The sequence below is a fragment of the Medicago sativa genome, chromosome 3, assembly GCF_051527215.1.
Source record: "Medicago sativa cultivar Bolivia chromosome 3, Bolivia_mono, whole genome shotgun sequence".
Taxonomy (NCBI): domain Eukaryota; kingdom Viridiplantae; phylum Streptophyta; class Magnoliopsida; order Fabales; family Fabaceae; genus Medicago; species Medicago sativa.
The window spans coordinates 48,551,083-48,623,171 of record NC_140751.1 but is presented as its reverse complement, the minus strand read 5'-3'; the positions used below and the strand labels follow the sequence as shown (position 1 = coordinate 48,623,171).

Below are 72,089 nucleotides of genomic sequence, written 5' to 3'. Positions count from 1 at the left end.
ACATTCGCCTTATTTTTTTTTTTTTTTTACTAAAATTTGAAATCACTTTTTTTTTCTTCTAAAATTTAAATTCTGAAGGCTCCAAAATTTAAACTTTTAGGAATTATTTTGCAAATTTCTGGGCATTTTTTTAGGAACAAGAGCATGAAACAGGAATATATACATATAGAGATTAGAAGGCGCCATTTTGCAAGCTCTTTGATTGACATTAGGAGTAAAACAAAATTATCTTTATAAAGGCACCTTCAAAGAATGAGAGTTACTGGACTACTCTTTTTTCTCATGAATGAGAGTTCCCACGTTAAAATTTAATGTTGTTCTCTTTTATCGAAGAAAAAAAGAATTAATTGCTTTTCAAAAAAATATGTATAGTAAATAGGGGTAATTTTGTAAAGAAATCATTAATGTAGTTGACAATTGTATAAGGGTCTTATAAAGTGGGACAATTATTTTTTTCAAAAGAGTCCTATAATAAGGAACGGAGGTAGTACATTATATGGGTTAAAGCCTCTTTAGTGGCTTTTGTGAACTTTTGTAATTCAGTAAATATAGAAAGCAAGTGACAACTTTTAGGGACTTTGATGTTACTGCTAGTTCTTTGAAGAGGCCATGAAGTTACTACTAGTGTGAATGATCTATGTATAAAAAAAAATGAAAATAAGAACTTGATATTGAAAATGTTATTGTAAGGTAGAAGGATGCCAAAAAAAATAGAGTATTTGAGACCATCCCAAATTATGAGGTCTTTATTATTTAAGAATTCACTAAGACCTCCAATCTTAAGTGGGATCCACACTTTTTTAATATTAAAAAATTGATATGTAATGATATAAAGTTATTAATAATTGATTTGTGGGTTTCATTTAATATTAAAAAATTGATATGTAATGATATAAAGTTATTAATAATTGATTTGTGGGTTTCATTTAAGAAGTATGTGTGAGATGCTGTGTTGGAGGAATTGAATGCTTATTAAAAAAAAATTATAAATGAGTAGTATGTACACGTGACATATTTAAGTACTAAAAAATGAGGATTTTCATTGTAGATGCTCTAAAAATGTTAAGTATGGTGTAGTACTGAGTGGGGCGTCACTTACTGCTTTTAAGCGTATTACACCGGTAGACAATTCGGTCCGGGCATACTCACACTTGGATGAATTGGATGACGCAAAACAACCATATAAAATATCAACATGTGTTGGGATGAATGAACATTGAAATTATGCAATGTAGTACTAAATACACATTAGAATAGTTATAATGTGATTGTTAAAAATCCAGGATATATTAGTGGTAATTTATTCTGAGTATTTTATGGTTATAGATAAAGAACTCTTTGAGATATAATCCCATTCCCATAGTTTAGTTTAGAATTATGCTCTTTACCCAATAGGATTTGTTCATTCTCAAGTGAAATGACGAGTAAACCCCTAAGCATGTTAACTCACGTAGTGTGTGTTAACTCACGCCAGTTATAATATTAGTGTGACTTAAGTCGCGCATCATGAATTAACTCATGCTGCGTAACTTAAGTCAGTTAACAACAACACAGAACACAAAGACCCCTCATTTCCAACTTCTGCAAAACACGAAAATTCCACTCCCAAATTCGAAATTCATCATTCTTGCGCCATTCAAAGCCAAATTCGTCCACAACATCAAGTAAGTGATGATTACCCTACTTCTTTGCATTCTTTTGGTTGAAATTTTCGAATTTTTGAAGAAATTGAATATTTTTAGGTTTTTATAAATTTTGCTTGCATGTTAGTTTTGATGATTTTTAGTGACGAATTAACTTAGGAATTGTTGTTTAGATGTTGTTTAGAGTACAATGTGGTAGTTTAGGGTTTAGAAATGGTTAGATTACCTAGTTGGTAAAATGTCTCAATGATTTTTTTTTTGTTTTTTTGGATTGTGAATGATCAAATTAGTTAGAATATGGTTAGTTAATGTTGATTATAATATGTTTACGGATTGAAATAACATTGTTGAAATTTTAGTGTTGTTGTTGAATTGTTGGAAATGACACAATGTCCGTGTGAAAATGTGTCATTGATTTTTTTATTGTTGAAATGTTATGCAGATAAGTCTCAGAGGCCGCCTGAGGAGAGGAGTGACAAACTTAGGTTAGGGAGGCCTGCCCCTACTGGTAGTGCACGGAGGGAGAAGCAAACACTACACCCTCCAGACGGTCGAGATCGAGGGAGAGTAGGGGGGCACGAGACTTGCTATAATTGATGATGTTGTGGCCTCATCGTCACAGACAATTTCAGTAGGGGTATCAGTATCAGGAGTGTATGAGTATCACTAGAGGTATCAGGCTCAGTTTCAACAGCGGTATCAGCCTGAGCAGCCTCCTCAACAGCAGCACTATGAGCAGCCTCCCCAGCAGTAGCAGTAAGAGCAGCCTCCTTCCCAGCAGCAGCAGTATGAGCAGCCTCCTCTTCAGCAGCATCATGATCCTCGTATGGAGGATGGGGATGGGGGCTTTCCAGGAGGGCCTTACGAGTTGTCGCTTTTATCGAACTTCGATAAACACGTGGCATACAAGCTTTGGAACGATAAAACAGTAAGTATAATTGCTTTATTTAATTTTATGGTATTTTACTTTTATGTCGTGTTTATTTTACGTAGAATATGTCATGTTTATTTAATTTAAGAATACTTACGTAGAATATGTCATGCTTATTTTACTTTTTTTTTTTAACAGTGTTTGTTAGAGTATGTGAGATTTATGTTTTAGGTAGAATATTTCTAGTTTATTATTTCATGTTTATTTTACTTATTTAAATTTTTTTTTTGTATTTCAGTTGCAAGCGGAGAGTAAGATCAGTGGCGTCTCGCACGGGAGGAAACTTAAGCTTTATGCCTTGTCACTTCCTTTGCCGATAGAAGAAAACACTACACCCTCCAGATGGTCGAGGTCGAGGGAGAGTGGGGACACGAGACTTGTTATTGTTGATGATGTTGTGACCTCATCGTCACAGACGGGTGAATCCCAGACGGTGGACCCGACACAGTATCAGCAGCAACATTATCAGGAGCAGGCGTATCAGCCTGAATTTCAATAGGGTATCAATATCAGGAGGGGTATGAGTATCACCAGGGGTATGGCTCAGTTTCAATAGGGGTATCAGCCTGAGCAGCCTATATTGCAGCATGACATAATGGATCCTAAATTGCGACGTAAACTTGACCTTGTTGAGCATTTAGTGATTGCGAGTAAAGATGCATATGTTCCTTTCACACCTTACCTTACTAAATGTCAGAGGAAGAAAATTACTAAGGCGGACAGATATCAAACCTGTTCTATGGGTCCACCTCCTAGCCCTTCCAAATTAAGGTTTCCTTAGTATTTGGTTGTCCACTTATTTTCGGTGAGGGTTTTGACCTAGTCCCCCGTACATATTATAGTTTATATATGTAGCCTTCTGATGCCCTCCTTACTTCTTTGCTTATAAAAAAAAAAAAGGTTTATAAAATTTTATATAAAAGGGTTATTTTGATATTAATGGAAAATTTTAAGTAAATTTGAGTGAAACCAAAAATACATGGGATGTGATTAAAAAAGTTCATTGTTTTTGTTTACAATATTATTCAATTTAGCCATACTTTATAAAAATTTATGTACATCATGCCTGCCAAGTTAGAACCACATCTCAGCTTATCAAATAGAAACAAGTATTCCTCCTAATTTGTAATTTTACATAGGATTACCATCGTATTTATTTTTCTTCTATACTAAATATATCAAATAATTGCTATATTCATTCACCAATTATATACAAATTTTCAAATCTAATAATAAAAAAGCTTTAAAATCTAATAATAAATCTCAACAACTTTAAAATTTTAGTAGATTACAGAATATGTCATTTTGTACTATAATTAAGAAGTATATATCATTCGTTAGTCGTCTAATAAATCTGACATTCAAGTGAGTTTCATTTGATCTTTGATTTTGTAATTTCATTCCTAATGTCCAATCCTCGCGCACGTTCTCAAGAAAGAAAACAAAGTTGCAGCAAATGTTAACTGTTAACTTTATCATGGTAACAATTTTGCTAACATGAAATTTGTAGTTCTATGAAAATTGCATGTAAATTCGAGTGAGAAAGATGTGTGTGTAGTGTGTCAAATATGTGAAATGTTTATACAGGGACCTAAACAAGTTTGTACTCAATAACCAGATGTATTGCTGATGTATTCGAAAATTTTGTTTCAGCGCAAGGAGACATAATCTTGTTCTTATTTATTGGTTTAATCCGATTGGGAAAATATTGATGGAACTGATACTCAACAGTTCTCCTGCTTGAGTTCATTATATTTGTACTTTTGATGGAGCATATATGCTTATTTTGTAATTATAAGATATATAAAATGCAGCAAGCAGAATGACTTGAACCAATTATTATTCTTTAATTTATCCAGACACATAAAATTCATCGGAGTAGTGCTTCACTTCACTGCAAGCGAAATAACTATCAATCACTGACACATACATAGACACTAGACATGACACAGACACATGTCAATAATTTAAGAAAATAGAAGTGATTAATGTCGATATTAGACATTGGCACATCTTCAATCTCTTAAGTTTTGGTTCTACATGGCGATATTGTGTTTCTTAACTTTACAAATATAAATTTTTGTAAGATTTCACTTTATAGTTTAAACCCTAACTCAACTCAAACTATCATTTCAAAGTCATCTATGTAAATATATCTTCATGGTTTGTCTCAAGATTAAAATTACATGTAAGTGATGCTTTGCTACTTATGCCATGCCTTATTTTTTACATTTCAATGCTGTCTTAAATCTATCAATTTGTTCCAGTCTCATTTTCTTTTTTGAAAAGTGAATCACATTTTTTTATATTATAAAGTAATCGTGAGACTTATTGAGGATAGTAGACAAAAGAAAAGCTTTTGTTTCAAGATATAGATTCTGATTTATTAGGCCTTCAATTGTGTTCTGTATTGTTCCAGTCAACTTAATATGAGATATGCTCAAAATTTGAACTTGAATAAGATAAAATAATTAAAGTGGAACTTCAACATACAAGTTATTAGCAGAAAGATCAACAGTCGATGCCTAAACTTGTAAAACTATCGTGATAGCGATTTCCTATATGGTTCTTCTGAATGTTTGAGTTTTTGAGTTTTTAGAGCTGAAGAAAAGGAGTAAAGTTTTTATACAAACGCTACATATGATTAGAGAAAATGTCCAAAGCATATTGGAAGCAGAAAAGTTTCAACACAAATTCTTATTCTTAAACCATCTGCATAAACTAATATGTAGAGAGATACATGAGGTGTGGATAATCCCAAAGAACAACTTACAACAAATGAAACATGAATTCAGAAGCAACAGTGTTAAAATCACATATGATCTCATCTCATACAATTCTTAATTGTTGATATCAAATATTGGCTCAATTTGGAAAACTCTATCCACGATTTGGATAACAATGCACAAACTGTGACATGCATAATCACCTGATAAAATATGAAACAAATGAAATGGATGTAAGTTTTGATTAGAATTACATAATGAAACAAATACACTATAGTTTGACTAATAAAACTTGAAGTAGGTTTCACTAACCTTAACTGGCAAGAGCTCAATTTCTGCGAAAGCTATTTAACTTTACCATCAAAGTAACATAGAGCTTGTCACCCACTCCATATATAAACCGAAAGTATGCATGCCTCCATTTCCTAATAAGAAACAAAGAACCACAAATCCCCCAGAAACCTGCTGCAAATCCAACTCCCATCCCTAGATACAACGATTCTTTTATAGATTCATCATCCTCATTCTCTGTAGATGGCAGTGCAGTTTTAGGATTTTCTTCTGTTATGGTACAATTATTAAGAGGAGCTCCGCATAGTTTAGGATTCCCAATATAACTTGATGCATTAAAACTTTGAAGTTGAGTTCCTATTGGGATTTTTCCATCAAAACTGTTGTAAGATAAATTCAAAAAACCCAAAAAGTGTAACAGAGACATGCTTTGAGGAATTTCACCACAAAACTTGTTATTAGAGAGATCGAGAGATTCCATATTTATCATGCCTCCAATCGTCTTCGGAATTGTTCCAATGAAACTATTGTGAGATAAGTTTAACGTTTGAACTTGAACAAGCTGAAACAATTCCAATGGCACTTCTCCACACAAGCTATTGTCTGAAAGGTCGATAGTTCGCCTTTCCCATCCGACTTCAATAACATAATCATGACCTTTTGTAAACCACTCAATCATGGTACCATCTATCAATACCCCCCCATTAAATGTAACCATATGAGTCAAGTTATAGACACACTTTGGCATAGATCCTGAAAGTTTGTTTTGAGCAAGGTCCAAATGAAACAAATAAGGAAGATTGAATAATTGTGTTGGGATAGTCCCTTCAAATTGGTTAGCTCTCAATACGACAACTTCTAATTTTTGTGGTAAGCTGATTGGTATGGTTCCAGAAAATTCATTTTCTCCCAAATTCATGATTATCAAATCAAAGAGGTGCACTGGAACTTCACCAGACAACCTATTACTCCAAAGGTTCATAACTTCCAGTTCTGACAAGTTATTCCAACTATGTGGAATTGATCCTGAGAAGGAGTTGTAAGACAAATCAACTATTTGGGCCATTGGTGATAAGTTTGGGAGTCCTCCGGTAAAATTATTGTGAGCCAAAAATAATCCGGAACAATTTAGTGTTAGGTTAGATATGTCTTCAACAATCGAATTGTTTGACAAAATAAGTTCATCAGATATTCTTTCTATAAGGCTCGAGAACTTCTTTCTATCTACCAACGAAATTTTCGAGCTCGATAAGTCGAGAACTTGCAATGACTTTTGTGTATATATCCAAGATGGAAAGTTTGGGCCTGGCTTTGTATGTGCTAGATAAAGTCTACGGAGTTGAAAAGGAGGAACCCAATCCAAATCAAATTGGAATACAAAATTTGAATTACTCAAGTTTAGATAATCTAAACTAGAGAGTTTGGAAAATGTTAAATTTGAAATTTCACCAGAGAAATTATTAGAACCAAAAGATAAGAAATTTAAGGAAGAGAGGTTTCCTAGAGTTGAAGGAATAGATCCTTGTAGTTGGTTTTCAGAGAGATCAAGGCCTTGAATATGGGCAAGTTGGCCTATTTCTACTGGAACTGATCCTTGTAGTTGGTTATAAGAGAGATCAAGCTGTTGAATATGGGCAAGTTGGCCTATTTCTTCTGGAACTGATCCTTGTAGTTGGTTTTCAGAGAGATAAAGGTGTCTCAATTTCTGAAGGTTTAGCAAGCTTGAAGGTATCTCACCATATATATTGTTTTCTGAAAGGTCAAGATAAGTGAGATCTTTGGTGAGATTAAAAAACCCATCAGGTATATGAGAGATGAAATTGTTTCCAGAAAGAGAAAGAGTTACAAGTGAAGACAAATTCAAATACTCAACATATGGGAAGTTGTTCAGGTTACATTCCCTCAACTGTAACTCTAATAGTGAAGGAAGCGTACTCACTGTTTGAAACCAATTGGTTTCCTTGTGAAGATCAATAAAACTAAGGTTGAGATATTTTAAGGAAGAAAGTGAGGAAAGCCAATCAAGATTATCCATGTGCAGACTAGGATAGTTGTAGGATAAGTCAAGATAGACAAGTTTAGATGAATGTGTGATGTTGTGTTGAATGGATGGAATTCTTATTACATCAAATTGATTCTGACGCAAATCCAAGTAACTGAGAAACTCAAGTTCTAAAATACAAAGATTCATCTCACCTCTCAAAACTTTGTCATGGAGATCAAGTGTTGTAACTCTACCAGTAATGTTGTCACAGTGGACTCCTTCCCAAGAACAACAATCTTTTTCAGTCAACCACGATGAAATCATACCAAAACTATCATTGATTCCCTGTTTGAAGGTTAACAGTGTCTCTCGATCTTTCTCATTGCATCGAACCAATGTGTGATTGCTGCAAATGGTTTTGTGGAATGTGGTTATTGATAAAAGTATAAGCAAAAGAAGTGAAAATTGTGTAGTAAGAATGGTCATCATGAATAATTGTTTGAGAATCAGAAAAGAAGATCTAATTCAAGTGGGATTATGATTTGTTATGAGATTTTAATGTGGTTATATAAGATGCTAGGTCCTTGGAAAACTTGAACAAAGGATAAATTGGAAAAAGATTGATAAGAAAGTATGTGGACAACATTGAAATGGGGTCTAATTGTTAGAAGAAATGAAATAGCTCCAAAACTATAAGACTTTGAATAGGCAGGAAAGACTTGGAATAATATAATTTCTTTGATAAATGTTTAATTGATACTATTTTGTGGACAACAATTATGTGGATCACCCTGTCATCATTTGAGCCTTTTTGATATGACAAAGGAAATTGCTATGAATACCGCACAGATTTGGCAAAATTAAAATTAACAAAGTAATACAAATTGAAATTTGTTTTGTTGTTAACCCTCTGATTTATAAGGAAAATGGACACAAGTTACCCGGACTTTAAACTTGGTTTTCCTAAAGGATTTGTTTTAGAGAGAGCTCATTAACCACTTGAGTCCGACCACTTGGTTAATACAAATTGAATATGATATAAATTTTAAGTGAAAATGATTGTACTAGACTATAAGCAACCTCTAATAAACCCTGACATGAAATGTGTTTCCCTAAACTATTTGAGAATTTTTATGTAAGTCCTTAACTAAAAAATATGTAACCAGATCTCTAAACTATTTTATAATTTTCAATTAGGTGTTTCTGTTAAATTACGGTTATTTATCAACACTGAAATGAATTGCATATTATATACATTATACATACGTCCCGAGCTAATCATCCTTTAAAGTAAAAAAAGAAAAAGAAAAGAAAAAAAGCGGTTATTTAGTCTAAATGAAAAGGTGCAAGATGCTAAAATATAAATTATTTAATATAAACATAAATTAGTTGTTCAGGTATTTTTATTTTATTTTGGTGGTGTCCGGGATATAAACTTTTGGTGGTGTCCGGGATATATTTTGGTGGTGTCCGGGATATAAACATAAATTAGTTGTTCAGGTATTTTTATTTTCTTTTGGTGGTGTCCGGGATTCATTTTTATTTTCTTTTGGTGGTGTCCGGGATTCGAACCCCGGACCTTGCATATATTATGCATTGTCCTTACCATTTGAGCTAAGCTCACGGGGACAGTTGTTCAATATTTAATATAATATTTAGAATACTAGTTCGTCAAATAATGATCATATATAAATCAAGGGGAAATTTACAACTTTAATTGTTAATATAGTAAATAAAAATGATAACGATAATATATATATATATATATATATATATATATATATATATATATATATATATATAATAAATGACTTTATAATGTTTAAATTTAGTTAAGGGACCTATTTATATAATATGTATGTCATGACAATCTTGCTTAACTATTGACTAACGAAAGATCCTTCAAAAAAAAAAATTGACTAACGAAAGTTTAACAGAAAGTTCAAATTAGTTAAGGGGTCTATTTATATAATATGTATGTCATGTCAATTTTGGCTCAATATTTTAATTTGTATAACAAAAGTTTCACATAAAGACCTAATTGAAAATTATAAAATAGTTTAGGAATCAGATTACACATTTTTTAGTTTAGAAGTCTATATAAAAATTCTTAAATTGTCTAGAGATATGCATATTAGTTATCCATTAAAATTCATTAATTTTTTTTAAAGTGTAAACAATTTAAATTATTTTACATATGGTTGTGATTGGCGTGATATACAGTAGAAACTCTTTAATTTAATACTCGATAAATTAATAAACTCTCTAAAATAATAAGATAATAATTTTTCAGAAGATCCCTTTATAATTTTCGGTCCCAAGAAAATCATAAATTAATAATTCATAGAAACTAAAAAAATATATTAAGAATACATTGAACATATTTGTTCCTCTTGTTTACATTTACTATACTACAAAAGTCATTATTGATTTCCAATGCATATGAACACAGTAGTTACTAATTTACGTTGAGTCTCAAGGTTCGCTGCAACGTAATTCTAAGAGGCATAGATTAATTTTCCTTTTTGTTTGGTATGTACAGTATAATTACTTAAATACTCTTTAAATTAATAATTATTAATTTATCGATAAATTAATAACTCTATAAATTAATAAATTTCTTCGGTCCTGACATTATTAATTTATAGAGTTTTAACTGTATCTCATGTTGATCCAAAATGGGATTTTGATTACCACAAAAAAAATATAGCTCCAAACCAAAACAAAAAGACTTTGTAAAAGCAATGAAGACTTAGACTTGTAGAATGTTTATGAACCTCATGTTTTAAAATTGTCTTGAAGTTGCCATAATTTATTGATTCAAGTTGAAACTTCTCTTACAAATTTGGCGTATGAAAAAAGCAAGAAAAATATGGGAGATATCCAAACAAGAAGACTTGGAAAAGTGATTTGGAAGACTTAAATATTTTGTTTTGAAAAATAATTAAAGAGTTGTCCAAAAGAAATTATCAAGCTCTTTTCTTCCATTTTGTTTTTAATGAGAAAATGTTTTCTTCCAAACTAGCAAATAAGCCACAAATTCCAAAGCTCACATATGTTAAACCTCATGTTTTCCGTTGAGAGAATTTTTTTTTATTCTTCAAAAAAAAAAAAAATTAGTCTCAGTTGCTTTTTGTAATTATAATTTTATGTGGCCTTGGGTAAAGGGATTTTAGGCACTTTTTTTTCCTAAAAAAAAAAAAATCAATTTTTTTTTGCCAACTTTTATTTGTAAAAAGTATTTTTCCCTAAAAAAATGTTGGGACTTGGGACTAAAGACCCCCAACTTTAGTTTACACGACCTTTTGTCTTTAGGGCAGGTCTAAGTTTTAAGCGACCGTATAAATTCACACATAATTATATCACAGTTTAATCCAATGTTTGATAAGTTAGCATGATCTGTCTTTTAAACAACGTGATAGGATACATAATAAATTACTAATTGTTGAATCAATTTTAAAAAAATGTTACGATTTATAGAGATTTGTAAAGCAAAGAGGTCACCTACCTTGTGTGTCAAAACGTCCGCTTCCAAGCACACTAAATGTGAGACGATAAGACAACTCATCGCAAAAATCAAAACATATACCGTGTTCGACATGAACCACCAATACATCATCAGTAACAAACATTACACATATTAATATTTCAATATACAATTTCAATTTTAATATATGCAATGATTGTTGCTAAATCATCCACTACACACTAATGTAAGGTAAATGCAAGTGCACATCAAAAAATGAATATAAATAATTATACAGGGCATGATCACCTCTCATAAAATTAAGTCTGCCTAAAAAAATTTGCATTTTGCTTCTCTACAAAATAATGTAAGGTATGCACTTTATACAGCAACACTACAATCACCTTTCTGTGAAATATCCCCATGAGTTTCAATAGAAGAATGAGACACTTCCATTTCTGCCATATCAGATGGTGGTGGTTCACTTATATCATTAACATGAGAAAGTTGAGAATTAACAAAATCTTCTGTTGGATTGATTTCTAGTGGATCGACCTCATCAGGGTCACCGTAATGTGTGTGATTGACGACATCTGCATCATCTGAAAGTGTTGTGTTGTTGATATCGTGACTTACATCACAAAACTGTGAGTCATCTATCATTATATGATCACACGGCCGTAGATCTTGATGAATCTCAGTAGCTGCATGTAGCTCCTCAATATTTTCCTCACCGGTCATATGGTTAAGCTCTTCCTTTATTTCTTCATCAGCTTCTTGCTTTAGATCATCATGGTTAAATTCGGCAGCTAAATCATCATCGTTTTCATCCTCTTCATAACCAAGATCGGATTGATCAACACTTAGGTGTGCATCGCAGAGGTGCATATTCTCAGCATCGGCATCTGCATGAATCATATGGACAGAACTAACTGCACTTTCCACGGTACATAATTGTGCATGATTGTCCATCTCTCTATCCATATGACTTAGATGCAATTGGCCAACATCAATAGCAGTGCCATAGAATTCAGGTTGTTCATCGTCACTAACAACATTATATTGAACCGCACCATCCCTACGCAATCGTTTACCCGCCCCACCTTTTCTTCTAATCCTCTCTTTTCCCCTTCCCCTTTTTCCATGTTCAGCTTGCGGGGTTGATGTTACTATCCTTGGACCACTGAATTGGTCTCTCAAACATTCATGTGCAATATATTGTATCCGAGATATTGATTCGATTTGTTGTGGATCTAACCCTTTTGTTGAAAAGGTGTCAGCTATGTGTGCAATATCTCTCAGACCAGCATTCTGCAAGCATTTGTTTATTTTCTATTAAAAGCATTTCAAACTTCATCTATGATTGCTACAAGATATATAAAACTAAAACTCATAAAACATATCCTTACCGTTCTCTGAAACTCAGATGACAGAGAAATAGGCCTTCCTATGAACCTGCGGGTAATTCTCATATACCAATCCATATACTCGCTTTCATCAACACCTTCGTCTCCATCAACAATGTGCAGCTGACGGTCCATCCATTCAGTAAGCTCCGATTCCATTTTCCCGGACAAGTCAACCCCACCATCAACTCCTCTACTCTTCCTCTCCCATCGCTCCACATCATCCGGAATTGATTGAAGCATGCCATATTGCCTTAAGCATCGATCCGGAAGATGTCTTTCTGCCTTGTCAAAGCATATAAGCATTGTCTTTGACCTCCCAAGAATTAAAGTGCTTTTGATATGATCTGGAATCACCATACTGTCCATGTTTCGGTAGGGGAGCCATTCTACCTGTAGATCTATACTAGTGATTCTGTATCTTAAAAGGATATATAGAACATTATCATTAACATTAAACATAGAAATGAGAATAAGACTTACATCGCATGGTTTTAGAGAATCCAAAGCCTTCCGATAAAAAATTACATCACGATTTGCAGTTGGGCCACTTTGTTTTCCTTTCCATCTAAGCACAAAGGGAAATCGATCATGCATCATTTCGAGATTAAGCTTTGGCCGTCCAACATTTAGGTGAAAGTAACTCCAACACTGCAAATGCATAATAATCAGTTAAACTCTATGAAGCAGTGACAAATACACAGATGCCAGACATATCATTGACACGTTGACGCCAGTATAATTGAGAAAATGTAAGAAATTGAAAGTAACTGCGCCGGTGTCATTCTTCGATGTTTGACAAGTGTCAGTGCTACACAGACTAATCAGTATTTAAAGAAAGAAAAACTGCAGTTTGAAAGAACAATGACAAAGGTAGAAGACTTAAAAAGAAGAGGACAACAACCTGCAGTAGCGTTAAACATCCACTAATGGTGCTTTGAGTTTTTAGTGATGCATTGCCTAGTGCTCTGTACAAGAATGACAATGCTGCTGCTCCCCAGGCATATTGCCCGCATCTAACAAAATTCTCAAATAACGGCAAATACATTACAGGGACCTTATTTCCTGTAGTGGTCGAAAATATGGTGCTACCTACAAGATAAAGAAGATAAGCACGAGTATGTTGCTCTATCACTTCGATTGGAGCATCATCGGGACATCGAGAAAAGAACTCTTTCAACCAACTTAGCTTCACCATCCCGCCACTTGTGTAACCCGATTCTGGTGCTCTTCCAAGATACCTTTCACAAACGGAACTGCATGAGGTATGTGTAAGACCTATAACAGGTTCCCCATCAATTGCGAGCCCAGTCAATAGTGCGACATCTTTGAGGGTTACCGTCATTTCACCGACATTCAAGTGAAAGGTGTTTGTTTCTCGTCTCCATCTTTCAACTAGAGCAGAGATAAGTGGATTATCTAGACTAATAGCTGGAATAGACCGTAAGTATCTGAATCCAGCTTTCTCTACCAATTCAATCTGTTTAGGCGTAAGTGTCCACTGATCAAGTTTAGAAGTGTGTTCATGACATCTGAGGGCACCGCGCTCCTGCTAATGTAATGTTTTAATGAGAGAACAGTTATATAACAGTCAGGCTATGACAAGAATTTACACAAGAAAATAAAATAAATAGCCAAACAGAAAGTATTGGCTATTAACAAAATCTACCTGTCCTTCCCAAACTGCAGTTGAAACATGCTTGTCTTGATCATATAGAACTGAACCATCAATTGGACCTGGATTTGTTGTATAAGGGTCCGCTGCTCCCACTTCCATTACTGACAACTAAAATACAAAAAGAAAATTAAGGGTCTGTTATACTCTATTTCAAAATATGTGCCGTAGTGTGACAATATGCACTATTCACAAAACTTACTTAGACCATATTTTTAAACTAATAGACAATTACAAATGCTAGGATCTAAGATGTTGTATTTGTTTCAATGAATATTTTCAAAATATCAATATTTTATTATAGATAATTAAAGATGTTAATGGCCAAAGTTGTGTATTAAAGATAATTAAAGATAGAAAACACATGTAATGAATAATTGTGATAGAGAAAAGATGGAAGGCGAATCTAGGAAGAATGCATTGTCCGAAACAATGTTTTGGCATTTTCAAAATTTCCTGAACAGCTAGATCTGTTTTCAATAATCGTAAAAGAATGGTGAGGCAAATAGTTGAGCTATATTCTCTGATGTGAATTAGTTGATGTGTCAATGGAAAACAGATCTAGCATTAGAGAGGAAGGATGCAAATGTTTTCATTTAAGAGATGAAAATGAAAACATTTGATCTGTTTCCTAATAGAACAATGGACAAGGATTTTCATTTGCATCCTCCCTTTTTTCTTTTCTTGTTTTGTTTTGTAAAAGAAATTTATCAAGAAGAATGGGAGGATGCAATGTACAAGGATATCAGAAACCCTTAAAAGAACAAAAGACTAAAGAAGGAAAGAAAATTTGCCAATACATCAAAAGGAAAAAAAGCCTACAGATTCTTAAGCATTACGAGCCCCAAAGTCTTAATTACTAATCATATGTTGAAACCTATGGAGCAAACAAATTACTTGTAGACTTGGAATAAATTAAAGGATTTCCAAAACTACAATTTGACAGAACTATGTATCTTTTAATATCAAGGAAAGAAATCATGATCAATTTTTATTATTTTCTACTGCTCACATGTCTTGACAACTAATCTATATAATAATAAAGTTTAAGAAGAAACTGCCTTACCAGGGAAATTGATCGATTTATTCAGCAGATTTTAGTGATGGATCCTTCCTGTAATCAAAAGGAAGTAATTGACAATCCTCAACTTTGACTGCCATCTACTCGTGCTTCATTCTGAGAGGAAATTGCGTCAGTAGAAAATATGAGAAAACAGAATATTGAATAAAAAACATGAAAGAGATATAATCATCAAACTTTATAGCATTTGGTTGAACATGTCTAATGCATGTTGGTATTGACATTAATAGCTAGCAATCAAAATAAGAGCATCTTATAGGGAAAAGTCAGAAAATGGTAAACGACAAGCAACAGGTGGTTGTAGACCTCTGGCCAGACATATAAAATTGTATGAGTTGCATCTAATATTTGTTGAAGCAAACGACTAAATAGCTGTAAAGTAAGCAATATACAGACATTCACTCACGTTTTGAGTAATATTGATGAACGGTGTGTGGTAAGTGTGTAGTTTTAATCCCCGGATAGCGATGCGTAGCGGCCGAGACCAAACTCCAGGATGACAGCTGTTCTGAATTTTTTAATACATATTAAATAATTAATAACCAAAACATATATATAAGTAATACCCAAAAAAGCCAACAACAAACAAGTTTAAGCATCTAAAGGCTTAAAGCAAGTCGACGTTAAATCGACATTTATTCCCCTATATAAGAAGGAAATACCTAAAGCAGGCTAATGCTACGGTGCAAGTGTGGTATAAACCCCGCCATAAGTAATGAAAAACACACCATATCATATCTACTCTCAATCCCCTTCCCCAAGACCCTTCAACAATGTTCTACTTCCTAAACCGACCTTATGAAAAGCACATAAATTAGTAATACAGGAAGATCTATTGTGAGCAAACCACTTTAGGACAGATAAAATTTCTGATACAAAGTTGTCTATTCAATTGTTAAGAGATTTTTTTATGTTCAAGATACATATTGCAGAAATGCAAAACCGGAGTCTTAACTTCACAATAGAAATTCATTTAAGAATTTTAATTATATTTTATGAATTTGAAAAACATTAATGATATTAAAACCTAATAGTATAGGGGTGGACAATATTTTTTCCCCTGGAAGCAAATCTAGATGCACAACAAAACTTTATGGTTGTTGTCCACGATTGATGCATTGGTATATGAACCTATCGTAATAATGCTGGAAATTTACATCATAAATAAACCACGCTATAATGTTATATGTCGCCATACCAGACTGTAGGCTTTGCTGGTAAGGAGAGTAATATGGAATGATAGAACATGCTTCAAAAAGGGATTTTTTTTTTTTTTTTCTTTTCCTTTTACAAGATTTAGAAGACAGTACTTAATTGTTTTCTTGTTGTCTAAAAAACTTTTTCTCTCTAGTTTTACATTGGATGTAATAGAGACGGTATTAATATTACCAAAAAAAAGCAAAATACTAACAGTGATAATAAAAAAAAGGGCAGCCCGGTGCATTAAAGCTCTCGCATATGCAGGGTACGGGAAGGGCAGGCCGGTGCACTAACAGGGATAATAATTCTTTTTAATATTATATGTGACAAATATGAACTATATCCGAGGAATTAATGCAATAACATGTGATTAAGTCTCTCTTCCTCTTCACCTACAGCTCACACTTGCTTTTAGCAGTTACCCTATATATCCCCTTTTATTGGTTACAAGGCAATTTCATGGGGGTTCCCTCATAGACCAAATCCATGAGAAACATCTAAACTTTCTATACCAGAAGTAAAACAAGTTCAACGCATTTTACTTCTACTTAAACCACAGAAGGCACCATTCTTACACAGGGAGAGGAACACAAGCACAGTTAACAATCTCGGATGACAAAACGTAATGGCCAATCTCAAAAACACTACTAAGATAGCCCATACCAAGATGGCCTCAATTCTCCATTCTTTCAAGCTCAATTCGTGAAATATTGATCAATAGGTCTAAAACAAAACATAGAAGTAAACACCAAAATAAGTCAAGAAAACAACCAAGTTTAAACTAAGATAGTCAGAGTCTAGATCCTACGCAAGATCAGGGAGGGGTCACAAACTCGTGAATCGGGGGATTGTAAATAGATCGGAAGATCCCACCAATTTCTAGAACTCATATATATTGCATATAAATTCATAATTATGCAAATGAAAAAACATAATTTAGTAAAATCAAATAAATCAAACAACACCCAAACTACTTAAAGAAACTCAAATTTAGGACAATAAAATTCATAACATAGAACACAAGTCAAAAATATTTATTAAAAAAAAAAAAACTCTATGAATAGTCAATAGGGGGTTGTTATGAGAACGAACGGTCGCAAACGATGGAAGGCAGAACAATAGTGAATAGAAAAACAGTAAATCATTTTATCAAAAAAAGAAAAACAGAAGTATTTAAGGGCTACATGGTGAGATATAAGTGAGTGTATTGGGAAGGTTTCAAAAAATTAATAGGCTTAATGGGAGGATACGAGTGTGAAATTAACTGTTGCATGCACGTCACAGTAAAATAAAACACGTGTTCTTTTAGGGTTTTGAACATTTTAAGTAACCGGATCGCAAACCCGGAATTATGAGAAAGGCAGAATCACATGATTCCACCATTCCCGCGTCTTTGCGCGGGAATCTCATCCGTTTCAACCAATTTACGTTTCTGGGCATAGACGAACACAACAAGAGGTTGTGAGATCGTAGAAACGTCTGATTCTACGTACTGAATCGCGATTTTGTCTACCACCTAAACCTTAAGTAGCTAAACACTAAAATCTAAATTAAAAACAAAAAAACAACAATAAAACAGGTTCTTCTTTTAAAAATAAAAAAAACAATAGAACAGGTTCTTTTTCTTGGAGCATTACGCGGCAGAGGCAGCAAACAGCTGTGCCACTATAATGTAATATCGAAAGCTCATTTATATATCAAAAACCAGTTTCCGTAAATCCAATCTATATGTTCCATCCTTGAATTGAATTAAACATGAACCTTCAACTTAAAAACAAAAACCTACTCCATAACAACACCTAACTGTTAATCCAAAATTCCAATATTTTCATTTTCTATCTCATTTCAATCTTCAAAACCAAACCTTACAATTAATCCCTAAACCTTAACTTCCACAAACAGTAAAAATACAAGGTATATCCAAACACACTCAAAACAAAGTATGTCCCTATGAAACACCAAAGCAAACACGGACACGACACTAACACGTCCACACTGATGGTAATTTGAGAAAATGACATAATTGAATTTAATCACATGTGTCAGTGCGCGTAACGACTTCGATCAAGCGCTACATAGGTATGTACTCTCCCTCAAAGCACAAACTCACCAACTCAACATAACAACCCATCTCATTTTAACTCACACAATACTTCAACAATCATCATAACAATTTTTCATCAAAATGGTAAAAAACCCATTAACCAGAATTGCCTCAAAACACCAAAAACACATAGCATATAGTGAAACATACAAGAAAAAATCAACCCCATTAAAAAAAATGCAAACTTTAATCAAATTAAACAAAAGGGTCTAAATGGGCATCATCAAAAATTATCAAAGTGAACCAATTGGGTCCCACTGAGAGAGAGGGAGAGTAATAGAGATCTCTGCATGGTTTTATTGAGTTTGAAATTGCATTGTGTTTTGAATAAAAGAATAATAAAAAGAGCATGAATGAAAATTTGAGAGAGAGAGAGAGAGAGAGAGTGAGTTACTGTAGTGTGGAATGGAATGGAAAGAGAACGACTTCCACCGGCGTCGCTTTGGTTTGGTTGGTTTAGCACACACAAGACGAAACAACGCTAAAGTATCTCTCTCTCTCTCTCTCTCTCTCTCTCTGGAATCGAACTCTACAGAGAGAGAGGCTTTGGGTTTCTGAGATGTGAGATTTAATTGGGCTTGGTATCATAGCCCAACAACCATGTAAGCCCGTGATTTCGCATTGCTTAAAAGTTCTTCGGATTTATTATAGAGTAACTCTTGATCGCAAAAAATCTATAGGAGTTACGACTTGGTCGTTTTTTGGATTGGAATGTAATTCATGATCGGCTTATTACAGAGATTGAGCAATCTGAGAGGCATATAGAGCAATTATCGTGATTTACTTCACTAACCGAGAGTTTCCTTTCCCGCCATGTGATTATTAAAAATTGTTACCAGATATACTCATCAACAAGAAAAATCTTTTTTAATGTATGTTTGGTACATCGTTTGTAAAATGGAGTTTGATGGAAATCACGGCAAAAAACCACGTTAGCGAAGAAGTTAGTATTTGGAATTTTTGGAAATCAAGGCAAAAATGTGTCGGAAAGCAGACAAACGTGCTTTTGTATGTTACAAACGGGAAACCAAAAACACACTTAATGAATTTATCCATCCCAGTACGAGAAACAACAATTATCGCGATTTACTTCACTAACTGAGAGCGTCCTTCCCCCCGTGTGGTTCTTAAAAACCGTTCCCGGATATACTCGTCGACAAGGAAAAACCATTTTAATGAATTTATCCATCCTAGTGACAAACAATATTTTTGTTTTATGTCCTACTTTGAGGCATGAACAAACACAAGTTTTTGCAAGTGTACTTCTAAAGGACATAATTTATTTATTTTTGAACAAGCAAGGACATAATTTATTGAAAAGTACACCCTCTAGTTTTATATATAAGATAAAGTTAGGTCAATTTGGATCAAATATATTAATTTTTGTTGATCCAATTTTCTCTTGTATATAGGATCATATGTCGTAATATTTTGAAAAAGAAACAACATTTGTGTTTTATTTGTTGTCATGTTCGGGGTGGAAAAAATTGAAGTCAAACAATATTTTAGGAAATGATACATTAGTGGGATAAGGCTTGGTTGTTGTTGTTGTATACATGAGCGTAGACTAATACAGGATATGTTATTTTCATTTCTCAACACATTTGTATTGATAAAAAAAAATGGGACTGACATGATTCAGTTACTTAAAAATGAATTTCATTTAACAAAATTGAATGAGTTAAAATTTAAGACAAAAAACAAAGCAGAATGTGTTAAAAGTGAGACATCTTTAATGAAAAAAAAAATATTGATTGACTTACGACTCAACTTATATTGAATTCTATATATCTTAATTAAGCAAAGAGTGTAAAAAAACATGTTTTGTTAAAAAAGATATATCATATTTATAGTTGTTTAGATAGATCTCTCTTAAAAATCGTCAAAGGTGTGTTCAATTGTGCGATAAAAATGAGAAGGACAAAGATATCAAAAATAAGTGTGAGAAAGAGTGGTGGTGTATCTACAAAGACTCCGACCCTTAGGTTATTGATGACTCTAGAGGATCCAAAGGTTTTACTAGAATGAATCATGTAACTTTCAAAAGGGATTGGAATGCTTTTATGGTTGAGGTGTAATGATATTGATGTACAAAACAGATGGTTGCTTGCATGAATGTCAACATGATTTATGGACCATTGTCTGATGATGATCAGAGGATGGTGATTTGATCACATGATTTACTTGAGGGTGTCGCGGGGACACCGTAACACTTAATCTATTTTTTTAGGGTTAAATATGTTTTTGGTCCCTATAAATATACCAACTTTTCGTTTTAGTCCCTCTAAAATTTTCCTTCAACTTTTAATCCCTATAAAATTTTCAATCACTACTTTTGGTTCCTATTTTTAAGTTAATTTTAATATATTTTTAATAAAATTGTGCAGAAATGTGTAGAATATTGTAAAAATCTTTCCCAAAAAAATTTAGAATTTTTTAACAAAACATACAGTTAATATGAATTTTTAACCATCAAAAATATAAAAATTCATATTAAATTCATGTTTTGTTAAAAAATTCTAAATTTTTTTGGGAGAGATTCTTATAATATTATGAATTTTTCTGCAAAATTTTATTCAAAAATATGAATTGTACATATGAGTTTACTTTAAAGGAGGGACCAAAAGTGAAGATCAAAAATTTTTGAGGGACTAAAAGTTGAAGGAAAATTTTAGAGGGACTAAAACGAAAAGTTGGTATATTTATAGGGACCAAAAATATATTTAACCCATTTTTTTATTAAGGATTCACGCAGAATGAGTCTTGTATCAAAATCCAGAACAATAGTATTGATGAATAGATATTGATAATGATACCCTTAACTTAAAAATGAATAATTGTTTCCTATCAAATTAAGTTTTTTATTATAAAATAATTATGAAATTAATTAATTCAAAGCCTTTGATGAGACAGTTCATGTTCTTCCACATATAGGTGTTCATGGTTTAATTTTTTTAGTATCCAAACCATATTACATATAAAAGTAATGCTATCAATACACATTTTAACACATATTTTTCAACACACTCTCTTTGATTTGTTAAAATCCAGATTTTATAGTTAGTAATTACATGCAAGTGAAATAAAATATTAACAATGTTGAATGACATATGCAATGAAAAATTGGAACGAAAAGAGACTGAGCAAAATGAAAATTGATAATGACAGTTTCACACGATAGCTTCTGGAAGGAACTGAACGCCTACTGAGCATGACTACATCCGAGAAACTGAGAATTAAATATGAAGAAATGAAGACAAGAGAGGAAAATGATGAGAGATAGACACAAAAAAAAAAAAAATAGTATGGAGATCGAAATCCCATCTAAACCATTTTCAGTTACATTGGAGAAAAATAAAGAGAATTGTTGTAGATCATGCTTGGTTTTTGGCAATGTGCTTTTACTATTAATTCAAACTTCTTAGTAAAATAAAATCCTTATTTTTAAATTCAATTTCATATTTCTGGCATTAAAAATTTCATCTTTTTAATCTCTTATTAAACATTATATGTTTTGTTAAATAAAACAATAGACAATTTTATCAACAGATATCTTATCCACGACTAAAGAGTATTTGGGTAAACTGACTAATTAAACCCCCATTGAATTTTTTTTTTTTTTTTTGGTACAAAAACCCCCATTGAATTTAATATGTAAGTGTATATTTACAATTTTCCAAGTTATTTCTATAACCAAAAGAAGAAAAAACGGTTCAATTATTTTTCTACAACTCCTAAGGAGTTTATTGGAACTCCTAAGGAGTTTATTGGAATAAGTTGAAATCAACTAAGAGGCTTGTTATAAGCTACTTTTAACAGTTCTCCTACAAGTGTTTGTGAAATAAGCTAATTCCAACTTAGTTGTAATGTAAGCAAACTTCAAATTTCCAAATGCATCCTAAACTTCAAACAAATCTATCCAAAAAAATCAAATCAACAACAATTCTTGGTCAAAGAAAGATAAGTAAAAGGTTCAATCAACCTATGCCATTCATGTAACCAGTTTAAACTAAACCATAATCACTTGTCTCATGAAGCCAATGAAGATACAAGTTTCCTTACACTTTGTTTACCAAAAGAAACAAAAAGTACAAAAGAAAGTGGCATCATTTGGAGAGGGAAAAATGAATTTCAATAAAATGTTAAATCCAAAATATTATACAAAACAAAAGTGATCAACATGTACCAAATCTTCTCTAGTCACCATCCAAAATGTTGCCCTTAGGGCTTAAAACTTAGACATTTCAAAGCAGCACCAACCATTGGCAGTTCTAAATTTCTAGTCAGCTTATATATTGATTATGAGAACATTCTGAGGAAGTTGTTTGCATAAGCCATTGGCTTGACATCAGGGTGTGGCTGCAAATTCAACAAAGTGGACCAAACAAATAAGAAAGTATGTCAGCACCACATAACCTCACAAATTGAATAAAGATATGTATAATATAATCACATTGCAACAAATTGATTGTTGCATATAATGAAGAGTTACAGTGTGTTATCGATTACAGATGACAAACGAGGGCGAAAAGGCCAAAACTCAACATTTTAAGCTGCCATAGAACACCATGGTGCCACCATCATTCACAAATTGGCCATGTGACATGTGAAATATCTGCCACTGCAGTTAGCAATGGTGTTTCCATGGCCGATATTTGACAACATGATTCTTTTCCCTTTTCATTTTTTATTAAAACAACAATACATGATATAGCGTGACAGACTTCAAAACAAGAAAGATACTAACCACTGCTGCAAATGTAGTAATGTTGGGTTTCAAATCAGGCGCTTCAAATCGAATAAAGGCACCTTTGTTACCCATCTACAGAAAACAATGAAAAATCAGCATATAGATACCTTCATAGGAGGATAAGTGATTGCTTAAATACATTAATATAAGAAGTGTGTGGCACGGTCACCATAAAATTATTCAAGAAAGAAGGTTGTAACAAAAGGGATAGGGTTACCTGATCGCAGTAATTTGGAGCAGAAAATACAGTTATGAGTTTACCGTCATGATCAACCTCATAACCCTCGTCCTTTACTTCATGAGATCGCACAACTAAATCTGGAAAGTGATAATTCATATGAAGTCACTGATGAAATAAGAAATTAAGTATCAAACCAATGGAAAACATACCTAAATTATTATCCTTCAAGAACCTTTTTGTAACATCCCCACCGAAAGAAAGGCCTACACCACGCTTGCTAGGTCCTCTTCCAGGGAGAGGTTGGGGATCACTCCATAGCAACTCACACATCAACCCTACACATAACAAACATAAACATAAACAAAACTATGATGAAATGCAAGAATGTGTAAATTATGAGATCATTTGAAGAAAAAAAATGGTGCATCTATACCTTCCTCGGGAGGCTCACAAAACCGATTAATTGATCGGATTTCAGAGAGTTTGACCCCATCAACACTGAAAAGACCCCCATGGACTACGAAAACTTTGTCGTTTATCACATGAGCCAAAGGTAAACAGCAGAATACTTCCGCAAATAGTTCAACAAATGTTTCATTCAACTTTGAGCGCACCTCACCCTCAAAACCATATATCTTGTTCATGCTCTTGCTCTCATGATTCCCTCTAGCTAGATATATAGCTGAAAATAACATAGAAACAAAACAAGTTACAACACCAGCTAACTGAGTGAATTGAAAAAAGTATATAAATATTTACGAAAAATCAAATCACACAATAAACATTATTGGTTATACAATTTAATTGAAAAAAATGAAGTAATACATTAAGCATCTAATCAGGTGATTATGAAATAATAATAACTAAATAATCCATGATATATCAAAAATAGTATAATGAAACCTAACAGGCTTAATAAAGAAAGAGCTAGGGTTTACCTGATGGAGACATGCACTTAAATGCAAACAAAGTGAGGATGACTTCCAAAGAAAACGATCCTCTATCCACAAAGTCACCATTAAATAGATATGGATTTTCTTCCGAAGGCAGCCCGTTGAGCTCAAAAATATTCAGAAGATCATAGAACTGCAGGAGTCATCAAAAATAAAATTGAAAGGGTTGATAATTAAAGAAAATAAATATATCACAAAAGCCGAGTAACATGAAAATCATGATTTTATAGGACAAATTCTCGCAGCAACCTCTTGTATGGGATACAGTCTTTTTTTTAATAGATTTCCTTGTCAAACGTTAAAATGACGCTTTCTTTTTGCTTTTCTTTATTTTCACCCGTTCTCCATAAGTAGGATTTCATTTCCATGTTTCTGTGCTTGTTTTCTTTTAAACTTCTAATAAAATTACATTTTTATCATAATAATAATAATAATAATAATAATAATAATAATAATAATAATAATAATAACTGGATTTAAAATAAAAATTCAACACGGAAGTTAAATCCTTCGTACAAATGAGGCACAAATAAAATATTAACTAACAAGCTCTTCATCAACAAAAAATAGCTCCCCAGTCTCCATATAATGGTCAAAGAAATTAACTTTATGAAGAATGTTTTGAAAAATCAAAGATGACGTGAGAACAACTCTATCCTCTAAATATTTATGTAACAAAAAGCCACCTTGAAGATATTAGCAACAAATACAATTTGTTTTACCATATAATAAACCAATTACCTGACCATGCACATCGCCACAAACAGTAAAATGTTTTCCATGAGGAACAGTTATGTCGACAAGAGAAGGCAAAGCTTGCAACATCTCTTTTGTTTGCAACACAATCTGGAATGCATACCTAAAACAATGAACCAGGACAAATGCAAATACACTTCAATAACACTTCAAGAAAGTAGAAACAGTTATACAACGAAAATTCTTCGTTCAGTACCGTTTATGCAAGCACTTCTGTTTCTTGAAATCATCCATCATTTTCTTTACGAAATCCAAAGTAATAGTATCCCCTTCTATTCTTGCTCCTGAATACTGTGGCTCGACATCTATTATTGAAATAAAAAAACAAAATATTTTCATGTCAGCGAGTGAAATCAAATGCTACAAGGGAACACAAAATTAACTTAATAACAAAATATACAAAAAAAGGTTATGAATATTAAGGACCACTGAAAACCGTAAAATTAACAGGTATGTTTATTGGTCCCGAAAACCGTTAATACTAAAGAGGGGTTAAAGAACATATAAATTACAATTTGAATCCCTGTTAAATCCGAATACATCTATAAAAAATACATACGCAACAATCTACAAAATAGGCAGCCATAGTTTTTAGATGCCAATCCAGGCAGTAATTGAAAATCACAAGAAAAAATTCAAACAAGTTTGCAAGCAGCTGAAAATAATAAGAAATACACACAACATATATATTTTCTTTATTTGTTTACGGAATGCGTAGATGGTTTATGCTCTTTCCTCTTTCAGTTTTAGATAAAATATATTCCTACAAGTAAACCGAAAAGTACATGGCACCCACTATCCTTATTATCAGAATTTAGAAAACATACTAAAATTTGAAACAAAACAGAATGTCTAAAGGCCCTATTTAGTTTCAGAAGGCCTAAGAAGGGTAATAAACACATTCTAATGAACTAGTATCTAAGATACACGACATGTGGGCTTAACTTGATCTAAAAAAACCAATATAAGGAAATGTGTTGCATTAGAAAACGGTTTATTTCCTAATGCAGTACTGACAATGATTCCACTTGACTTGTTTCAAAAATCTAAAATGAATTAGGATCAACCATCCTATGATTAATTGGTTTTAGGTCTTGTTTGATAAGGTTATACCTAGGTCTTGTAAATGACTCCTAAATGTACCAGTATTGCAGCTACTCCACCATGCCCCAAGGACCAACAGCAAACCAACCACAATTGTAGCTACTATTGTGGTCTTTGATGTCTTGACCAACATGACCACCACTGCCATAACTGCTACTGTCACTGCTGCTATGGCAACTTCGGTTGGCACCGAAGAATTGCGGCGCTTTCCTATAATGATACAAGAGTGATAATTTATAGTGAAGTATGCAAACATCTAAAAACCAACAAGCATAAAAATGTGTCTACACTCTAGTACTTGTGGAAAGGTTTGTGAGGAAAATAACGGATGATTATGTTATGGAACATGAGGGGACTACTATTGACTTGGAGGAAGAAAAAAAACCTATGTATCAACAAATAGGTGATAAAAAGATGGGTAAAGTGATCATTTTTACAGATTTTATACTTGTAAGGCATGTTCTTCAAACACAAGACTCAACTACTGGTAAATATCCTTATAATTATTTTATTTTTTAAATTTTCTGCCTTCGAAAATGTAAACAACCAATTAAAAGGAAGGTAGGAGAAAGAAACACAAGGCCACAAGGCTGAAGTCCGCAGTTGAAGGAGACAAAAAATTATCCATTTGTTAGTGTTTTCTATTTTAGTTCACATATTGGTCAACCAAGTATCAAGTTAATTGGATCAATAGTTTACTTACAAGTTCGTGATGACAGAAGGAAGTTTTCTATGTCAAGTTACTTTGGTTGTATTATAAAGTTTAAGCATAGGATGGTTGCAATAACTTGATGTTTTGGTATTCATTTCGTGATGACAGAAGGAAGTTTTTTATGTCATGGTCACTTTAGTTGTTTTATAAAGTTTAATCATAGGATGGTTGCGATAACTTGATGTTTTGGTATTCATTTATTTTCACGCTAAGAGCATATTCCTCCACTTTGCCCTTCTTTCCTTCTCCATCAACCTCACATTTCATATCTTTCTGACTAAGATTGAAAACGCATGATTTCAAGGATTTACATACGCAGCCAAGAACTTGGGAAGTTACAAATCCCCAAGTTCATAGTAAAATGGTCATTAAACTGATCTCATTCCTACTCAGACCACCATCATCACTACTTAATCAAAGAAAATATATCCATAGCCTATATAAATTTTGCCAAAAGGCATGCAAACGAATAAAACTAAAAATTGAAACTAAACATCAATTGACGTCATACACCGTCTAATTTTTCCCGTGAAAATGAATAGTGATCAAATAAGGAAATCGCATCAGCAGTACATTTATATGAGGAGACATGTCAAATAATCTAATCAATCTAATCAAAAACCAAAAGTCACATCCATAACTTTATTATTGAAAAATGACAATAAACATAACTACTTCATATTTCACATCAATGATATCAGGATCCTTGAAAACATGCATCAATATATGAAATAACACCAACTCAAGGTCAAAAGATATGCATAACTGTAGACCTAGTACCAAACATTCAAAATTCAAACAATTAAAAATCTACAGTTACTCCTATATGGCATGCTATTTGAAGTTAACAATATTGAAGCACAGATCCAAAACATACAAAGTTATAACATGGCATGACTGAATCATGAGACAATCAAACACAACAAAAAATTGCCCACAGGGGGAGGGAGATTTAGAAAGGAAAAAAATGATAAAACGAAGATATTAGCATAACATATTCAAAATAGTACCTATTGAACGGAAATCTATGGATTCAGCTATTGGACGCTTCACCGATCCTGGTACAGAAATAGCTTCTTCAAATTTCAGTTTCATAACAGCTTTTTCACATTCCTTCAATTTCTTTGTTGCATCAGGATCATTTGGACACATTTTCTTGACCTGGTAAATATAAGTATAAGCATATCATATCAGACATGTTTACAGATTGAAACAAATAGATATTACTAAACAAAAAAATAAAACAAGGTAGTCAAAGTTAATTTGAAGTAAAAACCTAAATTAGAGTTCGGCTTAAACGATATTCCAAATAAGGTACCAATAAAACAGAATATCAAGATTGTGTGACAACTTTAAAGGTCAAAGTCAAATAACTAGCTGCTTCAGCGAGCAGATGACTTTGAAGTAAAAACCTAAATTAGAGTTTGGCTTAAAAGATTTTCAAAATAAGGTACCAATAAAACAAAAATTTCAAGAATGTGTGACAATTTTAAACGTCAAAGTCAAAGAACTGTCTGCTTCGGTGAGCAGATGACTTTCATGTTAAAACATTTAAACAAGGTTGTTGAACATGAAAAATTATCAGGTTCCATCACTTAAACAAGTATTACCAATCATTAAATGATTTACTACAAAGAATGTTTCATTACTCAGCACCACTGTTATACCCGAGTTGACAACAAGGAGACCACAATCTTAGATAAAAATGATCTAGTTGTATTTGATGGACTAGGAATTGCAACTGATATTTTGTTGTAATTTAGATGTTATTTTTAAGGATAGATGATGTAATTTAACTCTTTGAATGGTTAAGTAAGACTTTTGATAACATACATGGATGAAAAATGAGGTTCAATCCAACATTGTTGACGTTTTTAAACATAAAGTACTAACTTGACACAAATTAAAAACGACTACATTGTTACAAAAAAAAATGAAGATAAAGGACCCATGGTGCAATTTTGCAACTTTTTAAAACTTTAATTTCTAGAGTTAAAAAGTAGGTTCACATGGTAGCTTCTATTTACCCTAAGAGCTCCAGATAATAATTTCCTCTAACCTAATGTCAGTTTTTAAACCTAACAGGAATTTCCTCAAATTTCAGTTGAAACCGCTTGAGCAATGCCTTCTCAAAAGTCCATCGTGATGCACTTTGGCTTGATCTCTTCACAACAAAAATACCATTTTAGACTTTCCTCTCTCAGCGCCACCACAACCTATAATTGCTACTCATCAAGTACTCTGATTGCCTCGAAATATTGATTTCATTCATTAATAATCCACCAATACGCCTCCTTTCCAATAAACGTTATAATCATTTTCAAGATAAAATACCCGCATTACAAGATCAGAGCTCTAATACTAGTAGATTGGAACCTGTATTTTATTAGAATATCTAAAGGAAGGAATCCCCGGACGATGGACTGTAAATCTTTGAGAGTTTGCAACCTCCCTCCCTTCCTTTATTTTATTTTTAAAAACAATGCCTTCAATATCTTTCTCTTTTTTTCTCTGTACTTTCTTTTCCTTCGTTGACGGTAGCTGTACCCCTTTTTTTGGACTGATATCAGACCAGAAAAAACTACTGAGCATATATTCAATGAATAATACCTATTTATTGTTAGTTTCTCCAAAATTACTAAAAGTAACCATGTTTTATAAAATATTCTAAATGATTTACTTTAGAGAAACTGATTTTACAGTCTCCAAAATTCTGTTTGGTAATCACTATTATCTATATGCCTAATGAAAAGGCTATGAACATTGATCTATTAATGTTTTCCAATAATGAAATACTAATACAAACAATGTTCCTTATTCCAACCTTGTTAAGACAACAGAGATTTATAATTTACATATAGTACCTGCTGAAAATCTTTCAATGCTTCCTTGAATTTTCCCAGCCCAAGATGAGCAGCACCGCGCCTGTAGTAACCCTATTACAACAAAAAAGCATAATTGGTTGAATCAAATATTATTATTAATGATAGCTGAATATAGAGGAGAGTGTCTAAAGTTTTAGGAGTTAGAGAACCTTTGAATATTTAGGATCAACTTCGATAGCCTTTGTAGCATCTAGTATTGCACTACCATACTCCTCGAGCCTAAGATGGGCAAAGGCACGATTAGCAAGGTAAACTGCATTTTGGCCATTTAGCTCAATTGCTTGTGTATATAGATCAATTGCATGGGCAAATTTCCGTTCTGAAAAAAAGGAATTCACAGGATCAGCAAATGCTGGTAAATTAAAGTGTTAAAGCATTAGGTAATTGCAAAAACCATTCACAGTCTCTCTTTCTTATATGTAGCACCACCATGTTCAATAATTTGTAGGTGGAAACATAAGACATAAATTTCAGAATAAATCACATGATGTTTGCTCTAATTATGTTATAACCAACAATTAAGTATGAAAGTGTTGCTCATCAAATTGAGTCAGATTCAACGATTCAGCTAAAATTTAAGTTGTGACAAAAACAATTGTGATGTTACAACAAGAAAATGAATCGTCATATCATTAAAAAAAACAGTCTGAATGTTTGATTATTAATTACCTTTGAATGCTTCATTAGCAAGGACTTTAAATTCTTCAGCCTTTGCGACATTATTCTCTTCAGTTGCCATTTCTGTTGAAGCTTTTTTGTATATAGTGTTGAAGTTCAGAACATAACAGACTCAATTTTTTCCTCGCAATAATCAACCAGCTACAATAAAACAGAAAAAAATATTAAAAGTATAATAGTAACCAGCACAGAAAAGAATCTACATCAGAAAGCACCAATCTTATAAAACATATAGTGTTGCAAAGATTGATAAAGCCAGAAAAACAGATGGAAAGAATGCATACAATACTGATATGAACACACAAAATTTTAACTAATAATTTATCATAATAACTGATATAAACCTCCTTGATTCATTATTACTCATAAGTCACAGTAATAACAGTAGGATCAAAGCTACCTAGCACTGACACATCAGATTGAAAGGGTGCCCCGTGTCCGACACTGACACGATACTAACACAAGTGATTATATATTTAAATACTTACATTTTCTCTAATTATAACCGATGTCAACATGTCATGTCTAATGTCCGTATCAGTGTTTCATACAGGTCAACCCACCCACATGATCTTTCTCTCTCCTGAAACATCTAAAACCTAATCATTGTAATCAAATTACTCTCCCTATCATTATCAACAACAACATATTCATTAAACACATCAAACCCAACATCCTTGGAGTTTGTTAACCAAACAATAATAAAACCAAAACAATTAACCCACCAAAAGCAACTGCATCAGAAGGGCTTTAACAATACAAAAAACCCAACAGCAAAAAAACAAAACTTTTGAAAAGGGTATCCTTAAATTTCTGTTTCAGGTACAAAAAACAAAACTAAAAAGGAACCAAACACTGTCTTTTAGAATATTCATAAACTGAGTTAAAAAGTAAAGAAAAAAATGCAAAAAATTGAATAATCATTGTTAGGGTAGTTGAAGAGAAACAGTACAGTATGAAGAACAAGAAGATCTAGGCATGGTTGAATTGAGAGAGAGAGAGAGAGAGAGAGAGAGAGAGAGAGAGAGATTTACCGGCGTGGCTTGGGGGAGCGCTGGAGGCGGGTGGAATAGTGAGAGGATGTTGGGAGTTGAGACAACCTAATAACAATCACTTCTTCAACTTCCCACTTTGCTATGTCTTCCGCACGGGGCTAAGCGTCACACAACACGAGTAATGAGTCAAACATTAACAATAAAATTTGCAATATTGATTTTATTGACAAATAATACAAAAATTAATAATAAAATTTCTGTTACGGATATCATAAGTGATTCCTCCAACCTTTGTACTTATCTCTGAAGTGACATCATATTACTTCTATCTTCTAAATCATCATAAGTGATCCTCGTACCTTTGTACTGTTTTATCTTGGTTTTCGGGTGTCAAACATTGATTACGTTTGAACCTTTTAAACCGGTGATATCTTATTTTTTCTTGGGAAGGGAAAAAGTAAGCAAAACCCTTGAGAATCGAGGTCCGGGAGTTGTTTTCGCTACGGGAAGGTGTTAGGCACCCGTAACGACTATAGTAACCTATAGGAACCGTCTTTAATTTCTACGCGCGCGCTTTATTTTTAAATGCTATTTTGAAAGATGTTATTTAACCTAAGAATATTCTAAGTGAAGAATTGGAGGGAGAAGGATGTTTTTGGATTTTTATTTTAGTTGAATTGAAGGAATTTTGTTCCTTGCCTACGTACCCGTTTAAGGGATCAAATCCACCGTAGTTCTCTCTCAAAAAAATGTTTTTGTTTTTTGTTGGTTGATTTTAAGTTTGAAAATGGAATTTGAAGAATAGAAAGAGGCATCAAGGGCATGAGATTGTAAAAAGGTGGGGTTGAATTAGTCATTTGCAAAATGTGGTCTAAACATGATTATTTTCATTGAGATTTGATTAAGAAAATGAAAAAAGAAAATACAATGGGATTTTGGATCCCAAGGTTTATTTGGAAAATGGTTTGAGTGATATTGTTCACATTTTTTGGAAAGTTGATTTTTCTAAGTATAAAGCCTAAACATTCATCTAAACATACAATCCTAAACATACATCTAAACATGCATATTCTAGCTATATACCTAAAGTGGTGTGTGTGCATGTGTCGGTGTTTGTGTCGGTGTACATTATTTGCAAACATGCATATTCCAGGTTTTAAAATGAGGATCCAAATGTCATTGCAAACTTTGCATTTTTTATGTGAGTTTAGACTTATTTGCACCATTTATTCACAAAACAAAACTTGCCAAGCAAGCAACCAATCATCACATGCACATGTCCAGTAAAACACATTCAAACAGTAGTAAAAATCCTCATAAAATCATCCATCATGAACCACAAACATTTATCAAGGATTGGAATCAAAATTATGCTCATTTTCACAAGTTTTTTCAACATAGAATCCAAGAATGACACAAAAACATCAATATATTTTTTCCAAAATTTTTCAGTGCAAAACCAATACAAAAACATCACAAAAATGTTAAGAAGTCTTTACAAATTTTTTAGAGAATTTTCTAAGATATTCAAGGCATGGCAGGGGTGTGATTATCAAACAATAGTATGAAAATAGCAAGAGAGTACATAAAACACAGAAAATTAACGGGCTTAAGGCCCAAACCCAAACACAAGTGGATCCTGGATCACAAGGAAGCCTGTGGAACGTAGGATTGATCCAGGAACACTAAACCTAGATCTAACGGTGGAGATTCCAGGCCCAGGGGTGAACCAGACTGGTTCAGGTGAACCGGTCTGGTTCACGTCCTTATAAAAACACATAGACCGGTCCACCATTCATTCCACTCTTCTCACTCTCTCTCTAACCTAAACGCTCTCCCTTCTCTCTAGACCTCTGGTCGTCTTCTCCGGCGGATTTCACCGCCGCCGGCGAAGATTCCGTTGCCGGAAACCTAACCGTCACTTAAACTCACCTAAACTCAAAGATCTAAAGCTTCTCACCGTTCGTTTTTCGTTCTAACCATGAATCAAACGTCAGAGATCACAAAGAAACCCTAGATCTATGTAGATCGGACCAAACGTTTCGGATCTTTGTATTTTTTGAAGAAAAGTCATTCGAAACGTTCGATTTTGTTATCTCTTACAGGAATGAGTTTGAAATGCTTCGATCTTGCTACTTTTGAGGAAAGTTATCCGAAACGTTTCGATCTGGATATTTTTTTGAAGAACACGGTTTAAGATGTTTCAATCCAGATGTTTTTTCGAAGAAAAGAGTTCGAAACGTTTTAAACCTGATATTTTTTGATGAAATTACTTCGAAGCATTTCAAATCACACTGATTCTTTACGATCTACATGGATCCTAACGTGAAAGTGTTCGTAATCAAAAGAATACAAGATTATGAGGACAAAGGTGAGTTTAACGGTTTACCTGCTAGAATTTTGGAGGTTCGAACGAAAGAATGGCGAAAAGATGATCTGGTATCTTCTTCTTGCCTCTGGTGAGCTCCTGAATTCGAACTTCGAAAATAAATCGAAGCTCTCTTCGTCTTCTCACTCTTCGTACTCTCTGATTCTTTGATTTCTCTTCTTCTCTTCCTCAAACTCTGTGATCACACCGTTTATCCTCTTGATAATTCGGTGTTGGAATTGCAGAGTTCTCAATTCGATGATGATGATTCCTTCGAATCTCTGAGAATTGTGAAGCAAAATCACCTCAATTTTGAACTGTTTTGATTATGCAATTGTTGAATTTGAGCTTTTCTGTGATGAAATTGGTGCGGTTCTGTGTAGGATTGAACTTGAATTGAGTTAGGGTTCATGAATTGGGGGTGAAGTTCTTCATGAACTTCATCATGTTTCTGGAAAACGGTTTTGGATTCTGTTAGAGGAGAGAGAATGGATCAAATGCGTTTGTGTGATGTGGCACTGTGTGATTGACGAAATCTGACACTTGTGATGAGTTGGCCTGCATTTATAGGCCAGCTAGTGACCCCTAGACCAATGTGGAATTGCCACGTGTTTTGGACCTATTTCGGACTGGATTCTGGACCAATGTGTTGTTGACACCTGTACTGGACCTGTTTGATTCGAACTTGGACTAAATTTGAGACTTGAGGACCTTCCTGCAATTATTAAGACTTTGGGACGAATCTGCAATTTTTGGAAGTTAAGGACCAACCTGCAATTGACCCAAAAAAAGACTAAAAACAAGAGTTTGACTTTAAAGGACTAAAATGTAAATTGAAAAAGAAAGAGAAAAAATAAAAGGAAGAAAGGACCAAAGTGCAATTTAAAAAAGGTTTAGGGACTAAAAATGAAAATAATAATAAAATTGGAATAAAATTGGTAAACTTGACTAAACGTAAAGTGAAACGATTAAAATTGACAAAACGGACTAAAACGAACCAATGGCCTAAATGAGGTACTTTAAAGTACCTCTCTGCCGAAATTTCGTGTGAAATGACCAAAATGCCCCTGGGGCTGAAAACGACTAAAAAAGACTCAGATGCAGTTGAAAAAATGGATTTTTAACAGAAATTGAATCAAAGACTCATACAAGCAAAATTGAAAGACTCAGAGACAATTTTTAGGATTTAAACAGTGACTTGACACTTGAAATGACCAAAATGCCCCTAGGGGCAAAACTGACTCAAAATGACTTCAAATGCAAATTTTGGAATGGATTTTGACATAGAATGAAACAAAGACTTATTCAACCTATTTGAAAGGACTTAAACAAATTTTTAAAGATTGAGAAAAAACTGACATAGGAAATGACTAAAATGCCCCTGCATGTGAATTTTGCAAATAACATTGGGATAAAATGCAGAGAAAGATGCAATTGATCAGAGACAGTTCAAATAGCTTGAAATGCAAGAAAGGAAAGATTGATTAGTATTTTTAGGTCCAAAATTAGGGTACAACAGCTGCCCCTATTTAAGTTTCTTTGTCCGGAGAGTCAAGAGACGAAGTCTTAGAGTTGACGGGACGAAGATACTTAAATATTAACATTTGCACTGCTTTTGGACGTAAAAATACGCTTTCAGATCTTCAAAATTATGAATGCCATGCAATATTTGATTATGAATGCAAGACAAACGACTGGAGTCTATGGAACTTGTCATGTCACTGGGGATTCAGATAGACACTGACAGGGTAGACAAACCAGGGATAGGAAATAAGGTACAAGCTGTTCTTTGGGTCAAACTAGTCACTTGACCAGGAGATACAAAACAAGAGATAGGTGCAAGCTGTTCTTGGGATTGAACTTGGCACTTGACCGGAAACATAGACACATAGGCAGATACGAGCTGTTCTTTGGATCGAACTTGACACTTGGTTGAAGATACAAACAGATAGGCAGACACAAACTGTTCTTTGGATTGAACTGGCTGTTTGGCTGGAGACATAGACAAAAGGGTTGATACAAGCTGTTTCTTTGGATCGAACTTGCTTGTTGGATTATCACCACGTCATGTGGGGAGGGTGCAGACTGTTCTCTTAGAACGAACTTGTCGTTTGACCGATAACAAAGCATAAGCTGGGTTCAAACTGTTCTTCAAATTGAACTCGCCGCCTGACCGGTAACAAAGCAAAAGCTGGGTACAAACTGTTCTTTCATATCGAACTTGCCGTTTGACCGGAAGCATAGGTATACAAGTAGGTACAAGTGGTTCTTTTTGGCTCGAACCTGGCACTTGACCAATAACAAGATACCAATTGAAAGTCCGGCTTAACAAGATACCAATTGAGGGTAAATTGTTATTGACTTGATTTGGAAATAGACATGACCATTTTTGTTGGCCCAAGAGTAAATTGAGAGTAAATTGACATTGATTTGAATTGAAAATTGACATTGACATTGACATTGGCTTGGAAATTGAAATTGACATTGACATTGACATTGACATTGATTTGAATTGAAAATTGACATTGGAAGTTGACATTGGCATTGGATATTGACATTTGACATTGACATTTGACATTGACATTTGACATTGACATTGAGATTGGATTGAAATTGGAATTGAAATTGGAGATTGGAAATTGCTTCGAATTTGACAGCTGACATGATTGGAATTGAGATTGCTTCGAATTTGACATTTGACATGATTTGAAATTGAGATTGGAAAGTTGCATCGAATTTGACAGTTGAAATTGAATTGAACTTGACATTGGGATTGGAATTGAAATTGAAATTGAATTTTGACAGTTGACAGTTGAAATTGAGATTGAAATTGAAATTGAAAATTGAGCTTGACAGTTGAAATTTGGATTGGATTTGACAGTTGAAAGTTGGATATGCAACATGTATGTATGGTATAACAAGGTTATTGGATGTATGAGCACATAAAATGCATGATTATGCATGTATGAATGCTTGAGATGCATGATTGGTTTGTAGTTTGACAGGGAAAGTTTCACAGAGACAGACAAGACATTGGAAGATTGGGCACGTAGTGGCTCGTGCTGCAACATATTCACAGGGGAAAACCTCTTTGGAGAGACCGTCGTTTGGGAGACGCATCAAAACCATGGCTGAGGGTAATAAAACTTGTAGAGGAGGGACCCTTGGAAAGTCCTTGGATACAGGTCGCCGTTGCTAGGCGTGTCAGTGCTGGGTAAACATTGGATGTTCGCATCTGTGGTCAATGCTTTTTCAATATTTCATTCTTTCATTTTTCATTTTCAAACCCCATTTTTGCCTGAACCGCCCTTTCGGGTTTTCGATTCACCGGGGAATAAATTCTTTTCATTGCCCCGTTTTTGCCTGAATTGCCTTCATAGGTTGTCAATCAGCGGGGTGCTCATTTTTGCCTAAGCCGCCCTTTCGGGTTTTCAACTTAGCGAGCTCTTCACTTTCATTTTTTCAATTTTTCATTTCCATTCTGTTTTTTCATTCTTGCCATTGACCACAGATCATCCTGGGGAGTAACCTGCTTGTAACATGTATTGAAATAGACATTGATATTCATTTATTCATGCATGTTTTATTGAAATGTACCCTATTGCTCAGGTTTGCTTTCAAAATAGACATAAAAGATTTTTCAATTTTCAAAGATGTTTGTTTCAGACATTGACGTTATCAAATAGAAAGAAAATGTTTTGTATATAACATTGAAAGTGGAAAGAAAAATAGAGTTTCAAACAATAGAAAGGCTCAAATTGATGTAGAAGAGTGAAAATCAGCCAAAGGCGTGACTTCACGGATTTACAAAGCTTGGAAGATGGTAATCTTATTGGTTGGTGATACATTGAACACGATGACCGCTACATTTCATAGAAATTTTGAATCCACAAGTACAGAAGCCTCTGATGAAGAAGATCATTGACAGTTGCAGATGCCCCAAGGGGTGATGGTGATTTGCCAGATATAGTTACTTGTCTTTTATTGTCAACCTCATTTTTGCATGAACCGCCCTTTCGGGTTTTCGGCTCATCGAGGCGCTCATTCTTGCCTGAGTTGCGTACAATCTCAGCGAGCTCTTTCATATTCATTTTTTTTTGTCCCTAACTTTTGCCTGGATCGCCCTTTCGGGTTTTCGATCCACCGGGAAGCGCATTTTTGCCTAGGCCGCCCTTTCGGGTTTTCGACCTACCACGCTGTTCTTTTCTTTCTAGACAAAGTATTTCTTGACTATATCGGCATTAACAGGATTTGGGAGTTCAACACCATCCATGTGTGTAAGAATCAAAGCACCACCAGAGAAAGCCTTCTTGACAATATAAGGACCTTCATAGTTAGGTGTCCACTTGCCCCTTGGGTCGGGTTGCTGACTTATTCTTCTTTTCAATACAAGTTCGCCTTCCTTGAATTCTCGAGGTCGGACTTTCTTGTCAAAAGCATTCTTCATCCGCACTTGATACAACTGTCCATGAGTCATGGCATCCATACGTTTCTCTTCAATCAAGTTCAATTGGTCGTACCGACTTTGACACCATTCAGCCTCAGTTAGCTTTGCTTCCATGATTACTCGAAGAGATGGAATCTCCACTTCCAGAGGGAGAACTGCTTCCATACCATATACAAGAGAGAAAGGAGTTGCCCCGGTTGAACTGCGCACCGTAGTACGGTAACCATGCAAGGCAAATGGCAGCTTCTCATGCCAGTCCTTGTAGGTAGTGACCATCTTCTGAACAATCTTCTTGATGTTCTTGTTAGCGGCCTCAACTGCACCATTCATCTGAGGTCTATACGGAGAAGAGTTGTGATGTTCAATCTTGAATTCTTCACATAAGGCTTGCATCATACTATTGTTCAGATTGGAACCATTGTCAGTGATGATCTTGTTGGGAACACCATATCGACAGATGATGTTATTCTTGATAAACTTCACTACCACTTGTTTGGTCACATTTGCATAGGAAGCAGCTTCAACCCACTTGGTGAAATAGTCAATCGCCACTAGAATGAAACGATGTCCATTGGACGCTTTTGGTTCAATTCTTCCGATCATGTCAATGCCCCACATAGAGAAAGGCCATGGGGAAGATATGACATTGAGGGCATGGGGAGGCACATGAATCTTGTCAGCATAAATTTGACACTTGTGGCATCTCTTAGCATGTTTGTGGCAGTCACGCTCCATAGTTATCCAGTAATAGCCGGCTCTTAACAGTTTTCTTGACATGGTGTGACCCGAAGCGTGGGTCCCAAAAGTACCGTCATGTACATCATGCATCAATCTCTCAGCTTCTTGTTTGTCAACACATCTCAACAAGACCATGTCATAGTTCCTCTTGTATAGGATTTCTCCGTCCAGAAGGAATCTACTAGCCCATCGTCTCAAAGTCTTTTTATCCCTGTTGGAAGCACCAGGTGGATATTCACGATTCTGCAAGAATTGTTTGATGTTGTAATACCAAGGCTTTTTGTCATTCACATCTTCATTAGCTTGATCTGGCATATTTTCAATGGTAAACACATGAGCGGGTCTATCAAGGCGCTGCACTTTGATTACGGGCACATCATTCCAGTGATTGACACGAAACATGGAAGACAGAGTAGCAAGAGCGTCAGCCATTTGATTTTCATCCCGAGGGATGTGGTGCAGCTCAACCTTGGTAAAGTATGTCAACATAGCTGAATAATAATGTTGGGAGTTGAGACAACCTAATAACAATCACTTCCTCAACTTCCCACTTTGCTATGTCTTCCGCACGGGGCTAAGCGTCACAACACGAGTAATGAGTCAAACATTAACAATAAAATTTGCAATATTGATTTTATTGACAAATAATACAAAAATTAATAATAAAATTTCTGTTACGGATATCATAAGTGATTCCTCCAACCTTTGTACTTATCTCTGAAGTGACATCATATTACTTCTATCTTCTAAATCATCATAAGTGATCCTCGTACCTTTGTACTGTTTTATCTTGGTTTTCGGGTGTCAAACATTGATTACGTTTGAACCTTTTAAACCGGTGATATCTTATTTTTTCTTGGGAAGGGAAAAAGTAAGCAAAACCCTTGAGAATCGAGGTCCGGGAGTTGTTTTCGCTACGGGAAGGTGTTAGGCACCCGTAACGACTATAGTAACCTATAGGAACCGTCTTTAATTTCTACGCGCGCGCTTTATTTTTAAATGCTATTTTGAAAGATGTTATTTAACCTAAGAATATTCTAAGTGAAGAATTGGAGGGAGAAGGATGTTTTTGGATTTTTATTTTAGTTGAATTGAAGGAATTTTGTTCCTTGCCTACGTACCCGTTTAAGGGATCAAATCCACCGTAGTTCTCTCTCAAAAAAATGTTTTTGTTTTTTGTTGGTTGATTTTAAGTTTGAAAATGGAATTTGAAGAATAGAAAGAGGCCTCAAGGGCATGAGATTGTAAAAAGGTGGGGTTGAATTAGTCATTTGCAAAATGTGGTCTAAACATGATTATTTTCATTGAGATTTGATTAAGAAAATGAAAAAAGAAAATACAATGGGATTTTGGATCCCAAGGTTTATTTGGAAAATGGTTTGAGTGATATTGTTCACATTTTTTGGAAAGTTGATTTTTCTAAGTATAAAGCCTAAACATTCATCTAAACATACAATCCTAAACATACATCTAAACATGCATATTCTAGCTATATACCTAAAGTGGTGTGTGTGCATGTGTCGGTGTTTGTGTCGGTGTACATTATTAGAGTCCATTGTCCTTTACATCATACCCTAGATACATTCTATGGCCTCTTTGCCAAGAAATTAAAAGCATGAAAGTAAAATATTACAAAAACTCTTAAGTATTACATTCTAACTTTGGTACAAATTAAATTGCAAGAAAGAAATAAAGATGAATATGGAATGCAATGGAGATGCTTATGAAATGATGAAACATGAAATGAAAGGAGTTAGTGGCACAAGATATAAAGCAAGTCAAAGCTATCATCACAAATGTAATGAAGATTAGCATAAAAAAAAACAAGCAAAACAATGTGAACTAAGCCTAAAATCTCATTACCAATGCAAGATTTGAGCATGACCTATAATCCTCACAATTCAACATGCTTTCAAGGTGTAAAAATCCAGGTTTTAAAATGAGGATCCAAATGTCATTGCAAACTTTGCATTTTTTATGTGAGTTTAGACTTATTTGCACCATTTATTCACAAAACAAAACTTGCCAAGCAAGCAACCAATCATCACATGCACATGTCCAGTAAAACACATTCAAACAGTAGTAAAAATCCTCATAAAATCATCCATCATGAACCACAAACATTTATCAAGGATTGGAATCAAAATTATGCTCATTTTCACAAGTTTTTTCAACATAGAATCCAAGAATGACACAAAAACATCAATATATTTTTTCCAAAATTTTTCAGTGCAAAACCAATACAAAAACATCACAAAAATGTTAAGAAGTCTTTACAAATTTTTTAGAGAATTTTCTAAGATATTCAAGGCATGGCAGGGGTGTGATTATCAAACAATAGTATGAAAATAGCAAGAGAGTACATAAAACACAGAAAATTAACGGGCTTAAGGCCCAAACCCAAACACAAGTGGATCCTGGATCACAAGGAAGCCTGTGGAACGTAGGATTGATCCAGGAACACTAAACCTAGATCTAACGGTGGAGATTCCAGGCCCAGGGGTGAACCAGACTGGTTCAGGTGAACCGGTCTGGTTCACGTCCTTATAAAAACACATAGACCGGTCCACCATTCATTCCACTCTTCTCACTCTCTCTCTAACCTAAACGCTCTCCCTTCTCTCTAGACCTCTGGTCGTCTTCTCCGGCGGATTTCACCGCCGCCGGCGAAGATTCCGTTGCCGGAAACCTAACCGTCACTTAAACTCACCTAAACTCAAAGATCTAAAGCTTCTCACCGTTCGTTTTTCGTTCTAACCATGAATCAAACGTCAGAGATCACAAAGAAACCCTAGATCTATGTAGATCGGACCAAACGTTTCGGATCTTTGTATTTTTTGAAGAAAAGTCATTCAAAACGTTCGATTTTGTTATCTCTTACAGGAATGAGTTTGAAGTGCTTCGATCTTGCTACTTTTGAGGAAAGTTATCCGAAACGTTTCGATCTGGATATTTTTTTGAAGAACACGGTTTAAGATGTTTCAATCCAGATGTTTTTTCGAAGAAAAGAGTTCGAAACGTTTTAAACCTGATATTTTTTGATGAAATTACTTCGAAGCATTTCAAATCACACTGATTCTTTACGATCTACATGGATCCTAACGTGAAAGTGTTCGTAATCAAAAGAATACAAGATTATGAGGACAAAGGTGAGTTTAACGGTTTACCTGCTAGAATTTTGGAGGTTCGAACGAAAGAATGGCGAAAAGATGATCTGGTATCTTCTTCTTGCCTCTGGTGAGCTCCTGAATTCGAACTTCGAAAATAAATCGAAGCTCTCTTCGTCTTCTCACTCTTCGTACTCTCTGATTCTTTGATTTCTCTTCTTCTCTTCCTCAAACTCTGTGATCACACCGTTTATCCTCTTGATAATTCGGTGTTGGAATTGCAGAGTTCTCAATTCGATGATGATGATTCCTTCGAATCTCTGAGAATTGTGAAGCAAAATCACCTCAATTTTGAACTGTTTTGATTATGCAATTGTTGAATTTGAGCTTTTCTGTGATGAAATTGGTGCGGTTCTGTGTAGGATTGAACTTGAATTGAGTTAGGGTTCATGAATTGGGGGTGAAGTTCTTCATGAACTTCATCATGTTTCTGGAAAACGGTTTTGGATTCTGTTAGAGGAGAGAGAATGGATCAAATGCGTTTGTGTGATGTGGCACTGTGTGATTGACGAAATCTGACACTTGTGATGAGTTGGCCTGCATTTATAGGCCAGCTAGTGACCCCTAGACCAATGTGGAATTGCCACGTGTTTTGGACCTATTTCGGACTGGATTCTGGACCAATGTGTTGTTGACACCTGTACTGGACCTGTTTGATTCGAACTTGGACTAAATTTGAGACTTGAGGACCTTCCTGCAATTATTAAGACTTTGGGACGAATCTGCAATTTTTGGAAGTTAAGGACCAACCTGCAATTGACCCAAAAAAAGACTAAAAACAAGAGTTTGACTTTAAAGGACTAAAATGTAAATTGAAAAAGAAAGAGAAAAAATAAAAGGAAGAAAGGACCAAAGTGCAATTTAAAAAAGGTTTAGGGACTAAAAATGAAAATAATAATAAAATTGGAATAAAATTGGTAAACTTGACTAAACGTAAAGTGAAACGATTAAAATTGACAAAACGGACTAAAACGAACCAATGGCCTAAATGAGGTACTTTAAAGTACCTCTCTGCCGAAATTTCGTGTGAAATGACCAAAATGCCCCTGGGGCTGAAAACGACTAAAAAAGACTCAGATGCAGTTGAAAAAATGGATTTTTAACAGAAATTGAATCAAAGACTCATACAAGCAAAATTGAAAGACTCAGAGACAATTTTTAGGATTTAAACAGTGACTTGACACTTGAAATGACCAAAATGCCCCTAGGGGCAAAACTGACTCAAAATGACTTCAAATGCAAATTTTGGAATGGATTTTGACATAGAATGAAACAAAGACTTATTCAACCTATTTGAAAGGACTTAAACAAATTTTTAAAGATTGAGAAAAAACTGACATAGGAAATGACTAAAATGCCCCTGCATGTGAATTTTGCAAATAACATTGGGATAAAATGCAGAGAAAGATGCAATTGATCAGAGACAGTTCAAATAGCTTGAAATGCAAGAAAGGAAAGATTGATTAGTATTTTTAGGTCCAAAATTAGGGTACAACATGTACTTATCTCTGAAGTGACATCTTATTACTTGTATCTTCTAAATTAGATATATTTATACTTATCCCTTTAGGGATTGTTTGGTTTGAGCTTATGAAAAAGAGTTTATCTAAATAATTTAGCTTTTATGTTAATTCATAGGTGGATTAACGAAAGTTGTATGTTCATAGGTTTTTTTTCTTCATAAACTACCTTAACAAACTTATACCCACTTGGGTTGGTTTCGTGGTATTGGTTTTAAGATCTGGTAGTGTGCTCCTCCTCAAGGTCTCATGTTCGATTCTCTTTACTGGTTATTTATTTATATAAACTGTTTTGCATAAACTCTCAAATAAGCAAATTCAAACGGACTGTAAGTTACTTAAGTCACATCGTTGTATTTCTCTATGAATAGAGATCGCATGTAATATAACTTAACATCACAAGAGAATAATATATAAGGGAAATGTTAATCAATGCCCCCGGGCACTGGTTAAGCATACTAAAAAGGAAATTATATAGTAGTTAATACATTGAAATTGTGTAATTAATTTATAAAAAAAGTCAAAAACAGTTTCCTTTTATAGTAGTAATAATTTGCTTTTCTGGTATGCTTAGCCGGTGCCCCTGGGACACTGGTTAGCATGACCCATAATATAATTCTCTCTTCTTCTCTTAAATCTTGTTCTTCTTTTTTTTGAAATTTTTTAATCTTATTCTTATTCTAACAGTGTGTTTGTTTCAAGTTTACCAAATTTATTCCTAGGAATAATATTCCTTGGAACATAAAGATGGGAATATTATTCCAAGGTATTTAGAAAAAAGATGTTTGCTTAACATTATAATATTCCTGGGAACCATAAAAATAGGAATTATAATAGGAAATTACTCATGAAATTATCCTTTTTGAATGCAACTATTTTAATTGTATCCTTTTTGAAACCAAATTAGGTTATGAAGCCAAAAGATAAATTTCTTTTTCTCTCTACCACCCAAACACTCTGTCTTCTCACTACTTCCCCTAACCCTAGTCATTGTCACATCCCTTTCCCACCAACCCAGACCTCTATTTGTTATAATGTAGATGTTGGTGGTGGTGGTGCGATGAGCTTTGAACTCATTGTAGGTTGGATTGACTCTTTTTAAACGCTTTCATCTCTCTCTCTCTCTCTCTCTCTCTCTCTCTCTATCTATCTACCTCTAATGGAGGCACCTCCCTATCTCTTAAACTACTCTTTCTCTCTCATGGGGTCAAATTTTGTTTTGAAATTTTGTTGCTGATTCTGCAGTGGTTTATGTTGTCGTATGTGTTACTGCAACGACACTCATGGATCTAGTTGGTGGTTGTGTGAGGAAGGTTCTAGCTTCAAACTTCGTTGTGTGTTGATTCGTTCACCACAAAGGTGGTGTTGGTTTTGTTTCAAGGTTGTGCGATGGTGATAATCATGGTTGTGTTTAAATGTTATGTGGTGGTAATGGTTGTTACGATGGTGGTGATGATGGTTATGTTTTTTGTTTTATGTGGTGGGTGTGGTTTTTGTGATTGTGGTTATAATGGTTGTGTTTTTGGTGTTACATGGTGGTTGTTGTTGTTACGATGGTTATGTTTTCTCGGTGTTGCATTGGTTGTTGAATTTTGGATTGGGGTTACTTAGATTTTCTTCAACTGTTGCTTTAGGCCGAGTTTTCTCTTTTGAAAAGTTGGTCTTGGTGCATGATCCATAATTTTTGGTTCTTTTATTTATACTTAAAGTCGTGGTCTGGTTGGGTGTTACTTGACAGTGTTGTTCTTGAGATTTGGTTCATGTTTTTGTTTTTGGGTACTGGTCACAAAGGTTGTGGGTGTTGACCAGGGGGAGAAAAATATTCGTCTATTAGTGATAATGTGTTTTGTTGGGTGTCGACTGTTTTGTAGTTAGAATATTGTTTCTTAGGTTTTTAATTAATAAGGGGTTAAAGAAGGTTGATGGTGCCAGAAGGAGAGCTGATTATTAACGTAGTTTTTTGCATGGTGGTAAAGTTTTGGTTGTGGTTATAATGGCGAGGAGTTTGTGAGTTTTTTTTTTGGGTTTTCTTATATTTCTTATGCTGCTTGCTCGTGGTGATACTAGATATGAGTTCATGTATGTTGCCACTAGCTTATGTCGTTTTTAGGTCTTAAGTTGGATTATGGCTTGATTATGGTTTTTCTAGGTTTTAGGATGATCTCGAGCTAAACCCTATTTTGATGTGCTCTGTTGCGTTATCGCTCCATCAATCGATTGCCTCATAAATTTGTTTCCTAGGTTCTGGGGGGCCGATCACTTTTGATTCGAGAAACGGGAGTTAGTGTCTAGTTCCAAAATTTTGAGCTAATTATGGTGTTTTATCTAGTAAATTTGGATTTGAGGGGTGCCCTAGTGATATGTTTCTGGAGTCTAGTGGGCTTATCACTTTTGATTCGAGATTGGGAGTCAGTTTCTTGACTCAAGTTTTTGGGCTTGTTTTGGTGTCTTCTCTGGTGGACTGGAGGTCGAGTGGTGGTGGAATTCAAAGGAGTGTTGGATTAAGTCATTGCTCGAGTGTGTTAATGGGGCTTTAATGTGATATTGAGAAGTTGACGTTATCTTTTTAGGGATTTTAACCGATTAGGTGGTTTATTGGAGCGGTTATGGTAATCAGAGGTAACCATTTTTTAACGGGTGTTGTAGGGCGCTAATACCTTCTCTATGCATAATTTACTCACGAATCGAAAATCTGATTTCAAAGACCATTTTGTTTGTTTTCAAGGGTTTTTCTGAAACTTCGTTTGATGTAAAACATTAATATGTAGAGGTTGATGTACAACATTAATTGTGGAGTTTTGATATTTTGGTAGGCTAGCACTTTGCTAGTTTATTTTGACTTGACTTACAACGATTATTTTATCTATAGAAACAAAAGTTCATATAGAATCAAAAGTTCAACGCAAAATATATATAAAGATTGGAAAACAACAAAAGAACAAAGGAGGATGACCAAACAAAAACCTCCATATTAAGAGACAAATCTAAAATTAGGCATCCCTAATTTGTTTTTTTTTTACATAAAGAGCCCTAATGCAATCAGGGACCTCCATCAAAATGATCAATTGATTAGACTCTAAACCCACCTTATTTATTGCATCAACACATTGATTCCCCTCTCATTCTTCAGGTTATAAAACAACTATGTGAATCGATTCACTTAATGTGTGAATCGATTCAGACAGCTAAAAAACAAATATGGAAATAATGAAGATGCTTTAACATAGCTTTAATCTATACTACCTAAAACAAAAAAATAAACAACTTTAAAGAGTCATAGTGAAAATCATCAAATGTAATATCCCGCCTGACAGTATCGGTATATTACCCTTTGACTGTGTCAGAGGAATTAAATTCATGGAAAAGTAAGTTAATGAAAATATTTTATAACATGTCAGCTTATTACGGATTAAGTGTCAGAGACGGATTTAACAAGCTACAGGCAAGGGCAGTTTAGTAATTTCCCAAGAAGGGGATATTTAATTGGGATAACCCCAAAAATATCTCATTTCCCTTTTTCTTTCTCTCTCCTAGCCTTTGGAAAAACTTTTCTTCTTCCTCTCTTTCTCTCCATCGGTTCTCTCTTCTCTCCCTATCCCACCATGTTATCAAATCTTCTCCCCCATGGATTAAACATCATAGTTTCCTTCTCCTTCTCTCTCAAGAACAACAATAAGCTTTGGATTGATATCTCCATTTCCTCACAAAGAGATTCCTTTGGGATTAGGGTTTTGGTTGGAAAGCTTTGAGTTGGATTAGGATGAGCTAGCAAGAGATCATGAGGTTTGGAATTTGCAAGAAAACAAAAAGGTTAAGTTGGTTTGAGCAAAGAAAGCAAAAGAGGTCAAGAAATGATGAGGTTTGGTTATGTGAAGTGAAGTGATGCTTGAAGCTTGGGAACCATGTGTGAAGCATGATAGGTGAGTTCCTTAGATAGCTTTCCCACCTTGAGTTTATGTTTTTGATTTGTAAGATAAGAAATGAATTTCTAGGGTTTGCATATAGTGTGTAATTACCCCTTTTCATGTTATGCTTGCTAAGCTTGCCAATGCTTGCCATTCATATGTTTTGTAAGTATTTTATGACCTCTAGAATCATACTATGCATAAAGATAATTGGTTTTGAGGTTTTTGGGTCAAGGAACACCTTTTATGCAGGGCTGGACTGTCACAGCTCGCCTCGCGAGCTAGTGAGCTCGCCAAGGCGAGCAAGACAACCGAACCAGGGGTACTGCTCGCCCCTAAGCTCGCCTCGCGAGCAATGCAACTCGCCATGGCGAGTAATGCAGCTCGCCTCGCGAGCAAGACAGTGCTTACGACATTGCTTGCTCATCTCAGGCCTTGTTGTCGTCCTTTGAGCCGGTGTTACCCGAGCAGTCTTTTATGAAAATAAACCCCTCAAACCAAGATTCTATTGGCTATTTTTAAGTAAAGATTTCTTGAGAAAAAGCAAGTATTTGGCATAGTTAGCAAAGCATGGCAATGAAAGAATAATAAGATGAGAACGGGTAGCAAGTCCACCATTAAGATAGGGAAACCTAGAGCCTCGACATAGTAGTCGAGAATTAGCAAGTTTAGCAAAAATTATAGGATGTTAAGACGCGAAGTTTGTTATCTTCGTACATGAACAAGAATGTATAAGCATGTTAAGTTGTGGATAGGATAGTTAATCTCTCCACTAAGTTTAAGTAGGTACAAGCATGAACAAGTATAAGATTACTGCTAATCGGATCGACTCAAGGGTCCGAGGTGATAAGCAAGCAAGTATGAATATGTTTAAGTACACGTACGACAAGACTATGACTTAATAAGTAGGTGGCATGTCTCTTGCTATCCACATCAGGGGGATACAAGAGGTTCTCGATCTAAGGGGAACGATTCAAGCCGTAAGGAACCCGCATGTCACTGAAATTAACAAGACGTAGGTGCTCGTGTCTCTTGTTATCCACGCCAGGGGGATACGGGAGGTTCTCGACCTAAGGGGAACGGTTCAAGCCGCAAGGGACCCGCACGACACCGAGGGAGTCCGATGTACGTACATCGGTCATGTATGGGATTGATCTCGGGGTTACTCCACCCGGGACTATCCGTAAAATGAATCAAGATAATAATTGTTTGTTCAACGCTAACCTAATGAATGAACTTAGATACATTTATGTACGATATGAATATGATTATGATATGTTCACGATCAAGCAAGAATGAATCCATGCACGTTTATGTTTAAGAACAAGAGCATTAGATGCTATATGACAAGTATAAGGCATGGAATAGAGTAAGTAAAGAACATGATATCGATGACGATCTTAGGTTTCCCCTAATCGTCCGGTTTAGAGTCGTGTCATGATTACGTTATGTTTAGGCCTCGATACATAGAGTGTATTCTTGGCAATGCGGTTCTAGGTTCCCCTCAACCGCCATGACACGTATAGGAAGTGAAGCCTATAACAAGTTAAGATATGATTATGACGGCTCTAGTATGCACTACCGTCTAAGTATGCAAGTCCCCACACACGTATAATCAACCGTCAGGTTGTAATGTAGACACGTGGTGACCGTAGGTTTCCCTTGGGGTTGCCTATAGCCTAGGTTTTAGGGGAACTCACTGAGACATTATGTCTCATCCCAATCCTTATTTGTTTTAGATAAGCAGGATGAGTATGCATGTTCGTAGCTGGATGGATATTACTTCAAGGGTTCGTTCGTACCGCTGCAGGACATTATGGATTTCAAGAATGTATTTTTATGTATGGATGAGTTGTATTGTATTATGATTTATACGAACGTGACTTGATGTAAATATTATTCATTCGGTAAAATTTTATGTTGTATATTTTTAATGTTTCCAGTATCAATTTAACGCACATGCTAGGCTTTCTAGATACGTCTAGTATGGGTGTTATATCAAATAACAACACAAGCAAAGCAAGCTTCAATTATGATTTTGGGCCGCTTAATATTGTCTAATTGGGCTAATTACCTAATCCTAAATCATGTTCAAATTGTTTAGACAAAAATGTGATTAGGTTTTGGTATTTTAGGAGTATAAATAAGGGTTTTTCTTTTGTTGGAGACCAAACCATCTTTTCATTCAGCTGTTTTCATATTTTGTTGTTGGGAAATCAAACTCCATGGAAGCTAAATTTGTATATCTATTCAGCAATCAAGGATTCCTTTTTATATTTTTAGGTTCGAATTTCTAATGTCAAATTCATTTCGATGATTTAATATCTCTTCCTTTTGATTTTCAATATGTTGATTACAATATATATTTCTTTGATTTCTATTGAATGCTTCTTTCAATTATGTCAATCTGTAATGTTTAATTCTATCAAGGTTAATTGAATTTATTTATTTAAACACTTGATTTAAATCAATATTCGAATAAATATCATTAGATTCTGTAATCTTTTGTTATAGGTGTAATTGGATTTGATATTTAGATTAACTATGGTTTTGTGACGCTTCTTCCAAAATTACAATAATTTAAATTCTAGATTTTTGTAAAGCTTGTTCCTGAAATCAGTAGAAATCCTAATGAAATTAATTAATTGTATTGGCAAATCGTTAATTTTGTGAATTGCAAACTATTTTGTGAAACAAACAAACCGTAACACCCCAATTTTTAATATCAATATGTTAGTATTGAATATTGCTCGATATTAGTAAATTAAATTATTCGTGGGTATAGATGTCGTGAATAATGAGGAGGAAAAGGAGTTAATTAGTCGGTCAATAATGGGAGAGAACTATTTTAGGAATAAAATATAGTTTTAGTGAGAATAAGAAAGTGGATTGCAAACAGAGGTGCATCAGTAAAACTGGGTATAAAAGGAGTGTAAGTAGCAAGTTGTGTAGTGTTTTAGTGGTTTAGACAGAGGGAGGTGTAAACATCAAGGTTGTGTAGTTAGCGAAAGAATAGTGACCTGACTAGGGGTGCATATAACAAGTTTGTGTATAAAACTATGTGAGAAAGCTAAGCCCAGATAGTGGCTATAAATAGAGAAGAGTATTAGAGGATTAGGGTTACAGAGAAAAAGGAAGAAATTGAGAGGCGCAAAGGAAGAACTAGGGTTAAGGAGGCAGAGAGGCAAAGAGCGTACGTGAAACGTAGGAGAAGAGGGAAGGGCACTAGCTAAGGAATCAAGCATAAAGTTGCAATCATTTGTGAATTCGAGGTAAGGGGACAATCCTTCATCTTTGAGTTTTTAATTGTGAAAGAAGAGAAAATGGTTCACAAATCCTCATATTGTTGTGTCTATTAATTCCAAAAATTTAGAGTAGTTATGAGCTTTATGATGTATACTTTGATCATAGAGAATCAGTAAAAAAAATTGGTGATGATTGGTGTTGAGGTGTGGTGTTGGTGAGTATAGGTTGAATGGTAAAGATTGAAACAACTAGGGTTTTTGATTAGTGAATTAAACATGAAAGAAATTGTTATATTAAGTGAATTGTGGAAATTAGTGTTTGGATGTTAGGGTAACCCAAGGGTGATGTTTGAGGATGAATTGGTGAGTTAAGGGTTTGAAAACAGGGGTTTTTGGACAATTTAGAAGTAATCCCAAGGCTAAACCTTTGTTTTCCAAGTCACTAATTCGATTCAAATATCTTTGATTCATATCAATCTTCATCTGAAAATTTTTGAGTCGAATCACACATCCTTGATTCGTATCACTGTTTACTTCTGGTCTTTTTTTAACCATTTGAATCGATTCAAGGATCTCTGATTCGTATCAAATTTTGACAGCTTCAAATTTCCCCTTTTTCACATGTTTGAATCTAATCAGACTGATACTTAATTTAATCACAACATTGTTTTAGATGCACTTAGGTGATGATAGTGTGTTTAGGTGCTTTTGAAGTGATCCCTTTAGAGTAGTTTAAGATACAAATTAACTAGAGGAGTATAAGACAAAGATAATTGAAAATATGAGATGGTGTTTTTTGAAAATTGATGATATAAAGAGTGATGATAATGGTGTGATAAAAACATTAAGTTATAATGAAGTTATTGTTGTGATAATTGATGATATTAAGAGTGATGATATATAATGGCGAGATAAAAACAATAAGTTATAACGAAGTTACTGTTGTGATTGATACGTGAATTGTTGATGTCTGAGATTGGTGAGTGGTGTGAATGTTGATGTTTAAATCAGTGTGTATTATGATTTTTGATTTATGCAAAGGTGGATTGTTGAGTATTAGGGGTCTTCATTGAATAATTGGTGTATCTAATCAATATTATAGATAAAATACATCAATTATTCAATGAATCTTAAAATTCATTATATATGTGTGTGTATATATTTACCTTATCAATATATATATATATATATATGTGTGTGTGTGTGTGTGTGTGTGTGTGTGTGTGTGTTAATAGATATAGTATTATATATCCTAAAAAATATATTATATTATAATATCTATATATGCTTTAATTGGTATTAATATATGGACATATTATATTTTAATATTTATATATATATACTTTGACTGATATTGATTTTTATAAAGAGACCTTTGACTGATATATTTATATATATATATATATATATAGTCATAGTCAAATTACTGATAATTTCCCTAATTAATATATATTGACTTTTTTATATAACTTTCAATAGGAGTCAACTATGTGGTAAGAAATTGATATTATAATCTCTAGGGTTGAAGTTCAAATTCTATCTAAGGCAATTTGTGTCAACTTTATTGAAAATAATAATTTATGTTTTCCAAATTATTTTAAAAGTATAACTTTAGAAATCATATAATTAATACTAATATTCAGTTTGAATAATTTTGAAACGAAAGCGCAAAAAAAAACTATTATTAACTTTATATTAAAATATATGGTAGTAACTTATTATTATTACTATTATTATTATTATTATTATTATTATTATTATTATTATTATTATTATTATTATTATTATTATCTTTCTCTCTTACAATGTTACAATAATCTCTTTTAAAAGGGATATCATTTTATATTTTTGATGTCAAAATATTTTGAAACCTAACCATTAGAGTTCACTTTGTTTTGCAATAAGCAGAGCTCCTATCCATGGCCGCTAATCCAAACTCAAATATCGAGACTCTGGAGGAAAAGGTAGATACTACAGTTTCATTGTTTGATTTGTTAAGTTTTTTCGTTTTCTAATTTCCATTTTATCTTGTGCCCTTCAATAAATCATATTTTAATATATGTTTTTTATTCTCTCTAGAAGATGTACTTGTTCTATGCATATCCTTTTGGTTCAATCATAGTATACGGATATATAAAAACCAGTTTGTCATTCATTTTCCAAATTTATTATATCAAACTTTAAAATATATTGTATATTTCAATAGAGATTTTTTAATACAATACTTATCCAATTTTTAACTATGGGATCTCTAACATCATATTAAATTCTTAAATGGGAAGACTAAAATTTGACAGGAGCAAGTGATCTAATAAGGGATGATACACATACCATACAATATTGTAAATAATTAAATTATCACATAAAATTACATATTGAAAGAATGCAATTTCTCTATAATCCCCTTATGTTTCCAGACCTTTATCTATTTGAATATCTTCATTTTTTATTTCTCCAGTTTTTTATTTCCTTCGAGATCTAAGTGAAATGTGTATTTTCCTTAATGTGTGTTTGATTTTGAAAGAGTCATTGTACGTTGATATGAATTACAAAATTAAAGAATCTAGTTTGATCATCTTGCATCTTAATTACTAGTTTGTTTTCTTTTATGTATATAGTACACTTCTTCATTCTCTTTTTACAAAATTCTCTTTATTATTATCATTACTTTGACAATAATGAATAGATATCTATTTACTATCAATGCTTTGACAATAATGAATAGATATCTATATAAATTAAATCAACTTTGGAAAATTAGATTTTCTATTTAATAAAATAAATTATATTCTTATTTTGTACATGCATTGTATTAATTTTTGTGAGATATATGTAGTTAGTTTAATTATATTTGTATCATGTATGTCAATTGACCAGGAAGATGAAGTAATTTATGACGCTGAACCAATATCATGCAAATTTCCCAAAGGGTTTTCAGCTGAATGGATGAACAATTGGGAAATTAGAGAGACACCAAGAAGAGACGAATCTAGGATCGATAGGGTATGTTATCAATTTTGAAATGAACACTTTTGATAAAAAAAATCATGTAATTAGGGATATAACGGGAAATGACTAATCATGATCTTGTTTTTCCTCAATAAATATAAGCATGCATATAAGAAAAACTATTTAAGTATATGTATTACAAAATATTAATTTTAAGTTATAAGTAAGCATACAATGTTTTAAAGTTATTTTGCGTAAGTTAAATTAAGTTTATTAGACGTGAGGAGTTAACAATTTTCCTTGAGAAAATTAAAGAATTTGAAAGTTGATAGTTATATATTAAATAAGAATGCTCAGCTAAAATAGTTTTCAATGATGTTGAAGTTCAAAAGCTATCAATGACGTTCTCTGGTGGGCCTATCACTTTTGATTCGACATCGGAAGTTAGTTTCTTGACTCAAGTTTTAAGGCTTGTTTTGGTGTCTTCTCCGATGGATTGGAGGTTGAGTGGTGGAGGAATTCAAAGGAGTGTGAGAATAATTCATTGCTCGAGTGTGTAATTGGGCTTTGATGTGGTGTTGAGGAGTTGACATTATCATTTTGGGGGGTTTTTATCGATTGGGTGGTTTTTTTAGAGTGGTTACGGTGAGCAGCAGTCGATAGGTGATTGAATTTTGTTTCTATGATCGCTCGCTAGAAAGTATGATGGGTGTGATGTTGATTTTGGTGTTGAATTTAGTTTTGGTGGTTATATTTCTTATTGGTGTTCAAGGTAGCCCTAAGTTTAGACGATGTCTATATTAGTTCTAATGGTTTTTTCTTTTAGATTTTGTCTGTCGGTCTCTGTTCTTCTTGTGTAGAGACTTTTGTTATTAATACTATCTGCCGTTCAATTTATTTTTCCTGAAACCAATATTGTTCTATAAGAACAAAAAGATTTCCACCTAAATTCTAGTCTTTATAGATGAGAACATTAGTGGCCCGATAACCATTTTGACATATCCCAAACAATTATTATATCAACATCTTAAACATGGCTTCTTATATTTTCTTATTGACATGATCAATATTTAATCAATGTTGTGCTGCAGACATATCATCATAAAAAGAGTCGGCTTACTTTGCGGTCCATGAAAGCTGTTCAAAATTATGAGATTTTAGGAATACTTCCACAACGTAAAAGAAAAACGGAAGTAAAAGGAAAAGGAGTTATCATTGCTGACATTGAAATCAACGTGAGTACACTCTTTTTGAATATTTAAAATATCAGCACTTATATTGATATGCAATGTTTTACCTTTTAAGTTTTTTTTTTACCAAATATTTAACCATTTTAGTTACAATAAATACAATGTAAAATTATATGTACTTAATTACTAATGTATTTTTTTTAAATGCAAGTCTTTCTTTAATAAACATGCTTTCTTATAGTTGCATTTCTTTAGTACTTTCTAGTATATTGGCTTGTTAGGTTCAATTTTTTAAAATTATAGTTACAGCTTGTTATGAATCATGGACTGAAGCACATTTATGTAGCCTCTGGTGTGGATGTTGTTGTTAATTGTATGAATTTTAATTGTTGTATTGCCGCCATTGAAACAATCATTCTAGATTGTAAGATATCGATGAACCAATTGAATTTTGTCTTTATTTAGTTTTGTTATAAGGAATTTGAACAATCTAATCCATGAACTAGTAGGCTTGTCAGGAGCATTGACTCTAAAACTTGGTTGGGGCTTATCCCACATCAGCGCCAAGCTGCTCTTTGTAACACTAATTTTCAGCTTTAATCAATTTTAAAATTTACCATAAAAAAAGATTATTTTGAAAATTAACATTATCATGTTTTGAGTATTAGAAATTTAAGGAAATGCTTAGTTAAGAGTGACAAAAACTTCTTCCCTATATACTTGTTCTTTAAGGAAATGATTTTACAGAATAAAATATGCACTATCAATATAAATTTGATAAGATAAAATGTTTTTTTTTTTGAGTGATGCCGATATGATAAAATGTTAATTTCATTTATATGTGTTTTTATTTTTCTGCTTTAAAAATTTTTAGGAGAGTCTTGCAAAGAAACCAAAAGAACTTGATGAAAATATGCCAATCCGCGTTGAAGAGTTTTTGACAGAAGCCCGCTACAACTTACTTCATTGGTTTGACCATTAGATTTTTGGTAATATATTGTTATGATTTCAATAAATCTCTTTTGGTTAAGGTGACTCAAAACTCAAAGTAATATTTTGCTTGAGAACAGCAGTACTTTGCTTTATTTTTTTAATTTATATTTAGTGTTGGATCTTGTTATTTTTGGTGGATATGAATGTATGTTATTGCTGAATTTAAAATTCTTACCTCATAGCCATTATGGTCTGTTTATCTCCTCTAACTAAGTTTAGGTTGAATTAGTGGGTACTTGAAACAACACTATGTCAAACAACCAAAGAAGTGTTGAATGTGTAAATACTTGAATAATGAAAGGTTCATTATTTGTAGGTGGAAGGTTATACCAAGGCTCCTCCTGAGATAAGATGGCTCATAATACCTATAATATGTAGTAGGGTATTCATGGTGTAGTTTAGATCAGTTTTTCGCCAAAAAATTATTCGATCCAAAATAAAAATTGCATGCGGTTCGGTTTGGATGACATCCAAAAATAATTGATTTTTGCAGTTTTTGGTTTTTAGATCGGTTTGTGGTTTTATTTTGGATCGGTTTGATTTTAAATACCCTTAACACCTAGAGGTTGATGTACAACATTAATTGTGGAGTTTTGATGTTAGATATAATGAGCACATTTAGTAATTAATTACGATCAACATCATTATCTTGGAAGGGAAATCTATTTTTTTTCCTTTTTAACAACAAACATATATTTTCCTTAGAAGTATAGACAACAATGCTATAGATAGCGAAAAAGCCTTCCCCTAAAATTCATGATCATGACATGTCTCTTTAATAAACAAGATAATGCTTTAATTTTTTTTTATTGGAAATCATGGTAGGTTGTTGGCCAATAAGTACCATTGGTTGGAAAATCGTGAAATTGTTTTTCGCTCTATGTATAATTTCCCAAGTAGAAATTGTACTCTACCCAATAAAAATTCCAGTACATCAAACTCCTATCAAGTCATTATAAGAGATTGAAATATTATTCTTAAAATAGACAATGGTATCCAAACTTTTCTCGAAGAACCAATTCCAAGGCAAATGTTCATACAACTCAGTGGACGAGGGCCTTTAGAGCCTAAGATGGCCACAACCCACCCACTAAAATAAATTAAATTTTTTTTTAGGAAAAATTATTAAAATATGTCTGACTTTTAAATAAAATTATCTCGCGGTACATCCTCCTGTCCATCTCATTACATTTTGATGTCACACTTTCAAGTCAATCGAAATGGGTACATACTTATTTTGAATTTTTAAAGTATACAATTAAATGTTTTGTTGGTCTAATTTTTGCTTAGTGTTTATTAAAACATAAATTTAATGTATATCTTAGGTTATTTTGTGACTCATGCAGAATAAAAATCTACTCCGACAAGTTTTTTTTTAGTGAGGTTAGGGTTTACCCCAACAACCATTGAAAGGGAGATTAAATGGTTCGATATGATCTACTAACAATCACGAATTTGAAGTACATGTTCACTAAAATACTCTGATGGTCAAGTCTGTTGGATACTTTTGCATGTTACATATGGCACTGGATTCTCTGTAGTGACCACAAGGTCCCGTAAAATCATGTTCATTGAAAAAATAAAAAACCATACTTAATTAAATGCAGAAATCATGAGAGATAAAACATTTAATGTTATAGATTTTTACACCGGAGAAAACTGGAGAGATTTTCAATGCACAAAAACCATTCCAGTTACACCTATCGTAAAATATCTTCCAATTGTACATGTGAAAAACTACATACGATTCTTAAGATCACGCCCCTCAAAATTTAAATTTATATATAATGGTTGAGGTCGTCTATCACAAGTCAAACTAGATTGTGATCAACAAACAAACTATGACTATAGTCTTGCAAGCTATCACCTTTTGCCCATACATGCAAAAATTACATAAAATTACATTAAAGATTAGGAATTTGGTGAAAAATAGAAAATTTATTTATTAAAAACATGTAACGTTTGCTAAAAAAAACATGTAAAGTAAAAATATCTCAATTGCAAAGAGTTTTATTTTATTTTTTAGTTTGAAAGGAAAATATATATTATATATAAATCAATATAAATCAAAGTGAGAATTTGATTACCTAGATAAGATGATCAAAGTCTAAACTTTTACGAAGAGTATTAGTCTAAACTTTTACAAACTTTTAATTACAATATACTAAAACCTCATGTCACTTGATGAAAGTCTAAGATAACTAGAAGAATACAAGGACTTTGAATCCTTAACTCTTGAAATCATGTTGTGAGAACCGAGAATTTTTGTAAAACTCATTTCACCGTAGCATATCTGAAATTATTGGTTGCATGAGAATTAATTCAGATACATACAACATATATAACAATCATTTTAAAAATTCATCAAAATGCATTTTAAAGACATTAAATCAGAGAAATGGTTGGGAAAACTTATTCTAATCGTGCATGACATTAGATGAATGATAAGATCATTTTAAGAAATCATGGAAATCCATTTAAGTTCATTTGAAGTGATGTGGACCTATGGTGTTTCTGAGTCAACTCAGTAATCCCCCTAACTTTATAAGTTAATATGTAAGTCAGTTCATTTCAAGTGATTTTGACATCCATGAGTGGACCTATGGCATTGAACTATGTTTACTTTTTTAACCCATTCGGGATAAAAACGATTTATCTCATCATTTATGAGTATAATAATTATACTTCCTTTTTTTTTTTCCTCCCTTTCATTTCATGTTCAATCTAGATTAAATACTTTCTCCGATTCATGTGAGTGTTCATTAGTGTGTGAATTAGTAGGTATCAAATTTAACTCTTAGGATAGAAAATAATGATTTCAATTTGAAGGTTAAAATTTCAGTATTTGAAGGGTGTTATCAAGGTTTGATTTCTTTAGCGTTTAAAGAAAAAAGGATTGGATTTTACATGAAATGAAAATCAATTGTTGATGGATATTGTAAACATTTAAATCATAGGAAAATATTTTGTGTTCACTTTAGGGTGTATATATACATCAAGAGAGATACATGCAGAAGTGATGTAAATATATTTGATAAGTTGGTGATGTAACAGAAAGAGAAAGATAGAAATAAAATGAGGTGTTGAAAAGTGTAGAAATTTAATATGTGCACACATATCATTGTTGATCATCATATAAGGAAGAAACTTTTATTCATGTTGAATGAGGACCGTATAAACTCAACATAGCAATTGTGTGAGTTAACTTAAAATCAGGTTCTGCAGGAATCGTGGCACGATTGAAGGGCAACGTGGCACGATGTGATGTTTCAGTTATGTGGCAAGTCACTGGAAAAATCGTGGCACGATGGTGCGCTGGCAGCGAATAACAGAAACGTATTTTTGGGTGCAGATTTGTTCCAAATTTTAAGCGACACTTTTACTATAAATATAGACCTTGTATCAGACTAAACTTTGAGATAGAGGGGGCTGAAACAAGAGTTTAGAAAGACAATAACAAAACTAGGGTTTGTATAAAGTTTGTCTCTTGGCAACAAATACTAGGGTTTGAGGGTTGATTCACCTTGGGAAACACTATTAGGTTTGAGTCTCTTGGTTACGGAAAGAGATTGGGGCTTTGGGTAGAATTAGACGGGAGACTTATTCTTGTAACCCATTGATATCTCTTTTGTAAAGTTACTCATCATATAGTGAAACGGAGGGATGCTCTCTCCCCCAGACTAGGTCAATTTGGACCGAACTGGGTCAACAAATTCTTTTGTGTTCTCTCTTCTTTTCTCCTGCTGTTTTCTACTTTTGCTCGTGATTATAACTGTGATCCACTTGTTTTGGTTGCTTGACTATCCCTTGCTCCACACATCAAGTATTTATTGGTGTGAGTTTTCATCGAATTCACAACAATTGGCGCCTACCGTGGGGCAAGGGTCAAAGGATAATCAAGTAGCATGGGTTCAAAGTGGGATATTGAGAAGTTTACCAGAGATAACGATTTTGGGTTATGGAAGGTAAAGATGGAAGTGGTGTTAATACAACAAAAGTGTGAGAAAGCTTTGAAGGGTCAAGGTGTGTTACTAGTCACCATGTCACGAGCAGAGAAGACCGAGATGGTGGACAAGGCCAGGAGTGCCATTGTCTTGTGCTTCAGGAATAAAGTTTTGAGAGAAGTAGCAAAGGAAACAACCGCGGCATCGATGTGGTCAAAGTTCAAATATTTGTATATGACAAAGTCTTTGGCTCATCTGCAAGTTCTAAAGCAACAACTTTACTCATTCAAGATGGTAAAGTCAAAGGCCATCATGGAGCTACTTGTGGAGTTCAACAAAATCATTGGTGATTTGGAGAACATTGAGGTGCATTTTGAGGATGCGGGTGCTCTAATGGTGTGGTGTTGTTTGGAGGATGAAGAAGGTGATGTGTCTCACCTTGGGAGTGATGCCTAGTGGAGCGGTGGTCGTATGGAGAGACGTTAAACACTCAACATCTTCCTGGAGAGGCGGTGGTAAGAATACTCATGATCAGTCTGGAGAGGCGGAGGCAACAATACTCATGATCTACCTGTTGAGGTGGAGTTTCAAGGTGGAAGACATAGCGGGATGTACACATTTGCTAGTTGAGGTAGAGTACGCTCAGCTTGAGGTGGAGTTGAACACACCTGTAATGGTACGACTATGGAGGACCTTGGGTGCTATGCTCTAGTGGTGAGCAAGGGATTTCTTCATGAAGACGGAAGGCATTTCGAAGGTTGAAGAATGTATAGCACGGCTTGCGGGATTACCCTAAAAAAAAGCCAAGGGTGATTGGATGCAAGGTGATCTTCAAGGAAGCGGGAAATGTCTTGTTTTGAAGAGGTTATGGTGAATGCTTGTGGAACTACCTAAAATTCCTAGGGTAGTTAGACTGCAAGGACCTTCAAGAAGGCGGAAGACATTCCGATGGCTGAAGGGGTTAACGTGTATACTTGTGGATTACTCTAAAAGCCAAGGGTGATTGGGCACAAGTAGATCTTCAAGGAAGCGGGAGATGTCCTGTGTTGAAGAGGTATGGTATAGTCTTGTAGAACTACCTGAAATTACTAGTGTAGTTTTATACAAGGATCTTCAAGAAGGCGGAAGACATTCCGATGGCTGAAGAGGTTAAGGTGTATATTTGTGGAACTACCTAAAATTCCTTGAGTAGTTTGGACACAAGGATCTTCAAAAAGGGCGGAAGGTATTCCGATGGTTGAAGATGTTAGGGTGTAAACTTTTAGAGCTACATGGTGTAGTGGGAAGCAAGGGAAAGAGCAGCAATGGTGGTTGATGTTAAATTGACATCATCACTGATTTGAAGTCAAGGTGGAGAATTGTGATAGTTAACTTAAAATCAGGTTCTGCAGGAATCGTGGCACGATTGAAGGGCAACGTGGCACGATGGGATGTTTCAGTTATGAGGCAAGTCACTAGAAAAATTGTGGTACGATGGGATCGCAACATGGCACGATGGTGAGCTGGCAGCGAATAACAAAAGCTTATTTTTGGGTGCAGATTTGTTCCAAATTTTAAGCGACACTTTTACTATAAATATAGACCTTGTATCAGACTAAACTTTGAGATAGAGGGGTCTGAAACAAGGGTTTAGAAAGACAACAACAAAACTAGGGTTTGTATAGAGTTTGTCTCTTGGCAACAAATACTAGGGTTTGAGGGTTGATTCACCTTGGGAAACACTATTAGGATTGAGTCTCTTGGTTACGGGAAGAGATTGGGGCTTTGGGTAAAATTAGGCGGGAGACTTATTTTTGTAACCCATTGATATCTATTTTGTAAAGTTACTCATCATATAGTGAAATGGAGGGTTGCTCTCTCCCCCAGACTAGGTCAATTTAGACCAAACTGGGTCAACAAATTCTTTTGTGTTCTCTCTTCTTTTCTTCTGCAGTTTTCTACTTTTGCTCGTGATTATAATTGTGATCCACTTGTTTTGGTTGCTTGACTATCCTTTGCTCCACACATCAAGTGTTTATTGGTGTGAGTTTTCATTCACAACAGCAATTACAAATGTCGCAGCTTGACTTACTCATCAGATAACCCTAAACTTGCTGGAAGTCATGCACCACTTTCATGAGCTTGCTCATAAAAGTCCCATCTTACACCATTGATTGACAACTTTGCTACTTCTTCTGCTTCTAACCTCTTAGCTAATGATTTGATCTTGTCACTAAGGAGTTTGTTACTTTTTCTTAAGGCATCATGTGTTTGCAAACATAGAACTCCTTGCTTCTTCATCACACCCACATTCTCGCTTTGAGGGCGATACTCGTTCAAGGACATGTTGTAAATGAACTCTCAGATTTTTGCTACAATTTTCTTCATGGTACCTCCTCCTGATGCACTAAAAGCATGCATGTTGTTGGCTTAAGAACATTTGTAAAAGTTAATGAAATTTCCATTTCTGAAAATTTGTGCCCCGGACAACGCTTTAGTAGTAACTTCTACCTTTCCCGTGCATCGTAGAGATTTTTTTTTGTCTTCTTGTTGGAAACCTGAAATCTCCTTGCTTTCTATTTTTGAGGTATTTTGTTGTTGGGAAAAAAGCGGCGGGGAATGCTTTCTTTAGATCACCCCAAGTAGTTATGGTGCCACTCGAAAGTGCATTGCGCCAATCCTCCGCTCGTCCCTTTGGAGAGTAGACAAACAAGCAGAGCCTTTTGTCGGACTCCGAAACTCCATTTGGATTGATGGTGTTGCAAGCTTCTAGAAAGTGTGTTAGATGAGCATTATAGTCTTCAAATTCCCTACCCAAGAATTGTTTTTTTTCCTTAAAGCGACGATAACTGAATGTTTGATGTTAAAGAGGATTGTGTTCACCGGTTGGAACCTTTGGGTGACTTCGTCAATGTTGTTAAGCCTCCTGTAATCTCCTAATGTTATGCGTTCTATATCTCCCATCTCTTCGTCAGATGCGAAGTCACGAAGACTTGGAAGTTGAACAGTTGCTACTTCTTTTGCTTATCAGATTGCTTTTCAAATAGCTCTCTCAGTTTTATCGAAGTCAGATTCGAATAACAAGGGACCAGAATCTGCCACGCATAAAACAACTCGCAAGGAATTTAAGAAGAGCTTGCGGTAGAGAATTGGTCTAAATAATACAAAAGGAAATAATTGTATAATTTTTTTTTTTGGTTTTTGTTATATATATATATATATATATATATATATATTTACAAATAATTGACTAAAATTTAAAAATAAAATAAAACTAACCTAGATACTAAATCTTTTTGTATTTTAGAAAATAAGTTAAAAAAAATTAAATATAATCTAACCTAAAAACAAGGAAAATAAAAACTAACCTAATCTAAAAGATAAAAAATAACCTATTTGATAAAAGATAAACCTGACCTAGAAAATAGGAACTAACCCTAATTTTGAGGATCTAACCTAAAACTAAAAACAGAAAATTAAACTAACCTAAAAAAATAAAATAAAAAAATAAAAAAAATAAAAAATAAAAACTAAAACTAAAACAGAAAATAAAACTTACCAAACCCAACCTGATTATTCACAAAATAAATTCTACCAATTACATTGTCAAAATATAAATAATCTCCCAAAACGACGCAAAAAACTTGATGGAGTAATTTAGGTAAGTGCACTAAATTGTATCAAGTAATACAGTATTATGTTATTATCTCTATATCGATTGTCATTCAACTCATAAATTATCATAATTTTTAAGAAACGCAAATAAAAGAAAGATTGAAAGGTGGTTGCAAGGTTTTAATCAATGTTATTAAAACCAGATTGGACTGTCCAGTTCAACTGGTTCGGTCAAGAACTGGATCTGGTATTGGTCCAGGTGACCATACAAACCCGCTAGTCCGGGGAACCAGAGAAAAAACCAGGAAAACCGATGAAAACCAATGTGAACCGAGAGAACCGCTGAACGGTTTGTGGAAACCGTTCGGTTTAAAGATTAATAAAAAAAAATCATTTTTTGTCCTTTAATTTTTTTCATTTTTTTCATCACAAACTCCTCTCTCTCTGCAATTTACTGAAGAAATATTTTACAAAATTAGATGCAACATATGGGAGTTTTGAAGATCTATTATGAAACATAAAGATGCGAGTATTCATTGAGTGGAAAGGATGCAGAAAGAGATAGAAGCAAGAAGAAGTAAAAGAGAGAGGAGAGAAGCAGGACTAGAAAAGAAAAGAGAGAAGTAAGGTGTAACGCCCTATTTCTATTAAAGCGATAAAACACGTGAATATAACAAATATTCAAGAAATAGACGCTACGTCTAACACAAAGTCCAAAATCTGAACATATGTACATATATATATAAAATATCTCAACATGTCGCAGCGGATATAATCATACATCTCCAAATCAACACAATACATGTGCCATGGCCAATCAACAACATCAACATAAAATCCTCCAAAGTCTCAACAAAAGTACATCTCAACATAAACAAAATAAGTCCAACACAACTAAAAGACACAGACTCGACCTAATCAGAGCCCTAACTATAACTCCAAAATGATAGCGGAGGCTAACTCCAGCTATCCAAGCACTCACCGCAAGCGGACTACTCCTGCACAGCGTCTACCCATCCATACAGACATGTAGGCGGTCAAAACCACTAGAGGTTATTACATCAATCATAATCAATATAAATAACTTGATATAGATAAAATAGTTCACTTCTCAATTATTCATCATGAACATCTAACCTCCACATCCACGTTCATATAACAACCTCAATCATTGCAAGTATATGATCATTTAGCACACTCATCATCATCATCATTCATCGATCAATACAACAATCAAGACTCATGCAATGTGATATGCCTAAACTCGACACATACATGCATGTGGTACCAAATCACCTCAAGGTCGTCACCTTCGATGCAACAAAAACATCGTAATCACCTCAATTGGATATAAAATCCGCCACCATTAGTCATGAATGCATGAACATATGACTCGACTACAATGCATATGTTCACACAAACAAATCACCTCACCATCACCAACATTTAGTATATATGCAATCGACAACAATTCACCATCATATATACATTCACCAACATCATCCATAATTCAATCAACATATAATTGTCACATATATACATCATCAAACATCTCCACATAAATCTTATCAACTATCCACAAGAGATTCATAAAGTAATCGGCTCTTAAAAACATTTTCAACAAAGTTCGTCTCTCAAAATCACCACATTAGAAATAATTGAGCCTTTAAGCCAAAACCAAGTAAACAAGTTCCAATACTTCAACTAAGAATACCTCTAGGCCACATGTGAGTGCAGTAGAGGATACTTTTACGTTTCATCGGCCAAGTGTGACGAAATCACATGAAAAACTCAAAGTTCGTCTCACTTTATCACTTTTCACAAAAATTCTCATTTTCAAAGCAAAACAAGTTCAAACTTAATGAAACCAATCACAACCATTTTTAGAAATCATAAAAACATTATACAACCTTAATCCCACTTCAACTTCCGGAGAAAAACAAGTTTTCGGAAAAATCAACGTTTTGGACCATTTTCCAAAAGTTAAGTGAGTTTCACAAATTCAAGTCCAATTCAATTCAAATGAAGTTCCAGTAGGTTTAATTGTATATATAGAGGTTAAACAAGTCAAAAGGAACATTTTAGAAAGCCCGGATTGGTCCCCAAGTGCACAAAGCGAAGAAATAAAAATGACTGAACTGGGAGCTGCACGCTTAAGCGTCCTCTACACGCTTAAGCGTCCAGTAGCTTCTGGGCTTAGCACGCTTGGAGCATGCTTAAGCGTCCTAACTCCAGAAACTGCACGCTCAGAGCACGCTGCAGCACGCTTAAGCGTGCTGTATCAGTTTCTGTCAAAATTGTTTCGGGTTCCAACCCTTTTCACCCCAAAAATTCCCATTTTGATCTTTCGAAACCCCAAAACTTAATCCCAAAGATGTTTACAGGTCATATATACTTCAAAACACTTAAACATGTAAAAGTTTTGAGATGAAAACATCAAAATGACAAAATTCACCATTTCACCAACACTTCCACAACTTTCAACAACAACAACCACAACAATTCTCATCACCAATTCATCAAATCATGATACCCAATGCATCAATTCATCAACAACACATGTTAAAACAACATCAACAACATTTGAACATGATTTCATCAACAATTCAACAACCACAACAATATTCATCATCAATTTCATACAAAAACTCATCATATTCTTATCTACCCATTTTAACATACAATTTCAACAACAACAACACAATTAAAATTCAATTCATTCATATAATCATATCATCATAATTAAGCACAAATTTCTACAACAAAATCCCAATTAACAACTTAAGTAAGAATTAGGGATAAACTACAACTATTGATTATGCTTGAATTCTAACCCCCTTACCTTAATTCTTCAAAATCAACTCTAAGGATTCACTTTAGCTCCCAAAGCTTAAATCTCTAGCCTCCTCTAGCCCTCTCTAGATCCTTCTCTTCAAACCCTTTCTTTCTCTCTATCTCTATCTCTTCTCAAATGAAAATGTTGGCAAAAACACTATTTTCTCTACCAACTAGAGTTTATATAGGTTCTATCTAATTGGGCTCAACTCACTACACCATAATGGGCCTAACCCATTTCTATTCCAACCAAAATGTTACTTCTCACTTAACGGTAAAATGTAATACTAACAGTCACTTACCGGTAATAAAATAAATTACTACAACTCCCTAGCACTTAGTAAAATAACACTAATCTCACTAAGCACTAAAAATAATTCTCAACAAAATTACAAAATTACCCCTACTCTCAAAATGACCAAAATACCCCTAAGTCTAAAATGACTAAAATACCCTTCTAACACGAATTCTACAATTCCCGACCAAAAATACACACAGAGGCAAATAATCACATAAGAGCACATATAACACACATAAATAAATAAATAAATAAATAAATCTAGCGAAAAATCGGGCTGTTACATAAGGGAGCGGCTACAACATGGTAATCCCCAGAGATATGTTTAGGTTTTGTTCTAGGGTTCTTTCTAACATAAGTGGGCCTAAAAATATGTCCAAACCAATTCTTGCCCACAATTGGCACATTGGTTCATTACAAAATGTTTACAAGTAGTTTTAATCTTTATTCTTTTATTTTATATTTATTTAATATTTTTTTTACTATTAATTAATTATGTGGTTCAACCGATTGAACCATGATCCGAAGGTCTTACCGGTTTGATGTCCGGTTCAATTTTGAAAACATTGGTTTTCATTGTATTGCCTAATGCCATATTAAGTTTTGTTGATTCAGAAGTGTAACGACGCTAGCAAATCCTTGAATCCCACAGTCTTTGTTGGAATTAAATCGATTAATTATTAGTTTATGACTTTCCTTATGTTTGGATTTAAGAAAGTATAACATAACTCCATGATGAATCAGTGGAACCCTGTCAAAGAGGCTTAGTTGCACATGGCTACTGACATCATTACAAAATGATATAAAAGCATACCCTGGAGAAAACAAGTGGAGGATGGAGATCCTCTGCCTTGAAGCTTCGATATTTGACCCTTGCCTTGTACCGCTAGCTTTCTGAATGAATAAAAGAGTGTCAAAGGTCTTTATTTATAGTGCATCATTACTTCGGGGTTAGGAGAATAAAGATAGGGGTTTGTAACTAAAACATCTTGGAAAACAAGCAAAATAACACTCCCAGGTCGTGCTCTAGCGCATGGGCGCAGAGTGAGGGCATGGGCGCATGAGGTAGTAGTGATTGCTCCCTTATGAGTAGGAGCGCATAAGCCAGGCGCAGGGACGCTTCTGGCAGCCCCTCATGTGCAAATTTTGCGGTATACGTCCCTTTTTCTCGCGCTCTTTCTGTAGTGTCTTCAAATACCTTCTAAGAACCATTTATCTTCAATCTTGATATCTTGATCCTTCATTTGATGTCTTGTTTTTCCGATTTAAATGATATCTCACGAAAAAGACTCGAAACACCTAAGGAGTTGCTAGATTTAGGACAAAATTGAATTACAACGACTCAAATGAAAATAATACAAATATTCCTCATACCATTGACAACTCCTCTAAATGACTTCTAATTTACCCTCAAATGTATAGTAAATAACTAAAAGCATAGCTAAAAATATCATATCCATCATCGAAGGGTTGAGTACTCTTTGTAATTTTTTCATACTTTATTAAGAAATTTTGATGTTAAAAAAATAGACTTAAATGCACTTTTGATCTCTTTATTTTAACATAAATGAAATATTAGTCCTCCCATTTTTAAAACCTCCATTTTGATCCCCTGTTAATGATGTGGTGTTGAGTTGGTATAATAGTAATTTGGAGCAGTCATTTTCCATGTCATTTTATTAATATCCATCTCATTTATTTGTTACAATAATTAAGGATGTTATATTTTTTAGGTTTAATTGCAGTTTTAGCCCCTTAACTTTCCCAAAGTTGCGATTTTGGCCCCCTAAGAAAAAAACTACAAAACCGCCCCCTAAGTTTTATAACTGTAGCAGTTTTGGCTCCCCAAGGCAAAAATAAAAAATAAAAAAAATGACACGTGGCACCTCACTTAGGGTGCCACGTCAGCGTAGACCATATCAAAATTGGTATGGGGGCCAAAACTGCCACAGTTGCAAAACATAGGGGGCGGTTTGTAGTTTTTTCTTAGGGGGCAAAAACCGCAGCTTTGGAAAAGTTAGGGGGCTAAAATTGCAATTAAGCCTATTTTTTTATTGTAATTGCATCATCATCAACATAACTATGACCATCGTTCACACCAATACAATCCTAAAAACACATTCCTTCTCCATTCGCCTCCTTCTTCGGTACTAGAAACAGATATAAGATTATATAGAGCCGTTGATGATGATGTCACACTACGATTTTGATTCATTCAATTGATGAAAATCTATTCAAAATTTGAAGGCTACTTTTCAAGAAAATCGGAAACAATCATGACTAAGCGAAGATGATTTTTTTTTTTTAATTTTTAATAATTTAATAAAATATTTTGATATTTAAATGACATTGACAATAATATGAATTATTTTATCCAAATCGGCTTTGCCAACTCAACGCCAGATTATTAATGATAGTGACAAATCACGAAAACTAATAGGGGACTAAAAAAACTCAAGAAATATATAATAGGGGACCAAAATGGTGGTTATAAAAATGAGGGGACTAATATTTCAATTATGTTAAAATAGGGGGACCAAAGGTGCATTTAAGAAAGAAAAACAATGTTGAAAAGATGGGGGTTAATTACATAAAAAGGACGAGGTTAAAGAGTAAAGCGATAACGAGGTCAATAGTTTTTTTTCTTTCTTTATCTTAAGATTTGTTGACTTAAAATACATCATCTATCATCAAATATAAGTAAAAATGGGTCAAAAAAGTTGATAAATTTGGTCTAAAATTTGGACCAAATACATCAATTTTTTAACCAATTATTTTATTACTTCTTTAACCAATTTTTACTCATATATAATTATAGATTGTATTGCTAGCATAATTTCACCTGATTATTAATGTTTCAATGAAATGTAAAAGTCTCTTTTCTTCCTTAATCTTTTTTTTTTTTGAAGGAACTTTTCTTCCTTAATCATAAATAAGAAAAAGGTAAATTGTGAGGAGATTGAGTTTAAACTTAAAAATAAAAAACACCTATAAATTGCATACATATTAGTGTTGAATGAACTGAACAATCAACATCACGTATTTACCAATCAACCCTTGGTAAATATAACATTCCTTGGTTACCCTTTTTATTTTCCCAATCATGCAACTATACTCCCTCCGGTCACTATTATAAGCAAAACTCCACTTTTTAGATACATTCAATAATTAATGTATCTAGTCTATAATAAAGACTAAATACATTAATTATTGAATGTATCTAAAAAGTGGAATTTTGCTTATAATAGTGACCGGAGGGAGTACAGTACTAAGCTAGCAAAAACAAATAATGACATGCCCTAAAAGTAATAGTTAAGGATTCCATTAATCCTTTAGAAAAAAAGGGATTCTATTAATAGAAATTTTGCCTTGGAAATACAAGTCTTTACTTTTTTCTTAACAATAATTACATAACTTTTCGATGCAAAGTAGTACTTTAACCAATGAAAAATTTAGGCAATTATATGAAAACTCTAGTGTTGAGCTTGTGCGGAGACAAACAAATGAGGTTGCTCATCAGTTAGCTAAAACGACCACATTGTCAGCGAGTTTCCAGATTTTGGTCATGCCACCAAATTGTATTGAACACATTTTAAGTAACGGAATGCTATAAATTTTACCTCTTCAAAAAAAAAATGGAAATTTTTTATATATAATTATGGAAAATTATTTGCTAGGCACTCCCTTTTCCTAAAACTATTGGATCATGCTTGTCCCCTCGATACCCTACGAAGGTAATTTAGTAATAAATAAATAACTTAACACGAGATAATTGCACAAAGTAATAGAAACGTTCCTATTGACTCATCTAGCACAATCATCACTCCAGTCAATTGGACTTGGTATACATTACAAAGTAAAGAAACTTATAAATAGAGAAAACCAAACCAACAAAACAAATATATAAACCAAGTCTTTATTCAGATTCATTTCATTTATATGCATAAGACTAAAGATATGTCCTCATATTCACATATCAACACAAACCAATATTCAGAATTTCACACCAAAAAAAAAGAAAGCAGTTAAATCTAAATCAACTTGAACGATGAGCACTACCAACACTTTTACCATCCTCACCAGCTTCTTGATTCTGTGGAGATAACAAAAGCTGTGCCTCAACTGGATTAGCATGAGCAACACCAACATGATAGTTATGTTGTTGCTCTCCTCCTTGCTGTGGAATCTGATAATAGCCCCCACCGCCGCCGCCGACGGCACCACCACTAGCACCATTGTCAAAATTTCCCATACCTAAAGGATGAGCAACATCAGCATGATCAGAAACAGCAACACCACCACCAGCATGACCCATCTGATGTCCACCACCCATCTGATATCCACCACCAACACCAGACCTAAGCAAATACTCCTGTGGAGTAAGTTGATATCCACCACCCATCTGAAGCTCATGTTCTTGTTGCTGCTGCATAACTAATCCACCTCCTCCAACCATCTCTTGAGGAAAATTGTTAGGGTAATTCAAAAAACCCGGAAACTGCGAATTCCATTGTTGTTGCTGCTGTTGCTGCTGAGGCATTAAAACTGTTCCAGAATTCATCAACAAGCACTGCATGGTTTGAGGATTCAAATTATAACCGGCGAGTTCTTTTTTCGCCACAGTGAGTTCATTTTGAGTTTCTCTTAACTTCTGTTGGAGAAATGAGATGAGACCTACACATCCATAGACAGGGTCTTTTATACGAGACTCTGCCTCGTATGCCAAAGATTTCACCGCGTCTTCACGGTCCTTCACGTCAAGCTCTTTCAATAGCTTAGCAACGTTGCTTGCACCGAAGACACGGTGAACATTCGCGAATCGCTGTGGATTTTCAGGGAGAAAATAAGGAGCAAAATCACATTCTTGAGTGCACTTTCGTCTGAGAAACTTGCATGCTGCACATGGTGAATTTGAGGAAGACATCGAAGCTATGCAACTGCAGATTAATTTCAATAAATCAAATTAGGTCATTAAATATTTCAATAACAAACGCAGACGAATTCATATTCATATATATTGTTACATTAAAATAAAATAAAGGATCTTAATTAATTAATGATTGATTCATTGATTATCTTTTAATGAATCTTTATTTTTTTCTTGATGGAACTGTGCCCTAATACCCTAAGAGTGTCAAATAGAATTGCTATGATCGATCAATAACAGGAATTAATAGGTGATAATATAAACAAATTGCTATAATCAATAGAAGAAAAAAAAAAAGGATCAATATTTTTTAACTCGATAAGAAATAACAAAGAAGAAGAAAATTGTTACTATTTTCGTGGATAGTTCGTTGCAACAGATGAACCTAGGGCTATGGCGTTGTTTAAGAGAGAGAAAGAGAGAGAGAGAGGAGAGAGAGAGAGAGAGA

The 72,089-nt window shown here is 34.0% G+C and overlaps 4 protein-coding genes across 8 annotated transcripts in view; 1 reads left to right on the top strand and 3 right to left on the bottom strand.

Moving 5' to 3' along the window:
* Window positions 1-5,241: 5,241 nt before the first annotated feature.
* LOC146937889 (receptor-like protein EIX2) lies at window positions 5,242-8,114 on the bottom strand. Its single transcript, XM_085752024.1, has 2 exons — window positions 5,613-8,114; window positions 5,242-5,503 (listed from the first exon to the last, which is right to left on the bottom strand). The coding sequence occupies exon 1, from the start codon at window positions 8,062-8,064 to the stop codon at window positions 5,629-5,631; it is 2,436 nt and encodes an 811-aa protein (XP_085608150.1). The 5' UTR covers window positions 8,065-8,114; the 3' UTR covers window positions 5,242-5,503; window positions 5,613-5,628.
* Window positions 8,115-22,468: 14,354 nt separating this feature from the next.
* PP5.2 (protein phosphatase 5.2) lies at window positions 22,469-39,679 on the bottom strand. 5 transcript variants are annotated; one of them, XR_015031078.1, is made up of 15 exons: window positions 31,561-31,716; window positions 30,518-30,667; window positions 29,998-30,167; window positions 29,828-29,899; window positions 27,974-28,124; window positions 26,261-26,461; window positions 25,344-25,452; window positions 25,133-25,250; window positions 24,377-24,524; window positions 23,872-24,120; window positions 23,648-23,773; window positions 23,475-23,575; window positions 23,255-23,329; window positions 22,721-22,866; window positions 22,469-22,678 (listed from the first exon to the last, which is right to left on the bottom strand). XR_015031078.1 is itself a non-coding variant. In XM_085752021.1 (15 exons), the coding sequence occupies exons 3-15, from the start codon at window positions 30,585-30,587 to the stop codon at window positions 22,807-22,809; spliced, it is 1,650 nt and encodes a 549-aa protein (XP_085608147.1). In that variant the 5' UTR covers window positions 30,588-30,667; window positions 31,561-31,594; window positions 39,583-39,679; the 3' UTR covers window positions 22,469-22,806. The 5 variants fall into 5 exon arrangements, 4 of the variants coding, with proteins under 4 accessions (XP_085608147.1, XP_085608146.1, XP_085608148.1 ...); XM_085752021.1 differs by adding an exon at window positions 39,583-39,679 and having other exon boundaries at window positions 22,469-22,866; window positions 31,561-31,594; XM_085752020.1 differs by having other exon boundaries at window positions 22,469-22,866.
* An 11,111-nt stretch (window positions 39,680-50,790) lies between these two features.
* On the top strand, window positions 50,791-56,222 carry LOC146937887 (uncharacterized). The gene is made up of 5 exons (XM_085757807.1): window positions 50,791-50,938; window positions 52,820-52,875; window positions 53,789-53,914; window positions 54,952-55,095; window positions 55,925-56,222. The coding sequence occupies exons 2-5, from the start codon at window positions 52,831-52,833 to the stop codon at window positions 56,030-56,032; spliced, it is 423 nt and encodes a 140-aa protein (XP_085613933.1). The 5' UTR covers window positions 50,791-50,938; window positions 52,820-52,830; the 3' UTR covers window positions 56,033-56,222.
* A 14,394-nt stretch (window positions 56,223-70,616) lies between these two features.
* Window positions 70,617-72,089, bottom strand: part of LOC146937886 (uncharacterized) — a 1,624-nt gene continuing 151 nt past the window's right edge. Inside the window, exon 2 of the mRNA XM_085752001.1 lies at window positions 70,617-71,651. Coding sequence (XP_085608127.1) covers window positions 70,751-71,638 — 888 coding nt within the window. The 5' untranslated portion in view covers window positions 71,639-71,651 and the 3' untranslated portion in view covers window positions 70,617-70,750. The remainder of the gene's footprint in view (window positions 71,652-72,089) is intronic.

Excerpts from the sequence above, each read along its gene's own strand:
- PP5.2 (XM_085752021.1), bottom strand. The coding sequence starts at position 30,587 with ATGGCAACTGAAGAGAATAATGTCGCAAAGGCTGAAGAATTTAAAGTC. Across the intron at positions 29,900-29,997 it reads TTGATCCTAAATATTCAAAG|GGTTACTACAGGCGCGGTGC; the intron begins GTTCTCTAACTC and ends TTGTTGTAATAG. Across the intron at positions 23,576-23,647 it reads CTTGAAGGATAATAATTTAG|ATTTAGTTGTGCGATCTCAT; the intron begins GTATGTTTTCCA and ends ATCACTTTCCAG.
- LOC146937887 (XM_085757807.1), top strand. The coding sequence starts at position 52,831 with ATGGCCGCTAATCCAAACTCAAATATCGAGACTCTGGAGGAAAAG. Across the intron at positions 53,915-54,951 it reads ACGAATCTAGGATCGATAGG|ACATATCATCATAAAAAGAG; the intron begins GTATGTTATCAA and ends GTTGTGCTGCAG. Across the intron at positions 55,096-55,924 it reads TTGCTGACATTGAAATCAAC|GAGAGTCTTGCAAAGAAACC; the intron begins GTGAGTACACTC and ends AAAAATTTTTAG.
- LOC146937889 (XM_085752024.1), bottom strand. The coding sequence starts at position 8,064 with ATGATGACCATTCTTACTACACAATTTTCACTTCTTTTGCTTATACTT.